Here is a 51779-nt window from a genome sequence, read left to right as displayed (position 1 = left end):
TAGACTGACCCTTTAACTGACCCAGTCTCCAGTTATTTGTTTTGTCAATATATAGTTGAATAGCACAACTGCAGCAATTAAGTTTTATTACATAACAGAAATGCCCCGTTTATTTACAATTATAGATCATTGCAGAATGGATTGAAAGCTGTCCTGGGCAGTTTAAACTAAACAAAAACAAGAATATTTTTTAATAAGCTATTAAAATATACTTTAGGTACATGTCAATTATTTTCTTGGTTATTGAATTAGATTTTATTGAAGAAATGTAATAAAACCAATGGCCTCCTTTTATTAATTGTTGTCGGCTGTATTGAACAAGGAAATAATAGAATATTAGTATTATTCTGTATTAGCATATCTATGAAATCCAATCACTAACGTTCCAGGCTAGGAATTAAATAATTGATTATGATAGCGAACAAATTATATCTAAGTTCAAGCAATATCTTCAAATACCGTCAGCGAATTCTGACTATTGATGGCTTTGTGAGTGACCCTAAACAGCTAATAAATATTGCTTAGCAATATCCACAAACATGTTTGCTAAACTAAGACATTTTTTAGGAAAAGTTTAACCCAAAAGGGAAATTGAAGAGAGTATAACATGACATTTATGGAACAGATGACTTTAATATATTAATATATAAAGATACAATTTTGAAAAGCATCTTTGCACATATTTATGATGTATCCGTACAATAAACTCCCACAAATCTCTGTAATCCCAACACAAGAGGAATAACAGACTGAATCACGCCCTTTAGAGATTTACTGTGGGAGCTGGTGAAAGGCAGACTGTGTGTACTTGTAGAGAGGCTTGTAGATGTGTATTCATGTGACCATAGCAACATACAATGAGTTGTGTTGTGTTTTGGTCTAGATATTGTGGATTCATTTAGAAAGAGACAGAAACAATTCACAGCCAGATTCCAGTATATTTCTTTCTAAAACGCTCTCATGGCTGAATCGCTGTCTCTGAAAAGATCAAAATCATGTCTTCTCAGCCGCTTTGCGCCCTCTCCTTCAGTAGGCGAACGTCTGGCCAAGGAAAGGGGCTTCGTTTTAGATTGTGTGGCTGTGGAACGAATTTCCAAAGATTATAGCTGCTCCTTACCGAAACTTGGCTCTGTCATTCCACCGTACAACGCTCAAAAGGACCCCCACATCAGCGCCTACTTTAGAACTAAACCAGTTCCACCTTTGCTGAAGAAAACAGGACAGGTTGGTATATCAATTAAAATGTTACTGTTAACACTTAAACGGCAGCTTGTTGCTTTTTGGTTGACATAAGGGGATAATGCTGTGATACTGGGTTTATTTCCAGGAATTAATCACTAAACACCATAATATAGTGAATTGAAAACTGAACTTCGAAATTAATTTTGAAATTTGTTTTTTCAGTTCACAGCAATTCAGCATTTAGTGAATACATTCCTATGTTAATTTATATATCTTATAGCCTTGTCCTTTTGACATGCGTATAGGTATACACTGATCAGCCACAACATTAAAACCACTGACAGGTGAAGTCAGGGGTCAAGTCCTGGGGAAAAGTGTGGAAAATCACCCAAGTCCCCCCCCCCAAATAATAATATACACCTGTATGCATATATAAACGCGTGCACACACACACTGACAGGTGCACACATACACACTCACAGACACACACATGCACTCACACACACATACACACACATACACTCATACACACACACAGACACACACACACAGATGCACACTCACAGACACACACAGACACTCACAGACACATACACAGACACTCACATACACACATACTTAGACACACACTCGCAGACAGACACACACACACACTCACAGACAAACACACACACTCACATAGACTCACAAACACACACATACACTCACAGACACACACACATACTCAGACACACACACACATACACTCACAGAAACACACACATTTTTTCTGTTTTTAAAAATTTAAAAAAGTTCACCCAGCCTCCCTACCTGGAGAGCTGACAGGGACCTGTCCCTGGGGTCCGGTGGGGCTTCAGTGAGGTGGGCACCTGTCTCCCTGTCAGACGCGGCAAGGGAGCTGTGTTCTCTCTGATCTTCTCCTTCTCGCCGCACGGGCTGTCTACTGATTCCGGGAGCTGGAATATGACATCATATTCCGGCTCCCGGCATCAGCAAACAGCACGCGAGGAAGAAGATCAGAGAGAACACACGTCTGACAGGGAGACAGGTGTCCGCCGGGGGGGTCCACCAGGTGGCCATCAGGCCACCTCTTGGGTCCCCCCCATGACAGGGGGGGCATTTTGGGGCGGCATTTTTTGCATTTTTTGCCACTCCCTGAGTGCCTGCAGGAGCAACGGGAACTGCATTCCTGCTGTAAAAAAAGTGCAGGAACGCCATTCCCACGCTTTCCTGCGGTACTTGAGCCCTGGGTAAAGTGAATAACATTGATTACAATGACAAATGTCAAGAATTGGAATATATTAGGCAGCAAGTGAACAGTCAGTTCTTGAATTTCATATATTGGAAGCAGGAAAAATAGACAAGCGAAAAGATCTTGAAGTTGGCCAGAGCATCTTTAAAACAGCAAGTCTTGTGGGGTGTTCCTGGTATACAGTGTGATGTACCTACCAAAAGTGGTGCAAGGAAGGACAACTAGTAAACTGGCGTCAGGGTCATAGGCGCCCAAGACTCATTGATGCATGTTGGGAACGAAGGTTAGCTCGTCTGGTCCGATCACACAAAATTGCTTTGATTTCTTTTTGGCCGGAGGTGGCAGTGTTATGATCTGGGAAATGTTCTGCTGGAAAACCTTGGGTCCTGGCATTTATGAGGATGTTAATTTGACACGTACCACCTACCTAGAGATTGTTGCAGACCATGTACAAACCTTTATGTCAATGGTGTTCACTTCATGGCAGCGGCCACTTTCAGCAGTATAATGTCACACGCAAAAATTGTTCAGGAACATGACAAAGATTTTAATGTGTTGCCTTGGCCTCCAAATTCCCCAGCTCTCAATCTGATCGAGCATCTGTGGGATGTGCTGGAACAACAAATCCGATCCATGGAGGCTATATAGAGCTGTTTTGGCAGTACCAGGGGGACCTACAGCATATTAAATAGGAGGTTTTACTGTTGTGGCTGAGCAGTGTATGAATGTACATATATACACACATTGTGAAACAGTGGTAGACTACAAAAGAAAAAGTAAATGTAAAAAAAATGATAATAAAAAAATCTGCTACCACTGTACATATTGCTCACCTTAAAGTAGTGGTGATAGTGGAGATTTATCATCTGAATATAGTAAAGTGCCGTAAATTGAGGTATTACTGTAAATCATGCAGTGACATCATCATCATCATCATAAATTATTTGTAACTCAGGAAGATGACATCATCCACTTCAATTACAGCAATTGTAGATAGGCTCCTCCTATCTCCATCTGCAGCACTTACAGCAAATATATCTAAAATGCTCCATTACAGCTCTTTGGAAGTAAATGGATGAATGACTGCTCCTGAATAGTCACATGACACCCCTAACTTCCATAATCAACAGATGGAACTGCACTCAATCCCTGTTAAATCTGAAGCTGGGTGCAACCAAACCAGGCCCTAACTTCAATGACACTTCTTTGTAGAAGGAGGACTAATATTTCCCTAATGACAGCTGAATAATGCAACACGTCCCCTCTAGGACACCAGTGGTATGTGTGTGTGTCAGCGTTACTGTGTGTTCAGCCTGTTGATGGCCATGTGTGTCAGCCAATAATGCTAATAATCCATCTGCTGTACAAAAAAAGTAAATATATATATATATTTATCATGCCATTTAAAAACTACAAAATAATGCATAATATATAGTAAGGAAAGTTTGGAGTTCTGGGCAATTTGCAACAAGATAAATATAATTTTATTAATATTTTTGAAGCATGAAGATAGTGCCTGGCAGTGAGGGGGTTACGTTTCCATCCATTATTTTTTGCTTTTCATTGTCAGTAATTGTCTGTGGACTATTCATGCATGCTCTCAGGGTTATTCTGTAAACTGTGAATTGTGAATTCACCAGCAGGTTAAAATTTGAATCCACTAGTAGGGGTGGAATAAAAAGGAGTTGGGGACTTTTTTCGGTTCCAATATTTTAGTCACTGTTTAGAGAAGACATTCTACAGTCAGTAATTAGAAAAAAGATGACTGTGTTATATGTCATTCTATTAATATTCTCTGCTATTTCAGGAACGTGGAGGTACGTCAACCTATGGTGTACTGGCTGACCGCTTCCAATTCACCGGAGCAGCTGCTCATTACCTACAAACCCGGAATAATTCTGGTGCAGGTAAAATAATGTACTTATAAATGTTATATTCCGTATATTCTAAACTATGTATTCATTACCAGAGGATTTTGTTTAAAAAACATTTCCACTTATACATTACATGAAAGGGACAATATAGGCACCCAGACCACTTTCGCTCAGTTTAACCATGCAATTGTAATTATTGCAGTTATTGCCTTAGAAACTGCAATAATTACCTTGCAGGGTTAACTCCACTTCCAGTAGCTGTCCAGACAGCCACTAGAGGCGCTTCCGGGTTGTTAGGTGACTTTTGGTCCGCTTGCTGGCGCTGGACTTCCTTACGATTTGCATGAGGGCATCCAGTATCAGCTAAAATTCCATAGGAAAGCATTGATTCAATGCTTTCCTATGGACTTGTCCTAATGCAATCGAGGCGATTGCCACGCATGCGCATTAGGTCCCACGACTCATTAAACTTTGGGGTTCTACCAACTATAAGAGAAGAAGGGGTGGGTGAGATTAAAGTACCAATCCACACAGAGGTGACGTTTTTTCCCACTAAATAAAAGTGCCAATTTTAATAGAAACACAGGCACTTCAATTGTAAAAGCCGCAGGCAGATTTATTGTCACAAAATATCATTTTGTGACAATAAATTTGCCTGTGGCTTTCACAATTGAAGTGCCTGTGAATCTGTTTTATTGCCTTGTCGTATTGGGATTGCTGATCCTGTTCCAGAGCACCTGTGGCTGCTGGGAGTGATTGTGGTTCCTGCAACCTACTTTTGTTAATTGTAATAGAAATTGAAATTTTTATATATGAACCTAATTAGACTCTCCCTTATTAGGCACTTCCAAGGTGAGTGCTCTGCATCTGAATTTGCACAGAACTGACACCAGGCAGCCAGGAAGAAAGATTTGGCCTAACTGTTTTTTATTCCTTGCACAGCTGTCAATCAGTAAACCGGTCCTGTTATTCCTGTTAGTTCAGTGGAATGGCTACTTCTTGCCTGCCTTGCAAAGACTTCCCATTAAGCTGTAATACAGCTAAAAGAATAGTCTATGATTGGACAGCCACAGACAGTCTGCTCTGGGGAAGAAAGGGAGTGCTTGTTTTAGCTGCAGATACTAGATCTGCAGCAATTGTAAGCCAAGAGTTTGCATGCCCTCAAAGAAAACATGCAAAATAAATTAATACATTGCTATTATTTTATTGTTTTGTTTTTTTAAATGAAATATTTATTGCTTCCTTGGGGGAAGGTGAAACACTTAGGAGGAAAATTAAGACATTTGGTGGAGATATTTAAGATATAGGAGAGTGAAGCTTGGCACATTGGGAAAGATGAGTGACACGCTGACAAGGGTTAGACACCTAGGAGGGGGATTGAGACAATGAAGGAGGAGGGCAGATAGACACAGGTAGATACAGATCACAGAGGCTAGGCTGGGTGAGACATTGGATTAATGTGAGTGAGACATTGTGTACTGAGAGTGAGAAATTGGAGAGGATGGATCACATAAATAAAGAGTTAACATATTGGGTTAGATGGAGTAAGATAGACTCAGTGACATGCTGCAGTCTAGGCAAGTCTTTATTGAGATGTATGATGTTTGGCAAATAGCAGTGGGGTCGGGACTGCACATATTTAGCTCGGTCAGATAAAACACTAGTGAGTGAGACTTCGGGGAGGGTAGAAGAAACCCTGCTCCAAATCTGGGACTCTTGGAAGGTATGCAGCGGAGGAACAAACGTAGAGAGGGCCCTAGTGCAAGAAATGTTTTTGGGCCCCCTCTATCACAAGGTTGGCAGAAAGGCAGATACCCATCTGTCAAACTCCCATGATGCTGGGGATTTATCATTTGCCAATCCTTGCAGGGTTGTATTTGTGAGCAGTTTTTGTGCTTTTAAATGTAAGCATGTTTTTGTATAGAGTATGTGTGTGTATTTGTATGTACTGTTGCTAATGGAGTGCAGTGGTGTGCTTGTGTGTAGTGTTCACATTTGAATGAAGGGATGTGTTTGTATGTGTTAGCTTTTACATGCAGCTGTGCTTTTGTGTGTAGTGTTGGTGTTTTAATGAAGGGGTGTATTTATATAATTTTAGAGTTTGAATGTGGTGGTGTGTTTGTATGTAAGTTTTGTGTTTAATTGCAGGGGTGTGTTTGCATGTTGTGTTGGTGTTTGCTGGAATGTATGCACATACCAACATACATACATACATACATACTTACACATATATCAGACACATTAACACACACAGATACACACATATAAACACACTGACACATACACACATGGGCCACTTGATAAGCCCCCTGAGCGCACGGGACCCCGGTACAGCCACACCAGCGGTAGTTGATTCCCAGATCTACTACATTTTAAATACAAGTCTCACTCATAATGATGATGGATGATGGATTGAAATCAATTAAATAATCATAGAGAGTACACCAAAGAAATGTATTCCTGCAGCATATGAATTCTACATACAGGGAGGATGCATTGACATGTATTGTACAAGGGGAGATTTTCCTTGCACATAATACAAACAAAATAGAAACACTGTGGAACATGACGCATTATTTTATTATATACAATATAGTAAATTATTTAGGTTGATATCATGTACGGGTTCTGTTCTATTAATAGACAAACCTTTTTTCAGGTCATTCCGCAGACTATACAAGAGGCCACGGCTTGTTCCTTTCCTCTGTAAGACCTATTTATGGATACAATGGAACATATGGATACAGAAGAAATACCCCGTCATTGAGGAGACAGCCTTCACCATTTGGCATTGTAACCTCTTCTCCGATTTACTGAAACATTTAACACTTACCATTGTCAAGCCAACTTCACTTTAAAAAAAATAAATGTTTATTTATTAATATTACACTGAATAAATGTTAACATTTAATGCGATCTGAACTGGAATAATTGAGATCCAAGCAAATAATATCACGTATGATAATAGGAATCAAATAAAAGGAACAGTTAGCATCATTTTTTTAGGTGCGTATCATTAATTAATTTTTTTTTACCTTTATTTCTAAATTCTTTTCATGATATATCACTTGCTTTTTTTTTTTTTACTTGTCACTGTTATTTTAATTTAGAAAACAAGAGTGATGTTTAGTTGCAATAATAACAAGGGTTTTTTTTTTACCTATTTTGACCTATTTTCCTCCTATTGAGTCCTACACTAACCCTAAATAAAATAAAACTGTAAAAATGTATTTTACACCAGGCACAATTACTTATTTTCGTGTTATAGTTTCCTTCCCACCACACTGTCACCATCTCCCTGTACTGGTTCAGTATTGTCCCCTCCCTAGTGTCACCACTGCACCCGTCACCATCCCTTATTTACTGCAGAACACCTGCTACCTTTCCCAAGGTCACCATTCTCTTATCCCAGTGTACCACCTCTCCACTTAATGCCACCTTGTCATTTTCAGTATCTCCTCTCTGGACACATCAATATCACCCTCTCCCTTCCCGTTTCACTCTCTCTTCTCACCCAGAACATGGGCCCTCTCCAGTGAATCACCATTTTCCAATCCCCTCCCCAGTGATGCCATCGGCTACCCTAATGCCAACGTTTCACCCATCCCTCTCTCTCTGTTAGTGGTAGCTCGTCTAGAAGTAGCTGGTAGGTTTCCAGAGTTGGCTGGGCTCTGCGTTATATATATATTCTCAGTTTTTATTTGACCAACTGGAAATTTACACTTCTGCATTATCAGTGTCAATTTCTCCGAACCTTAATTGCACCGGTTGGCTGAGCGTGCTGGGATTGAGTTAACATTGTTTTGCTGCTTTATGTGCCTTTATAAATTTCACTTTATGCTGCTGGTTTTATTTCACCTTCTTAATCAAAAGGACGGTAGTGACCCTAAGTGCTTATTGGTTGCTTCAATTCACTATTCTAGAATATATATTTGCTTATTTCTAAAATATTGAGGTGTACGTGTCCAAGGGAAAACATTACCTGTATTAGAAAAATGCACAAGTAATACAATTTAGCATTCACATTTACAACAAATCCACCACACCAAACAGTTTAAAAGAATCATATCCTTTGTACAAAGTCCAACATGTTTAATGATCATGATCTAATGATAAAAACCCTTTGCAAAATAAATATGTTTATTTAGCGTGTCCATTGCTTTTAATCAGCAAAAGCGAAGACAAAGGATTCACAGGTGTATGACAGCCAAACAAATTGTTCTATTGACATGGAAATTAATTGGAGAAGAGGGACACTTGATTTTAGTTTGTAAGCCAAGTCTTGCTTCATTGAAGCTACCTTGCGCAATTAACATGAAAGGTGTTAGGGGCAAAAGTGTATTCACTCTGTCTACACAAAAAGTACTAAATGAGAGCGGAAAGGAAGAATAAAAACTTGGCGTAAGACACTATGCCTAACACAAAAGACTTCTTTTTTGCCGGGGCTGTGTGTTTAATTAAGTACGACTTTCCCATGCATTTCCAGATATGTGGGAGAAAAATCTCAATAGTCCTGCAGTAACGTAAATTGTGATAGGATGTAATTGTTGCCATTGTAAACAGGAAAGTGCTTCACAAATTGCTTTAATAATAGACGTGCCTTTTCAGTAGACGGTAATACTCACATTGCTACATAGACTGAGGATCTGCAGTTTTGGGTAGGTTAATGAGACCCGAAACCTTGAGACGAAACCAAGCAAAAATGTAACTTTTGCCAATGAAAACACTTTCTTTTCTTTTTTTTCGAGAGGGACATTGCAGTTTGTTATCTTTCTGTTTTCCCAGTTTAATTCTCGTACTCTTAGAAAGCTTACCAAATGATGAGTTGATGAATACACATGACCGTACGGTACAGCCTTTTCTGCTGCTGATGGTAGTACCAGTCGCCAAATAGCGCACAGAGAACTGACATCAATAGGATCGGCAATTAGAAACTACAACAAAACTAATTGGACTTTTATAGATTCGGCTATCGGTGCCCCAAATCCTCCCTACGTAAGTGTAACCATTCGGCGCTGTAGCTGAGAACATCAAAGAGCTGTTAGTGCAGCACTGAAAATAAACATATATCATATATTAAGGCATTAATGGGATTATGCACAGCCTCATATAATCACATGGGATCCATCGTGGGTAGATATGAAACGTTCATAAACAAAGATCACAAAAACCAAAGAGGACTCAGTAGATCCCCTCTCACTGTGAGCAGTTGGTTGGAGAGTCAACGCATTTTCTTGCTTTTACTTGTAAAAGCATGTTTGAGCATTGATAACTTAATATTCGAAATGTGTCACGCCCACAATAGCCATATGAGCAATACTGTGGTGGAATCTCGGTAAAAATAAATTTAGTAGGCCGAGATTACCACGTGGCATGTGTACGTGCATATACTGGTGTATCGGTCGGTTGGTTGCACGTGGCAAAGATACAATCAGTAGTGTACGGAGCATGTGCGAGAATACCGGATGTAGTATTCCCCTCCTCCATTGTGCTGGGCAAGCCATGTGGTCAAACAGGAAGTTAGTTCTTGTTCGATTGATTGGGTAAGAGTATGTGTGGGTGGAGCTTATTATGGGAGGAGTTACATGCCTATATAAGGAGCCTACACTATTGTCCGGGGCTCAGATCTTGTTGTATTTTGGTGACATTAGTCCCTCTGAGTCCCGTTCGGTGAATCAAATAAAGAATCTCTTCCTTCCTGAAGAAACCTGTGTCCATCTCTCTGTGCTTGGCTTCCGTCAGTTTCTCCGTTATCATTTGGTGCATTGGCCGGGAAGCTCATCGTTCAACGGTAGCTGAGAAGCAGAGGCGTGAGACGGTCTATCTTTGCCCACGTTCTCTACGGCTGCACCCCTGAACTTCTGCGTGGACCTCCCTTCGTCTCGGCGCCACTGGTCTGTTGTCCAGGAGATCATCGGCCTCTACGTAGTAAGTGCTGGGGTGTCCCCGTCGATGAGTGTGAACTCAGGTTCAGGAACGAGGAGGTAAGACGACCGCTGTTTTAGACGGCGGACCCACTAGGGGTATTGGATACCGATTGTGCGGTAGGCCCATAAGGGGTTATTTGGAATCTGCCCCCTCCAGTGGAGGGAAGGAGCGAAGGCGCACCGCTCAATTAAACGCCCTGTAGTCAGCCCGTTTAATTTTGGTTTGGAGTCAGGCGGGGTTCTGGTGTAAATAGCCCTAGCCGGACACCAGTGTCTTGTCTAGACTACCGTTCTAGGGTGTATATTTTGTTCGCTAGGTCGGAGGGACCGGGAGACTAAGCGGCGCCTGTGTAAATTCGGTTCGCTAGATCTCAACCTATGTTGGCTAAGTGGGAAGGCGTGTAAATTTGGAACCCACTAGACTATTGATAGAGTAGATAGACTAAGAGGGTACTGTTGTAAATTCCGCCCTCTAGTTCGCTATATGTGGTGCTTGGGCAGTGTGGCTAACCAAAACGTATGTAGATAGTTTTAGGTAGTCCATCAAGGTACTGGCCAATAGATTAGTTGGGAATTGTAAATGTGCTAAAGATTGTTGTAGTAGCGTGTATATCTTGCTAGATAGTGTGAGCTCTGCCGTCTAGCGAGAGTGTGAATAGTGTGTAACTGTATTATAGCGCACGGTACCATAACCATGTATAATTACTGACACTGTAAATAAGTACTAATAATTGTCGTCTAAGTTGTATGTTTAACACCATAACCACTACTAATTAAACTGTGACTTTAAATTGTACTCTAACCAATGCTAACCGTACTATAACTACTGTTTGTAAAGACGATGTTACTGGGGTATGTTATAGACGGGTAATTCAGATATAGGGAATTATAGCGTGGGTGACTGTATAGTTTCGCCAAAGGGCACAGTATTAGTTATTTAGTGACTGGTGTAACAGCTGTGTGTACGGGAATTCCCTGAGTATTTTGTCGTGTGCTTTTCGCTTAGCAACTGTACCACGTGGTGCTGTTGCCGAGGGAACGGGTGTGACCATTGGAAGAGTGTTTGTTTAGTTTCTGTTGGAGACGACGCTTCATTGTTAAGTATGGGCGCGTCAGATTCAACGATTTTGGATCCCTTAGGATGTATGTTAAAGAACTTTAAAAAGGGATATACTGTATGTGATTTTGGGGTAAAGATGTCTCCAGCACGCCTGACTACTTTGTGTAGTAGGGAATGGCCTACTTTGGTTGCCGCATGGCCACCATGTGGAAGTTTGGATCCTGTCAGACCTTCCGGCATTCGCTAACCGTGGACTTCCGGGTTCTCGGAGCGCGGCCACTCCCCCTCCTATGACGTGGTCGTTCCCAGGGTTCATAGAGAGTCCGCGTCAACACCACAGTGCTGGATCAACTCGAAAGCTCCCGCGAACTTCAAACTGAATATTTACTTCTACTGTGTATCGGACCCGGACTGTTTAATCATTTACCCTCCTTCTCCTCTCCTACGACCTCGGACTGTTTTTGGATATTCTCTTGCCTGCTGCAACCTCGATTCTCTGTGGAATCTCCATCACCAATTTGGATTATCACTCCTTCATAAGTTAAGTAAACCAGATTGGCTCAAACTTAATATATAACCATCCTAAATCTAAGCGGTTAGCTATCTGCTCCACATCAACTCATAATCTTGTTTCCAACACCTACTTATTAATTATCTGCATCCTAATTTGGAACTTCTCGCTGGTTGTGTTAAATTTACCTTATCCTAAAACAACTTCAAACACCGCTGCTGGTTATAACCTGCCAGGAATTAAAGAGACAGTTCAATTTGATTATCTTTTTTATTTAAAGTAATAAACATTATCAAACTCAGAAATCTGCAGTTGTTTCCATCTTATCAACAATTGAGCGTTACAGATTGATCCAGCCTAATTAATGGATACAGCAGATCTCACTTCTGAAATCACCAGATTAAACCAAAGGGTGGATACTCTCACTCAAGGCATGCAAGATCTACAGATCACCAATGAAAGAATCCTTACTTATGTAAGGGACTTGCAAACCCATACTCCTCACACAGTTACACACTTGGCTAGTGACCCTGCTGTCTCCAACCCCGAAAAATTCTCTGGAGACAGGTCCCAATACCGAGAGTTCATCAATTCCTGCAAGTTGTTGATTGCATTAAAACCCCGATCATATCCCACAGAAAGATCTAAAGTTTGTTCTGTTATTTCATTTTTGAGAGGTGAACCCATGGCCTGGGCTCATTCCTTTCTTGAGAATGATGATCCCATATTGGATTCTCTGGATGAATTCTTTGAAGCCATGTCTCTCCTTTACGAAGACCCAAACAAACAAGCGACTGCAGATTTAACCATTAGAACACTGCAGCAAAGAAACCGGCCTGTTGAAGATTACATTGCTGAATTCAAACGATGGGCACCTGAAACTCAGTGGAATGACATAACTCTACGTAACCAGTTCCGTATTGGGTTATCTGAAGCTGTCAAAGATGAGCTCTCCAGAACTGAACTACCTACTACACTAAATACACTTATTCAACTGTCAATCAGTATCGACAGAAGACTTAGGGAAAGAAAAGCTGAGAAATCACTCACTAGCTCTCTATGGAAAAAACCCTTCACCTCTTCAAAGGCACCGGAGAAACCTATAACTCCCGCTGAACCTATGGAAATAGGGGTTGTGAGAAGTCCTCTTACTCCAGAAGAGAGAACCAGAAGAAGACAACTGAACCTCTGCATGTACTGTGCTTCGCAAGAACATGTGGTCCCAGACTGTCCCCTATTGAAACGTCCAAGAGGCGGTAAACATGGTTCTACCACGACTATAATGAGTGTACTTCCTTCTAAACCAACCTCTCATTTCTCCTCTGTCTCTCTCATATTACAGTGGGACAAAGAAAGAATTACGACTAAGGCCATTATTGATTCCGGTGCTAATGGGGTGTTCCTGGACTCATCCTTTGTTTCAAAAAATAAAATTCCTTGTGTTCAAAAACGTAATTCCGTCTCTGTCAGAGTTATTGATGGCTCCTTAATCTCCTCGGGGCCCATTCGCCTTGAAACTGTCCCTTTAAGGACTACTACTAATTATGTCCATTCTGAATTTCTTGTTTTTGATGTCATAAATTCTCCTCTTTATCCTATAATATTAGGGATAGACTGGTTACGGACTCACAACCCACTTATTACCTGGGCTCCTTTCTCTCTCACGTTTAACTCTGCATATTGCCAGAAAACATGTCTACAACACATCCCCATTTTGCATGTTACTAGGGAATCCACTATACCTTCCAGCTATTCAGAGTTCGCTGATGTGTTCAGTAAAAAGGAAGCAGAGACACTTCCTCCTCATCGACCCTATGATTGTCCGATTGACCTTGTTCCTGGTGCTCCTATCCCTTTTGGACATATTTATCCCCTCTCTGAATCAGAGCTAAAAACCCTCAAGGAATACCTAGATGAAAACCTCCGGAAGGGGTTCATTAGACCTTCCTGTTCACCAGCCGCTTCCAGCATGTTTTTTGTAAGAAACAAGGACCAGACTATTCGGCCAATCATCGATTACAGGTCTTTAAATAAAATAACTATCAAGAATCGTTACCCTCTTCCCCTGATCAATGAGTTGATTGAAAGATTAAGAACAGCTACCATCTACACTAAACTTGACCTTCGTGGGGCATATAACCTTGTTAGAATCAAAGCCAATGATGAATGGAAAACGGCGTTCAGAACCCGATATGGTCTTTACGAATATCTTGTCATGCCCTTCGGGCTATGTAACGCCCCTGCAACCTTTCAGCATTTCATTAACGATATCTTCCGAGATCTCCTAGACGTTTGTGTCATCATTTACTTAGATGATATTCTCATCTACTCCAACAACCTTGAAGAACACAGAAAACACGTGAGATGGGTATTATCCAGATTAAGAACACACAAATTATACGCAAAACCAGAAAAATGTATATTTGAAGTCAATGAAATCACTTTTTTGGGATATGTTATCTCCCCTCATTCAATAAGTATGGATACCTCCAAAATAGATTGCATTGTCAACTGGTCTACTCCTACTAATACTAAAGACTTACAACGTTTTCTGGGATTTGCCAACTTCTATAGGAAGTTCATTAAAAATTACTCCAAGGTTGCTCATCCCCTCAACCTGCTCAATAGCAGTAAACGGTCCTTTGCTTGGAACGAAGAGGCTCAAGCAGCCTTTGATGAATTAAAACGGAGATTCACAAGTGCACCCATTCTTCAACTACCTAATCCTGCTTTTCTCTACGTCATGGAAACGGATGCTTCTGATACAGCTATCGGGGCTGTCCTCTCTCAACACCAAACGCCTCAAGATCCTCTCCATCCAGTAGCTTTTTTTTCACGATCCTTGTCTCCTGCTGAACGAAATTATCCTGTAGGAGAAAAAGAATTATTAAGTATTAAAGCTGCATTCGAAAACTGGCGTCACATACTTGAAGACACACGCACTCCTGTAATTGTTTATACCGACCATAGGAACCTTGAATATCTTCATTCCAACAAAACACTCTCTGCCAGACAAGTACGCTGGAATCTTTTCTTTTCCCGTTTCAATTTTCAAATCATCTACAGACCTGGATCCAGAAATAAAAAGGCAGATGCCCTGTCCAGAATTCACCAAGATCTTCCTGTAAACGAAACTCAACCTCCTAAAATCATAGGTATTATTTCGTCATTAACTGATGATATTAAACATCTTAAAGAAGAAGATCTTGAACTTCCCAAACAAGGCAATCTATCAAAAAAGGACGGTTTGTACTACTTCAAAGACAGGTTATACATTCCTCCCTTGCTTAGGAATAAAATACTCTCCTTGATTCATGATTCCCCTCTGGCTGGTCATCCTGGTACAAGAAAAACACTGGAGCTGTCTAAAAGATATTACTGGTGGCCTCGCCAGGACAGAACCATAGAATCTTATGTAAAAAACTGCCCAACCTGTCTGAGATCAAAATCTGACCATCATCCACCATTCGGTCAATTACTGAGCCTACCTGTTCCAGAAAGACCTTGGCAGTCCATCTCAATGGATTTCTTGGTAGAACTCCCTCCTTCGCAACATCATACCACCATTCTGGTAGTGGTAGACCGTTTCACCAAGATGTCCCATTTTATTCCTTTAAAGAAATTACCCTCTTCATCTGAACTTGCAAAAATATTCATCAACAACATCGTGAAACTCCATGGTCTTCCTGAAGAAATCATATCAGACAGAGGAACACAGTTCACCTCCAAATTCTGGAATGAGATGTGTTCCTCCCTCAACATTCAACGTAAATTATCTTCAGCCTATCATCCTCAAACCAACGGACAAACAGAGAGAGTTAACCAATGTCTTGAACAATACTTGCGGTGTTATTGCTCTCATTTACAAGATGATTGGATCACGTGGTTACCAATGGCAGAGTTCTCATACAACAACTCGGTACACACTAGTAGCAAAATGACTCCATTCTTCTCAAATTTTGGATTCCATCCTTCTTCATTCCCCGATCAAGGACTTCCTTCTTCTAATCCATACGTCTCCAACCACAACGCTTTCATGTCTGCCCTCTTCCTCAAGTTGCGTGATAACCTCAAAAATGCATCATCTGCTCAGAAAAAGTTTTTCGATACTGGTAGACGACCTTCCCCTACTTACAAGGTTGGTGATCTAGTATGGCTCTCTTCAAAAAACATTGTTACCAACCGTCCCTCAAAGAAACTAAGTTCACTCTTCCTTGGCCCTTTTCGTATATTGTCACTCATCAACGAAAACGTGGTTAGATTGAAACTTCCACCTACCATGAAACTACATCCAGTCTTCCATGTGTCATTGCTTAAACCACACCACTCCGACCCTTTCATGAGGGATGTTCTTACCACTCCTGATCCCATTCTGGTACAAGGTGAAGAGGAATACGAGGTTCAGAGGATTCTCGACTCACGAATCCATCGTGGTTCCTTACAATATCTTGTCCGGTGGAAGGGCTACGGAGTTGACGAAGACTCATGGGTGTCGTCCTCCGCGGTGCATGCTCGTCGACTTATCAACGCGTACCATGCTCGCTACCCATCCAGACCTCGTTGACAGCATCCGGTGGCTGCTTCTTATGAGGGGGGTTCTGTCAGACCTTCCGGCATTCGCTAACCGTGGACTTCCGGGTTCTCGGAGCGCGGCCACTCCCCCTCCTATGACGTGGTCGTTCCCAGGGTTCATAGAGAGTCCGCGTCAACACCACAGTGCTGGATCAACTCGAAAGCTCCCGCGAACTTCAAACTGAATATTTACTTCTACTGTGTATCGGACCCGGACTGTTTAATCATTTACCCTCCTTCTCCTCTCCTACGACCTCGGACTGTATTTGGATATTCTCTTGCCTGCTGCAACCTCGATTCTCTGTGGAATCTCCATCACCAATTTGGATTATCACTCCTTCATAAGTTAAGTAAACCAGATTGGCTCAAACTTAATATATAACCATCCTAAATCTAAGCGGTTAGCTATCTGCTCCACATCAACTCATAATCTTGTTTCCAACACCTACTTATTAATTATCTGCATCCTAATTTGGAACTTCTCGCTGGTTGTGTTAAATTTACCTTATCCTAAAACAACTTCAAACACCGCTGCTGGTTATAACCTGCCAGGAATTAAAGAGACAGTTCAATTTGATTATCTTTTTTATTTAAAGTAATAAACATTATCAAACTCAGAAATCTGCAGTTGTTTCCATCTTATCAACAATTGAGCGTTACAGATCCTAATCTGGTACAGTGTGTACACGTGGCTGTATCAGGTAGGCCTGAACTTTACGGCCAGTTTCCGTATATAGACTGTTGGAGGCAGGCCGTAAATGATTCGCCAAAATGGATCCGAGTATGCCACGAGGAACAATGTCGCCTCATGGTGGCCAGGACTCGCTTGTCCACTAAGGCCGTAATCACGCCCATTTTGGACACACCCCCTGAGTCTGAGATCCCCATGCCGCCCCCTTACTCCTCCTCCACCGGAAGAGGAAGAGGAGGTGCTGTTGGAAACGCTCCTCCCCTTGCCCCGTTGTCCCCACCTACTCCCTCCTCCAGCTCAGAGCCCAGCCCTCTTGTTTCAAATCCTCCCCTTACGATACCTACTTCCGTTAACTCCACCTACCCCGATTTGGCGCCATATCTAGTTTTCGGTCAGGCTCCTCCTAGCCCGGCCCGGAATATTCTACTCACCAACCTTCCCCTCAGTAAAGCGTCCCCATCCCCTTGTCTTACTACCCCTCGACCGGAACCCCTAACTGACGCATCTCAACGAAGCCCCATACTAACCCGACAAAAGACTGGTACCCTACAACCCCGACATTATCAGATGCCTCTTTGATTGACTCCTGGCCCGACACATTAACGGTGATGGCCAGATACAATATGCTGATCCAGTCTTCGTCTATGTCCCTTTTACAACCACCGATCTCTTTAATTGGAAGACCCATAACTCCTCTTACACCGACAAGCCTCAAACCATGACGGATTTGTTTACCTCAATAGTCCAGACACACAATCCCACTTGGGCTGATTGCCAGCAATTGTTGATGACATTATTTAATAATGAGGAAAGGACAAGGATAAATCAAGCGGCAATTAAAGCGCTGGAAGAAGTGGCCCGTACACAAAATCAGGTCAACCCGGCAGCATGGGCCGCAGCCCATTATCCAAACACCGATCCAAATTGGAATGCCAATGGCGCAGACATGGTCCATTTAAAAGCTTACAGGGACGCTATTATTGCTGGCATGAAAGCTGGAGGAAAGAAGGTGATTAACATGTCTAAGACGGCTGAGGTATTACAGAAATGTGATGAATCGCCCAGTGTCTTTTATGACCGATTATTGGAGGCATACCGTTTGTATACCCCCTTTAATCCAGAGGCTCCTGAGAATTCCTGGATGGTTAACTCTGCCTTTGTCAGCCAAGCCTACGGAGATATAAAGCACAAGCTACAAAAGTCAGAAGGGTTTGTAGGGATGTCCATAACCCAACTAATGGAGGTAGCAAACAAGGTATACATGAATAGGGAAACAGAGACAAAGAAGGAGGAAGAGCGTAAGATGCGTAGAAAGGCAGATATGCTAGCGGTAGCGATCGCAGGCGTAGATAGAAGGGAAAAGGAAGTGTATAGGGGAACGGATAAAGGCGAGAGTAAATGGAATAGGGAACCCTTGAGTAGGAATCAATGCGCGTACTGTAGGGAAGAAGGGTATTGGAGAAGTGAGTGTCCACAAAGGGAACAGTATGAGAGAGACAGACCTAGGGCAGGATATGGTAATTATAGAGGCAGAGCGAGAGGTAGTGGAGGTCCTGGAGGGAATAGTGGTAACAATAGAGGAAGTGTTAGTGGAGATAGGTACTACCCAGCAGCGCAGAGACCCCGCGATAGAGAAGATAGGGACTTTGTGGGGTTGGCTGACACAGTCATGGAGGACTATTGATACCGACCGGGCTCCATCCCCCTTGGCCGAGCGGAGCCTATGGTCGATGTAGCAATAGGGGGAAAAAGGAGTGCTTTCATGATTGATACTGGTGCTGAACATTCGGTGGTGACTGACCTAGTTGCTCCTCCATCTGGAAGAACTATCACCGTAATAGGAGCAACTGGAAGGAGTTCTGCTAAACCGGTTCTTAAAAGTCGACTCTGTACATTGGGAGGCCACGTAGTGAAACATCAATTCCTTTATATGCCTGAATGTCCAGTCCAACTGCTAGGACGTGATTTGTTGTCAAAATTACAAGCACAGATAACGTTTCTACCTAATGGAACAACATCTTTAAAGTTCAATGGACCTTCAGGTATAATGACAATATCTGTACCAAAGGAAGAAGAGTGGCTACTTTATACAGTGTTGACTAGCCAAAACCCTAAGAGTGATGAATCCTTGTTCAATATACCAGGAGTATGGGCAGAGAACAACCCACCAGGACTTGCTCGCAATATTCCACCAATTCGAATTGAACTGAAACTTGGGGTTTATCCAGTGAGCTTAAGACAATATCATATCCCACAAAAGGCCAAGAAGAATATACAATCATATTTGGATAAGTTCATAAGGTATGGTATCCTAAAATTCTGTACTTCCCCCTGGAACACCCCATTGTTGCCTGTTCAAAAGCCCGGTACAGATGAGTATCGCCCTGTGCAGGACTTGAGAGCAGTCAATGATGCGGTCGTAAGTATACACCCAGTTGTGCCCAATCCATATAACCTGCTTGCTTTAATTCCGGGCGGGGCTACCTATTTTACTGTCCTAGATCTCAAAGATGCCTTCTTTTGCCTTCGAATTGCTGTGGAAAGCTAGTGTATCTTTGCATTCCAATGGGAAAATGCTGTAACGGGCTCGAAACGCCAGATGACTCGGACAAGACTGCCCCAAGGGTTTAAAAATTCACCTACCCTATTTGGATCAGCTTTAAGTCAAGACTTACTGGATTTCAAGTCCATCCCAGGAGAGTGTGTACTATTGCAATACGTAGATGATTTGTTGATAGCGGCAGTTACTAGAGAAATATGTCAGCAAGCAACACATGATTTACTACACATTCTCTGGAAGGCAGGATACAAGGTGTCCAGGAAGAAAGCTCAGTTGTGTCAGCCGACTGTCAAGTATCTGGGATTTCATATCTCTGAAGGTCAAAGAATAATGGGGCCAGAGAGAAAAGAAGCTGTATGCCAAATACCAATACCCAAGAATAGAAGACAAGTGCGGGAATTCTTGGGGGCAGCAGGCTTCTGTAGGATATGGATTCCCAGTTATGCGATATTGGCGAAACCTCTTTATGCAGCTATAAAAGGTACAGAACACGATCCCTTCCTGTGGACCCCTGAACAGCAAAAGGCATTTGAAGATGTGAAGAAGGCTTTGATGAGTGCCCCAGCATTAGGTCTACCTGATCATACACGCCCATTCTACTTATATGTACACGAGCAAAGAAGAATGGCTGTGGGAGTATTGACACAGTACTTGGGATCATGGCAACGACCTGTTGCATATATGTCCAAAAAACTGGATGCAGTGGCCAGTGGTCTTCCACCTTGTCTAAGAGCCGTAGCTGCTGCCGCCCTGCTGGTAGCCGAAGCTGATAAACTCACTCTGGGTCAGGAACTCTATGTGCGAGTCCCGCACGCAGTACAAACGTTGCTAGACTATAAAGGCAATCATTGGTTTAGTAACAGCCGCATGACTAAGTATCAAGCTATGTTGTGTGAGAACCCGAGAGTGCACCTAGAGACTGTTGGCACCTTAAATCCTGCTACCCTTTTGCCACAGCCTACTGAGAGTCAACATGATTGCCTGGAGGTGATGGATGAAGTGTTCTCAAGTAGACCAGACCTTCGTGACTTTCCCATTCAGAACCCTGATGTCCAGTACTATACGGACGGCAGTAGTTATGTGAAAGAAGGGATTCGCTATGCAGGATATGCAGTAACAACCATAGACAAGGTGATAGAAGCTCGGCCATTGTCAAAAGGAACATCAGGCACAGAAGGCAGAACTAATTGCACTAACACGAGCGTTACAATTGGCAGAAGGTTTAAGAGTGAACATCTACACGGACTCCAAGTATGCGTTTTTAACCACTCATGCCCACGGAGCTTTGTATAAAGAAAGAGGATTATTGAACTCAGAGGGTAAATAAATCAAGTACGCAGCTGAGATATTACAACTACTGGAAGCCGTGTGGGAACCGAAAGAAGTTGGTATTATACATTGTCGGGCGCATCTGAAAGGTGATGGTGATGTAACCAAAGGAAATCGGATGGCAGATAATGCAGCTAAGCGTGCCTCTGAATCAGGAAGACAGGAGTATGTGGAACATATAGCAGCTCTTATACCGACTCCACTGTCTCAATGGACTCCAGTTTATACAGCTCAAGAAGAAGAGTGGTTAAAGACTGAAGCTGGAAAGTACCTGGAGAACAATTGGTATCAGTTAGAAGATGGAAGAATAGTTATTCCAGCATCACTAGCTGTAGAAATTGTCCAGAACTATCATAACGGGACACATTCTGGAAGAGATAGTATGGAAGAATCTCTCAGAAAACATTTCTATATACCAAGATTGTCCAACTTGACTCAAGCCATTGTACGAAGATGTGTGATATGTGCCAAGAATAACACAAGGCAAGGACCAGTGAAACCACCGGGAGTCCAGTATATGAGGGGACTCCCTATGTCCGATCTCCAAATAGACTATACGGTAATGCCTAAATCCGGTGGACATCGCTACCTACTAGTAGTTGTGTGTAGCTACTCAGGTTGGGTAGAAGCATGTCTTACTCGTACAGAGAAAGCAGGAGAAGTTGTACGATTCCTGTTGCGAGAAATAATACCCCGATATGGACTACCATGCTCTATAGGATCGGATAATGGTCCAGCCTTTGTTCACCAGTGCCTACAACAACTGACTCATATGCTTGGTATTAAGTGGAAGCTTCATACGGCATATATACCTCAGAGCTCTGGTAAAGTAGAAAGGATGAACAGAACTATTAAGAACCAATTGGCAAAGATGTGTCAAGAGACTCGGCTTAAGTGGAATGTTCTTTTGCCCATAGCTCTGTTGCGTATTCGTAGTACACCTACCAGAAGGATGGGTCTCTCACCTTTTGAAATCATGTATGGGCGTCCACCTCCCGTACTTGGTAACTTAAGGGGGGATTTGAGTCAGTTGGGAGAAGGAATTACCCGGCAGCAGGTTGTAGAGTTGGGTAAAACTATGGAGGAGGTACAGAAATGGGTACAAGATAGATTACCTGTGAATATTTATACCCCTGTTCATAGTTATCATCCAGGAGATCAAGTATGGATAAAAGAGTGGAACAGTGTACCGTTAGGGCCTAAGTGGAGGGGTCCTTATGTTGTTCTTTTGTCTACCCCTACAGCTATAAAGGTGGCTGAAGTGACTCCGTGGATTCATCACTCCAGGGTTAAACCAGCATCAGTAGATTCTTGGCAAGCTACACCAGATCCAGAGAATCCCTGCAAGATCCGGTTAAAGCGCACGACTCAGTCGGAGTGACGAGGAGATATCGGGATTTCAAGTGTGTTTAAAGAGATCAGCAAGTGAGTGTTTTGACGGCCATAATAAAGCCTGACCACTTACCCACGTGACATAGCCAGAGTGTCTTGAAGGGACCTCTGTGAAGGGAAGAGAGGACCTGAAGAACTTCATTCCTTGCAGCCCTTACATCCTGGAAGCTGAGGTGCCATCGCACGGACGAAGAATGAGGATGAAGACGTCGAAAGAAATGCTCTTGATAATGTATATATTTGTGTTTTTAATTATTCAGGAAGGTAGAGGTACCGACACACCTGGCTGTGAGGTTTGCATTAAGACTACTAAAACAAGTAAACATATTTCCCAGACCCTTATTTGGCACTCACAATATGAGTGTAAAGAATATGTATCTAGGTGTAGATACTTAGGTATAGATTATAGTGTATGCCATTTAGGAGTAGGAGAACCTAAGTGCTTCAATCCAGAGTATCAACCCCGTACAATTTGGTTGACCCTCCGGAATGGAGACCCACAGGGGACCCTAATAAATAAGACAGTATTAGAAACCGTACATTCTTCGGGTGTTCTGCTATTTGATGCATGTAAGGCGATATCAAGTGGTAGAAAACCGTGGAATGTATGCGGGGATCTTAAATGGGAAAGAGCGTACGGGTCCAATGATAAGTATATTTGTCCCAGTAGTAAAAACAAGTATGTAAATCCAAAATGCCCAGATAGGGATTATAATTATTGTCCATATTGGTCTTGTGTGGGGTGGGCAACTTGGGGACAGACAGTAGATAGGGATATGATTGTTACTAAGTTGCCTACCAAACCATATTGTAAGTCTATGGAGTGTAACCCAGTCCATATACTTATTAATAATCCTGAACAATTTATAGATAGGTTCGGAAACTTATTTGGGTTCCAGATATATGGGATGGGTTTGGATCCTGGGACAATATTATTTATAGGGATAGAGACCGATACCGTAGCATCCCAAACTCATCAAGTTTTCCATTCTTTTTATGAAGAGATGAGTGTAGAAAATAAGATCCCCCATAATGCTAAAAACCTGTTTATTGATCTGGCTGAAAGTATTGCTGGTAGTCTTAATGTGACCAACTGCTATGTGTGTGGAGGTACTAATATGGGAGACCAATGGCCCTGGGAAGCAAAGGAGGTAATGTATTCTGATTCTTAGACAATTGAACAAATAATATCTTCTCAAGCCGATTATTAAATGAGTGTTAGAGGTAAATCTGAGTGGCGATTAAAGACCTCCATTATAGGTTATGTTTGCATAGCAAGGAAAGGAATAATGTTTAATACATTTGTAGGAGAATTGACTTGTCTAGGGCAAAAAGCTTATGATGATAATACAAAGAATACAACCTGGTGGTCGGCTTCAAATGTCTCAGAACCACCTAACCCATTTGCAAGTTATACCAATTTAAAGGACGTGTGGTTTGATCTATCTATCACATCCAGTTGGAAAGCCCCGGCAAATTTGTACTGGATCTGTGGTAAGAAAGCCTATTCGGAGTTACCACAGGACTGGGAAGGGGCATGTGTGTTAGGTATGCTCAAACCATCCTTCTTCTTGTTGCCTATTGAAACAGGAGAGACTTTGGGAGTTAAAGTATATGATGTGAATCATAGGGGACCCCTAGAGATAGGTACCTGGGAAGATAATGAATGGCCTCCCCAGCGTATTATAGATTATTATGGGCCAGCTACATGGGCAGAGGATGGTACTTTTGGATATAGAACCCCAATATATATGCTCAACCGTATTATAAGATTACAGGCAGTGGTTGAGATAATTACCAATGAGACATCGCAAGCGCTCAATCTACTAGCGAAGCATAATACTAGGATGAGGACAGCCGTTTACCAAAATAGATTAGCTTTGGATTACCTATTGGCAGTAGAGGGAGGTGTATGTGGGAAGTTTAACCTAAGCAATTGCTGTCTTCAAATAGATGATGAAGGGCAAGCAATAGCTGAGCTTACTAGCCATATGGTTAAACTAGCGCATGTGCCTACTCAGGTATGGAAAGGGTATAATCCAAGTAGTTGGTTTGGTAATTGGTATGAGCAGTTTGGAGGACTTAAGGCATTGGTAGGTGGAGTCATGCTAATCTTAATGCTGTGTCTTCTTCTACCATGTCTTGTTCCTTTGGTAGTTAGGTCTGTGCAGGGCATTATAGAAAATATAGCAGAGAGAAAAGCTGCTGCACAGATAATGGCCATATATAGATATGAGGCTCTAAATCAGGGAGAACCAGTACAGGAAGAGGAATGTTGAGGGATTCATGTCTTTAGGGAGTCGCAAAGTCTGGTCTGGTTCATGGCAACCTGAGGTATCTGCAAACTATGGTTAAGTGATGCCTCTGGAATTGTGAAAATATCAGAAGCATCAAAGAGGGGAATGTGGTGGAATCTCGGTAAAAATAAATTTAGTAGGCTGAGATTACCACGTGGCATGTGTACGTGCATATACTGGTGTATCGGTCGGTTGGTTGCACGTGGCAATCAGTAGTGTACGGAGCATGTGCGAGAATACCGGATGTAGTATTCCCCTCCTCCATTGTGCTGGGCAAGCCATGTGGTCAAACAGGAAGTTACTTCTTGTTCGATTGGGTAAGAGTATGTGTGGGTGGAGCTTATTATGGGAGGAGTTACATGCCTATATAAGGAGCCTACACTATTGTCCGGGGCTCAGATCTTGTTGTATTTTGGTGACATTAGTCCCTCTGAGTCCCGTTTGGTGAATCAAATAAAGAATCTCTTCCTTCCTGAAGAAACCTGTGTCCATCTCTCTGTGCTTGGCTTCCGTCAGTTTCTCCGGTATCAATACTACATGTCATATGAACTTTGCTTCACATGATGTAATTGAAAATCTATGTCATTACAGTATACATTAGACATCCAGTTCTCCTGGACTTTGTCCCAGTGACACCCAGACACATCAGAGATAGCCCTGGCTTTAATCTTTAAACTAACTCAGGTTTAATCAGACACAATGGAACACGGAGCATTACTGCAGTGTCACTAGGAGAGCTACATTGATACCAAGTACTACTGCACCGTCGCACCTTCACTTTCTGCTTTCAGGCAATACAGGAAAATTGTTCTTCAAACAGATCTGAGAATGCAGAAACGGTGCCCTCTCAAAAACAATATATTTTGTTACATTTCTAAAGCACTCGGCTATATACTGTCCTTATTACAGCAGTTGTATAGTTTGTTCTAATAAAGATCTATTTTAGCAGACTGATATGTACCATAAGACCAGCATGTGTGAATAATTAGCGGAGGCCAGTTTATTTTCTTATTTTACTGCTGTCATTTTATGAAGTAATCATTAGACTCAAAGGGACATTGTCACTTTGTAAGTTTTCGTATTAAATAAAGCCTGGTTTGTCCTTCTATTTCCCATTGGTTTTGTTTATTTATTTATTTTAAGTTCACCAGACTACTTTGGCAAATGGGCCCATTTCAGTTGCCAAGATAAGTTACCCACAATCCATCAGTGAAAAAAAATAATACAATGGATAGAATGATAAACTGCTCATGACATGTGTGACGTAGCTCCTGTACTACAACGGGGTAACTCTGCTAGGTCAGCTTCCTTGCTACTACCAGCTTACGCTGGAACACTTCAGACCCTGTCGCCGAAGGTTGCCTGGGGTCTCCTAGGACCTCTTCCACCTGACCAGGTTGCTGTGATTATAGCTCAAGATACCTTGTCCTGTAAAGCAGAGACTATAGCTTTTCCCCCACTCATTAGATGAGTTGGAATGCAGGGGGTGGAATGGCCTTTACTGTACAGAATACAGTTATTTATAATAAACAGTGTTGAAACTCCCTGTAGAGGGTTTCCATACAAAGCAACGTACAGTACAAGTGTCCCTGCTGTACCCCTCACAGTCCTAGAAAGCTCATCACAGAGCATACTCGCTGTCTAAATAACGCCCTGATTGGAGAATCCACGCCTGAGTTAAAGCGTATATAACTTGCTTACAGATTTTCTCTGATCCAATGAGGAGGTCTAGGTGTGCAGCTGCTTAGTCCTGGTCTCCAAAAATGGGTTCCAGGACCTCTGGAGAGGGCCCCACCCCAGATATCCTCTGATGCCTCCCTGCCCTCCCCTTCAAATAGCGCTCTACTTGGAGGTTGGGGGACCAATCAACGCCGGCTTAAAGATTGACCACACCGCGGCACAGTCCCGATCCAAGGAACAGTTCCACAGTGTTTCAGGGCATCTCCTGGACAGGTGCCTGATGTACTCTTCCCCATAGTGCCAAGAGTCACTTTCAGGGGCTCTTGTGACCAAGCCCATAGTCTGTAGGCAAGAGGTTGGCCTTCAAGCCTTTCCAAAAGTCTGTGGCACGGGAATTTACATCAAATAACATGGAAATAGGAGAACAAAATGGTGGCACCCAGGTATGAAAAAAAGCAAATAGGCAGGGGTGGGAAAGGCTGTATAATCATTAAGATATGAGAGGCATAAAGAAGAGAAAAGCGAAAGAGAGATACAACATAATTGTGCCGCTCTAATACCTAGCTTACGTATTATTATAGATATAAAGCAAAAAGTTTTCTTGTTCACTACCCTTCCATGTATTTTAATACTATTCCCTGCCGAGACCTCAAAAACAAAAACAAAAAAACCCTCCCTTGTTATTTGAAAACTGTGACAGCCTGACGTAGGTTTGTTTGTGGTATGAAACATTGCGCGTTTAAAGTGAATATATAATCAGGGCCAGCGCGTCCTATAGGCGACTTAGGCAGTCGCCTAGGGCACACCAGTTCAAGTAACCCATCAGGAGGGAAGTGCATAGCGCCCCCTCCTATCGGGTCACTCTGTGTAGCGTGACCAGTCGGCGCGGACCGCGGTACATGAGCTTCCTGCACCCGGCCGGACTGAAAGGAAGTGCAGTCTCAGTGAGCACTTCCTGGCAGTCCAGCCGGGTACAGGAAACATAAGCTCCTGTACCGCGGTCTGTGCAGTCCGTCCATGCTACATAGAGTTAGGAGGCACAACAGGGAAGGGGTGGGAACATGGGAGATGGCACTAAGGGACACTGGTGGGGGAGAGGAGAGACCATTAAGGGACACTGGGGGGGAGGGAGAGGAGAGACCACTAAGGGACACTGGGGGGGGGAGAGGAGGAGAGACCACTAAGGGACACTGGGGGTCAGGACAGACCACTAAGGGACACTGGAGCGGTAGGAGAGACCACTAAGGGACACTGGAGAGGAGGGAGAGGAGGACCACTAAGGGAAAAATGGGGGGTGGGGTTGAGACCACTAAGGGAAAGATAAGGGAGGGGGGAGAACTCTAAGGCACAGAGGGGAGGGCGAGCACTATGGGAAGGGGGAGGGTGGGAGAGGAGAGCACTAAGGGGCAGGGGAGAGCACTAAGGGACAGGAGGGGAGGGAGAGCACTATGGGAAGGGAAGAGTGGGAGGGTGGCAAGCGAGAGCACTAAGGGGCAGGGGAGAGCACTAAGGGACAGGAGGGGAGGGAGAGCACTGTGGGAAGGAGGAGAAGCACACAATGCATCCCTTACACACACACACACACACTTCTTCGCTTAATGCACCCCTTACAGGCACACACACACTGCATTACATTACATACACAGAAACACACCTTGCATCCCTTACACATACAAACACAGATTCACACAATGTGTGCCTTACACACATACATAAACACATAATGCATTATTTACACACAAACACACACTGTGTCCCCTATACATATCCACTACATCCCTTACACAAACTGGTATCCCTATAGATTACATCCTCTACAGTAACACATAACACATCCCCTACACACATACACTCCACTCCCTGTGAGCAAACTCATGGGTGTCCTTGTAGGCATCAGGCTTATGGGCAGGCCCTGGGGGCCCAGACCATGATCTGTGTAAGGGGCCCCAAAAAATGGAGCTGCTCCCTGTTCGTTGTTTTTGTGAGCACTGTTTTAACACCAGACCAGCGGAGCCAGTCTGCAGCCTGAGCCCATCATCATCTACTTGTCCTCATCTGGCAGTAAGCAGGCAATACAGTATATTATTAGTCTCTAATTTACCTCACATTAAAGGGACACTATAGTCACCAGAACCATCTACATCTTGATGTAGTGGTTCTAATGTCTATAGCCTGTGCCTGCAGGCTTTTTAATGGATGCTTCTCATTGAATACATTATATACTCAAGTCTCTACTAGCCTCTTGGAACCCACAAGAAGTCTACTACATATCGGGACTATTATGTTCATATTTATTTTTATTCTTTACTCTTAGCTTATGTGAGTACTATATACCTTTTTTTGTATAGCGCGACCTATTTTTGTGTTTTTGTCATTTCTTCTTTGAGGACATTAGAGGGAACCTCATACCCATAGGTTGCAGCTTTCTACTTGTTTCCTTCCCTTTAGATCACTCAGCACTGATCCAATACCCATTTTTAATGTAAACACACTACTTTTTCAGAGAAAAGACACCGTGTGCAGCACTGGCGTTGGCTCATATGGCAAATCATATGGATGGGGCATTGTGATGGAGGGGAGGAGGGGGCGGCAAAAATCCTTGCACCGGCCCTGCGGCTCTCTTTAATGTACAGATGTGGTCAATATCTAACTTATAGTGATACACAATATATTTAATTTATATATTTTTGCACACATTATTAATAATGTTTTGTGACTTTTTTAAGAGCTGGCAGGGCTCAATAAGGTTATTACCTTTCACCAGTCATTGTAGCTAAATAAATAAATATTCAGGTAATCAGACACGACTGTGAGAAATCTGTGTTGATGCTAAAGTAAGATTCTTTAAAGCAGGGCTGTCCAACCTGCGGTCTCCCAGATGTTGCTGAACTACAACTCCCATGATTCCCTGGCTATCTGTTTAATTGAAAGAATCATGGGAGTTGTAGTTCAGCAACATCTGGGGGGCCACAGGTTGGACAGGCCTGCTTTAAAGACTTGTTTGCAAAAAACAAAAAAGCTACCAATAAAAAACAAAAAAAAACCTGTGTTTTAATAAAACACTGGTCATGATTTATTCCTCCTCAAGAAACAGAGGTCCAATATGCACAGAACTGACATTGGCCAACCTAGAACGCTTGCTATTGTGCTGTCTGGTGACCCTCTTGTCTGGTGCACTCCCATGCATTGCGATTCCGATACAATTGTGTCCCTTATAGTCCATAAGGCAACCCAATGCATTTCATGTAGGTAGGTACTTTCAGTGTTAGAATGACATTGGAACTCTGCTCGCTGTTCTCTGTAATGTGAAGTTTTAACTGAAGCTGTCAATTCTCTCTGTAAATAACACCAAGGCCTCAAAAAAACGTGAAAATCACTAATTACTCGTGTTAAAACTTTTCCCATGTGGTGATCTGTTTTCTTTTAAATGTATATTAAAAATGTCGCAATTTGACTTCACAATCCTGTTCAGTCCTGGTAAAATCAGGGCACACATTGTATTGGAGAAGGAGAATCGGAAACTTTGTTTAAGCTTCCCATTCTGCTTTCTAAGCGTATTGACAGGAGCAAAGAGCAGAGCTTGCAACAATGATTGTCAGGGCCAATACGGAGACACAGCTCCAGGCTAGTGAAGTGTGGATAGGTACAGTTATTTTTGTTTCCTAAACCAGACAGACACAAAAATATAAAGTTACAAATAAAAATGTTTAGACAACAACAGTCAAATTGGAAACATTCTTCAAGCCAGCTATGCTTTTAATTCACCTACTGCATCCTTTATGAATTATTGAACATATAACAGAGAAAGAAAAACAGGTCTGTCTATTTTTGGGTTGGTCCATTGCAAAACAAATAATTTCAGGAGATAATGTCAAAATGAAAATGTACTTTTCAAAGTAACTTGGGGAGGAAGAGGTTTGACAAAAATATTTTTTTAAATAAAATACTTGAGATTAACATAATATTTTATTAATACGCAGCAGTTTATATTGTACGATTTTTCCCTTTAATATGAACATATTTTTTTGTACAAAATTTACACTCATAAAACACAATTGTCATTTTATACATACAGGATTTTAATAGTATAGCATTTATTAATTTTACTAAATAAAAGTATGAAAAATAACTTAACAGTATTCTGTATGCAGAGGTGTAACTAGAAACCACGGGGCCCCAGTGCGAAAATAGCCCAGGGCCCCCACCCATACGTAAAGTAATAACCCAACCCATTCGTAAATCACTAGGAGCCATCTTTTTCTGTGCTTATAGAAATAAATAATGATTTTACTTTTTATACTAATAGAGAGTGCTAACTCAATTTATTTATGTATATGACAGAACAAACCCTTGGAAATTATGCAACTTTACTTTGTAAGTGATAGGGATTACTTTGCTGAATGCAATTACATTTACATAAAATGCTTCTTTGGTGAACATCATGCATAATATAGAATTTAACAATAAAGAATCTTAACAATCATATGCATGCCTAGCGAACAGGCACTATAGAAAAGGAAAAAAAAAATAGAAAAAACAACTCTGAAATAGAGACAAATTTAAAACTTAGAAACATCGAAGAAGTGTAGATTTCAAAATGCAAGGTGCCCAATGAAGACAAGTTTAAAAAAAAAAAAAAAAAAAAAGCAAAATAATGCTCCCTTATAAAGTTTAAACAAACTGCTAGCATGAAGATATTCTAAAGTGGACTATGCATCTAAAACAGCATTGTGGGCATTGGTTAATGCAAAAGGTCTATCTGTGAGACTTTTCATTAAATACAAATACGGAGTGTAAGCAACATTTGTGATATTTCATAAAGTAAAAAATATAATCCCAAAATAACTATCTGCAGGTGCACCCGGAAAAAATTTAAACCATGTTTGTTTTCACTCACACTTAATAAAAAAAATAAAAACATAAAAAATTAAAATGGAAATATTAACGAAAATCTCTTATTTGCATGCATATTTGAACTCTCGACTACATACTTTGTGTTGAACACCCCAACTTTTCAGACATAGTAATACAGCTAAGATTCTAGTTTTGGGTTAATCACTGTACAGCCATATGGTGTGATACAATCCCACCTATTTACTTGAGAACCATAATTCTAATAAACATTGGAAGGTTTCAAACTACATTTGCTGTGTGATGTTAATTTAAACCCTTAATACAAATGGGGGTTAAGCAAATCCATTATATCATGATTGACCCAATACATAAACTGTCACGAAGTGGTGAAATAGTACTTGTGGATAAACATACATTATTTCACAAAAGTGAATACACCCCTCACATTTTTGTAAATATTTTATTATAGCTTTTCATGTGACAACACTGAAGAAATAACACTATGCTACAGTGTAAAGTAGAAAGTGTACAGCCTTTATAACAGTATAAGTTTGCTGTCCCCTCAAAATAATTCCACACACAGCCATTAATGTCTAAACCGTTGGCAACAAAAGTGAGTATATCCCTAAGTGGAAATGTTCAAATTGGGCCCAATTAGCCATTTTTCCTCCCTGATGTCATGTGACTCGTTAGTGTTACAAGGTCTCCGGTGTGAATGGGGAGCAGGTGTGATAAATTTGGTGTTATCGCTCTCACACGCTCTTATACTGGTCACTGGAAGTTCAACATGGCACCTCATGGCAAAGAAATCTCTGAAGATCTGAAAAAAGGAATTGTTGCTCTACATAAAGATGGCCTAGGTTATAAGAAGATTGCCAAGACCCTGAAACTGAGCTGCAGCACGGTGGGCAAGACCATACAGCGGTTTCACAGGACAGGTTCCACTCAGAAGAGGCTTTGCCGTGGTCGACCAAAAAAGTTGAGTGCACATGCTCAGCGTCAGATCCAGAGGTTGCCTTTGGGAAATAGACATAAGAATGCTGCCAGCATTGCTGCAGAGGTTGAAGGGGTGGGGGGTTAGCCTGTCAGTGTTCAGACCATACGCCGCATACTGCATAAAATTGGTCTGCATGGCTGACGTCCCAGAAGGAAGCATCTTATAAAGATGATGCACAAGAAAGCCTACAAACAGTTTGCTGAAGACAAGCAGACTAAAGACATGGATTACTGGAACCATGTCATGTGGTCCGATGAGACCAAGATAAACTTATGTTTACTGTGTGGCGGCAACCAAGTGAGGAGTACAAAGAGTAGTGTCTTGCCTACAATCAAGTATGGTGGTGGGAGTGTCATGGTCCCAGCCTGCATGAGTGCTGCCGGCACTGGGGAGCTACCGTTCATTGAGGGAACCATGAATGCCAACATGTACTGTGACATTCGCAAGCAGAGCATGGTCCCCTCCCTTCAGAGACTGGGCCGCAGGGCAGTATTTCAACATGATAACGATCCCAAACACACCTCCAAGACGACCACTGCCTTGCTAAAGAAGCTGAAGGTAAAGGTGATGGACTGGCCAAGCATGTCTCCAGACCTAAACCCTATTGAGCATCTGTGGGGCATAGTCAAACGGAAGGTGGGGGAGCTAACATCCACCAGCTCAGTGATTTCATCATGGAGGAGCGGAAGAGGACTCCAATGGCAACCTGTGAAGCTTTGGTGAACTCCATGCCCATGAGGGTTATGGCAGTGCTGGAAAATAATGGTGGCCACACAAAATATTGACACTCTGGGCCCAATTTGGACATTTCCACTTAGGGGTGTACTCACTTTTGTTGCCAACGGTTTAGGCATTAATGTCTGTGTGTTGAGTTATTTTGAGGGGACAGCAAATCTACACTGTTATACAGTCTGTAAACGTACTACTTTACATTGTAGCAGAGTGTTATTTCTTCAGTGTTGTCACATGAAAGGATATAATAAAATATGTACAAAAATGTGAGGAGTTTACTCACTTTTGTGAGAAACTGTATATGCTGTAAGATTATACTACTGGTCATTAAGCTACATTAAAAAGTTCTGGGATAAACCACAACTGAAAAATAAAAACAAAAACAGAATTGCATACAATACAAAGGAAGATGAAATCATGCAGTTTAGCTCGGTCTGAAGGTCAGGGAAACACTGTTAATACAGAATCTTTGACCAGAAGGAGCAGGACCATCTTCAAAGACATGACCAAGGTGAGCATCGCACTGCAAGAGAGTAGGAAAATATAGGAAAACTTTTTAAGGGTACTGATACAATACTGTCCAAGTATCAATGTGCATTCCTTACTAAATATGAGGTGAAAAAATAAATAGCAAAGTAAAAGGGACACTTTAGTCACCAAAACAACTTTAGCGTAGTGAAGCAGTTTTTGTGTTTAGATCATGTCCCTGCATTTTCACTGCTCAATTGTCTGCCATTTAGGAGTTAAATTATGTTTGTTTCTGTCTATGAAGACATGGCCACACCTCCCCAGCTATGACTGACAGCCTGCATGAAAAAAAAATGGTTTAATTTTCAATCACATGTTAATTTGCTTTATAAGTTTTTATCTTCTGCTCTATAAATTGGACTTTAAATCACACACTGGAGGCTCATGTAGGGTCTAGCAAGCTATTAACAGTGCAGGAGATAAGAACATCTAAATTAAACAGAATTTGCAATAAAGGAAGTGTAAACATTAGATGACTTCTTTACAGGAAGTGTTCAGAAATTCTGTGTAAGTCACATGCAGTAAGGTGTGACTAGGGCTGCATAAACAAAGTGATTTAACTCCTAAATCGCAGAGACGTGAGCATTAAGACTGCAGGGGCTTGATCTATATACCAAAACTACTTCATTAACCTAAAGTTGTTTTGGTGACTATAGTGTCCCTTTAAAGATAACAGTTTACAACAAATTGGCCCACATCACCGATAAAACCATAAATGATTATTAAAAGGAACTTCACATTTTTTAATAATAATAATTAAAAACAACTTTTTTTAAATTGTAGATTTGTATCAAATATGCAAATCTCAATTGTCTTATGTGCAAATATACATACTAGGAATCATGGGAAAATTGCATTATTTAACCCCTTGGCATAGCTATACATTTGATAGTGATATGACTAGTACAACCTATAGCTAAAATTGCCAGGACTAGAATACTGAACCCTACAATGCGGTACCCTGTGACACTTGCTTTAACAGCAGAGTCTTTGTTTTTGCATAGAATACAGACGTGACTACCTCTTTGCAGATGACTTCAGTTCCTGTACATCCAAGAGAATTATCTGGTCGCCTCAATATATTCGTATTGCTTTCATCAGTCCCTTGGGTGCCATAGGCTTCTGAAAAAGAAGGCCAGCCAGTCCCAGAATTGTACTTCTTGTCAGAACTAGTAAGGAGAAAAAGAATGCTTTAAATGACCCAGTAACACATAAGGGTTTATTGACTAAAAGCTTAGTGAAATCAATTTATAGTGCATTGAAACAGGGACTAAAACAGAATGGTAGTGTATAGAAAACTGTATTGCAAAATTCCTCAATTCATAAACTATCATTGCTATTTATATAGCTAAATCTTAAGGAAAGGAAAATTAGGTTTCACCTGCAGTTAGGTTCCTTAAAGAAAACTAGTCCAGGTGAATTGTTTTAGATAATGCAGTTAAACATAAATAAATCTTTAAAGATCCTGCAACTGCAGAACTTGTACAGACACCTGCTGCAGTTGGTGGAGACCTCCCAGACCAGCAAGATGTCCTACCAGTTTGGAGCATCTCATTCATGCCCATTTTCTGTCATTCCATAAAATCACTGTTCAGCTGGTCGTCTATGAGATATGTAATTCAGGCCCAGCCATAGTTTAACTCAGCAATCTGATAGTGGTTGCTATCAGCTTATTCATAGAATGGGTCACGGTATGGGTATCAGGGTAAGTGCAATCATTTCTAATCCTGGTCTACGAGGACCTCAAATAGCTGTTTAAATTGTTCATATATTAGCACGATTTTACTGGACAGCTCCTTAGCATTACTATTGGTGTAATAGCACTTTTTTCGTATTGAATCATTTTAAAGGTCAGCTATTTAGGGAACGAACACTAGGTCTGCATAGCCATCTGTTTCACAAAGGATGATAGGAGTTTTAATCCGGCAAAAAACAACTTCACCACGACACCAAGTTGATACGTGGAATGCACTCCAATAGCAATCATTTCTCCAAAACACACTGGAAAAGATCGCAAATTTTTTTTTCCTCTTAATAATTGCTGGGTCAGCAAAATATTTGAGATCGAAATGGTGAGAGGAAAAAAAAAATATCAGGAGGATACTAATCAAATCAGCTTGACTTCCCATGGATTGTAAAGCTCAAATTTTACGGCTGAAATGAAAAAGGAATATAGTCACATTTCATAGATTGCATACAGGGAGTCATGCTGCTCCTTGATAGCAAAATCGAGATCTTTCTGAGTGATTGCCGTTTGCTGTGCTCTTTGGAAATAATGGGTTTTCATTCATCCGATTGACCGGTGTATGTTCATATTGCAGTAATCTCAGCTGGAAAGAGGAACACAAGCAGAAAATAACAGTATTTACCTGAACAGTACAGAATTACAGCAAACACAGTGGTAAGTCCCTTCGTCTGTGTTGTTCAGGTAGATCCCACTGAAAGGCTGGAGATAGAAATATATTGTTAGCACAGCCAGAGGAAAGAGGACAGTTTCCGCTATCTGTGATTTACAATTTAAAAAACATGATACAAACTAATTACTTGTCATTGACAGCATGAAATAAATATCGACATTTATTAAAATAAATAGAACGTGACTCACTAATGTGAGATTTGTCAGGACTTCAAAGTGGTTTTACATTTTAGAATAATTTAGGGATTGGAAGTTTTTCATTAGGGCTCGTCTAGACTAAAGTTTCAAATTCATGTGTGTGTGTGTCTGTCGGGGGGTGAGGAAACTGACGGATGGGGGGGAGGCATTGATCAGTTTCGCACCGGGGCCCCATGTATTGTATGTACGCCACTGAGTGTCCCTTTAAGTAGCATCACCCGGAGACAAAGAGTATAGTTCCACTATATTTGTCTGTCTCTACCATAAACGGTCACTCAACCTACCAGTTCTGTTCCCTTTTCTCGTGTGACGTAGTACTGTTCAGGAGTGAGCTTCTTCTGCCAATCTGTGGAAGTGGTGGTCTCATCATATCTTGTAAGGGAACCCAAATCTAGAAAAATATTTTAAAAAATAAATAAAAACATTTTTGTATAATTATTATCTAACTAGATTGCAGAAAATGCAAGAAATAGATTTTAAAAACAAAACTTTTTTTTTTTTAATAATTCTTTATTTTTGTTGTGCACAGATTAACAAACAGCCTCAGTACGCCATAACAGCGTTGTCAAGGTATAGAGAAATTCAATATGCAATACAAGATGTGACGTTTGCTATTAAGGCACAATTTTTGTTTTAAAGTAATAGATAGATAAGTCAGGCTAGTGAGCTCAAGAATAGTAGTCTGTGTAAGTTGAGCTGACAGTAAAGGTTATTCACAGTTAGGACATGAATAGTCAAATATGTGTTCTAAAACTTACACATTATTTATAAGAACAGCAAATTGAGTTTAACACATTTGCTAGGCAAGGATAGGTTAATACACCGCCGGCACTTACAGTGCCCCACCAAAGCGAGTGTATAGTGGGTTTGGTAACTTAGGCACGGTAGGGCATGTTAAGTCCATGTTCAACTGACTACTGACATCGGGAAGCACAGCAAATCTGCTTGGCAGTATTTCAGGGCCTTGAGCATATTTGGAGGCCAGTGATGCAGAGTGGTCACAGGGAATCCGATTTTGGTCAGTGTCGGCACCTGCCACTGTGTCAGTTTGCCTGTCGCTGCACCGTGCTGCTTGCATGGTTTGCCATAGTGGGGGCTTACACTCAATCCGCGCTGATCGCTCTAGATGGCAGCTTGTAGGTAGGTGGCAGTTCAAGCGGTTCCTCTTTTGTGTGCCTCTCCTCCGTTCTGCCTGCTGTGCGCATCAAGGGCTCTTTGTCTTTAGAGTGGGCTTGGAAGCTGCCCTGCTTGTGTGGAACCAGCGCAGTCTGCAGCCTTGGGGGAACTGTTGGTAGGTCCGAGACCACCCGTTGGACCCGAGGGCTTGGCTTGGCTTCACGGGTAAGCATGCTGGGGCGGTTTGAGGAGCACATGTGGGAAGCCTGCGATGCAACTTGTCCCAGAAGCGTTCGAAGAGGGTGGCCAGCCTGGACAGAGCTTCGCTGACCGTGAAAGCCACACCTAAATACGCCTGTGGAAGTGCTGTGCCCGCCTCCATCTTGAGATCGGCCACTCTGCACACTGCTGCCTGGGGTAGGGTGAGTCTGAGTGCGGATAGGTGTTGGCTGCTGTGGAGGTGGGACCGGGAGGACCCCCACCGGTCCAAAAGGGGGGAGGGACGCAGAGCTCAACCCCCCTCACTATTTTTAGGGTGAGGGGGTAGGTAGGGAATAGATTTTTATTTGGGTGGGGGGAGGTGACTAGGGGCTTGAGGGGCTTGGGGACCCCTAGTGACCTTGGAGGGGGGGGGGATTTTCATTTAGGGCCCCCACCCACCGCTCAGGGGTGGGGACCGGGGGGGAGGACAGTAGGTCCCCCCCACATTCTTATTTATGGCCCCCACCCACCACTCTGAGGTGGGGGCCAGGGGGGGGACAAAGTAGGTCCCCCCCTCATTGTTATGTAGGGCCCCCACCCGCTGCACAGGGGTGAGGTCCGGGGAGGGGGGGTAGGACAGTAGGTCCCCTCCCTCAATCTTATTTAGGGCCCCAACCCACCGCTCAGGGGTAGGGGCTGGGGGGGAGGACAGTTGGTCCCCCCCTCATTGTTATGTAGCGCCCCCACCCACCGCTCAGGCAGTGGTGTACACACACTCCATGGGGCCCCGGTGTGAAACTGATCCGTGGGCCCCCCCTACCGTGAACCTCTTCCCCCTGACTGTGGGCCCCTCCCACCCGACACATACATACAGACACAAACACATACACACACCCCCGACAGACACATACATACATACACACATGCAGACACATACATACAGAGACACACACGCAGACACATACATACAGAGACACACAGACACATACAGAGACATACATACACACATACAGAGACACAGACACACATACATACACAGACATACAGATACACACACACACACAGAGACACACAATCATACACACATACAGAGACACAGACACAAACATTCATACACAGACATACATACAGATACACACACACACACACAGAGACAAAGACACAGACATACATACACAGAGACACAGACACACACATACATACACACACAGAGAGACAAAGACATACATATGGATACACACACACACATACACAGACATACATAAAGATACACACACACATACACAGACATACACAGACATACACAGACACAGACATACACACATACAGAGACACAGACACACAGACACAGACATACATACACACATACAGAGACACAGACAGACATATACATACACAGACATACATACACACAGAGACACAGACATACACACACAAATACACAAAATGTTTCCTATCATGTGTGGGTCCAGTGGTGGCTCAGCCTGGTGGGAGTCAGAGTTCCCACTCTGACTCCCTCCTCCTTTCTGTTTCCTCCCGCGCGGGCTCTCAGTATGCTGGGAGGAGTGACGTGCGGTCACTTCCTCCCAGCGTGTGATGATCTCATCAGAGGGGGCCCGGTTGAGCACTTAAAGCGCTCAGCGCAGACCGGGCCCCCTTAAAATCCATGTCCATCGGGTGGCCCTGACAGCATGGGCCACCCGATGGCCCCCTGACATGCGGCCCCGGCGGTTTGCCGCACGGGCCGGGGCCGCAAAGCGTGGCAGCTGGTACCCGGTCGCGGGGGGTAGCAGGGCGGCCGGGCCCCCTGGAGTGCCGGACCCGGTCGCAGCTGCGACCCATGCGACCGCGGTACGTATGCCACTGCGCTCAGTGGTGGGGGCGACAGTAGGTCTCCCCCCCCACAAATTCTTATTTAGGGCCCCCACCCACCGATCAGGGGTGGGGGCTGGGGGTGGGAGGACAGTAGGTCCCCCCCTCATTGTTCTGTAGGGCCCACACCCACCGCTCAGGGGTGGGAGGACAGTAGGTCCCCGCCCCTCATTGTTATGTAGGGCCCCCACTCGCCGCGCAGGGGTGGGGGCCGGGGGGGAGGACGGTAGGCCCCCCCCTCAATCTTATTTAGGGCCACCACCCACCGCTCAGGGGTGGGGGTCGGGGGGGGGTAGGTCCCCCCCTCATTGTTTTGTAGGGCCCCCACCCGCCACGCAGAGGTGGGGGCCATTTTAGAGCCAATTTAGTGCCCAAAAGTTTGGGTCCCCATTGACTTTAATGGGGTTCAGGGTCAAGTTCGAGTCCCGAACTCAAACTTTTTGCTGAAGTTCGGCCGAACCTGGCAAACCCGGCAAACCCAAACATCCAGGTGTCCACTCAACTCTAATGTTGATATTTCAGCTGAATTTTCTATTAGAGTCTTTTTTCGTAACTCACATATTAGTAGTTGAAATAGGAATTTGCTAGCACGAAATAAACAATCATAATAATGAGCAAATGCTCTGATTGCAGTAGCTCAGGGTTAAAAGTCACCTTCACCCTTTAAAGGGCGTCAGAATGAGTAGGATTAATATGGGTAATAAATTCTATTCACCTGGTAACTCAGTAGAATCTAAGAACATGTACACTTAAATTACTTAATTAAGCTAAAGTTGTTTTGGTGACTATATGTCTCTTTAACTAGTCTGCAGAGTCAATTTGGTTAAATGAAATAGAAAACCACGAGTTTGTCTCTGAGTGCAAAGCAAACAGTGAATAATGATGCTTAGAAATTAATAAAATAAAATTATAAACATGCTTGCTTGGATGTCTACGTGTTCCATGAGCAACATTTTCCTGTGTATATTGGCCGTAAAAGCTGCTCTTGAAAGAGATTTTCCCATGGTGTTATAAGTCATCTGAGGACACTTATCCAGAGGCTTTCAAGAACATTTATAGCATGAAAACAGACACGACTATCTGGAAAATGCTAACTACTGCTGAGAGTTATACATTAACCAGCTGTGTGAAGATAACACATTATATGTAGCTATTAATATCTTTATTGTGAAACTGGATATGATGGCTTGTATTCTGGTCTGTCTAATCACCGCTTACCAGATAAATACATCACTGAATATTGCAAAGGCTTTTAATGTCTTGCATTAGATGTAATTTGGCAAAATCGGTTCATGAGCTGGGAATGATCTTGGGGAAGGCACAACAAAAGTATATATATAAAAAAAAAAGAAAAAAACATCTCAATACTTGACACAAACAGGGTTATCCACTAAAACACGAACAGTCAGAAATTTAAAGTGAAAGTCAAATTTAAAGTTAAAATCAGAACTGAAGTTAGGCTGAAGTCTGAAACTCACTAATTGAAACATTTTTTACCATGGCATTTATTTGAAGCAAGGTACCCATAGCTAGCATATAAACAGATCAGGAACCAGCAATTTTGTTTATAGATTGGGTTGCAGACAAAACTTAAAAGTTAAAGTTATGCAAATTTACACATTTTAATTTTATCGTTTATCCTTTATTAAAACTATTTGGGAAATAAAAAGCTTTGGACAGTATACAGTGTCCATTTACCTTGCAATATTTCACAGAGGGTCCTAAATGTTAGTATAAAAGTAAAAATGCATACTATTCCAACATACAGTAGGTATGACAAAAATATATAAATAAAAATGGTCTGCTTAAAAAGGTATTTGTGATTACCTTGCATAGCTGAAATGAGACATGTGCCCATCGAGTTCAGCCTCTCTCACATCTGTTTTTGCGGTTTATCCAAAAGAAGGGAAAAACAAACCCCAGTTTGAAGCACTTCCAATTTTGCAACAAACTAGGGGATAAAATTAACTCTCGACCCCAGTATTGCAGTCAGATCTCTCCTTTGATCTAGAGGTGGCTACCTCACATATTGAAAAATTATATCCCTGGGGGGCGGGGCCTGACTGCAGAACAGAGCAGACGTGTGTTGCGGAAGCTCCTGCAGCCCCATACAAACTACGCTGAATCCCACTAAGCTGAACCTGTAACCCGACTCATTCTGGCTCCTAAGTGACTCGGGACACCGAGACCTACAGGATGACACCTTTCCCGAGGTTATACGCCAAGGTCCCGATCACTCAGCCACTGAGGCCTACACACGAGGCGGACATGTGGAGACGGCCGCTCTCCCGTTGTCCCTCAGCACTGAAAAGCACTGCTCAGACCACCGTTCCCCCCCCCCCCTATGGACCGGCGGGGGTTATCCCGGTCCCCACCAAGCTGGCATGCAAAGTTACGCGGACTGCGCCTGACCACCCGGACTGGGCCTCTGAATTTCCTGAACCCAGCAACATGGCGGATACTATATTCAGGCCTGTACTCACACTACCCCAGCCTACCAGTCTGGATTTAATTTTCCAGAAATTCTGGGCCCGTTTGGAGCAACACCTAACCGGGTCCTCCCCGGCTCACAGAGCGGAGACGATGAGGAGGAAACGGAGGGGTCAGATTCCAGGTAAAGCCTGTTCTCCCACTCCCGCTACTACCAATGTATACCCACCCGGGCCGTAGGTCCCATGGAGACGTCCTCCGAAGCTTCAGCCACCACGCCAGAAGCCCGCCCGCCGCTGGCGGCGGCAAAACACCGGGGCCACTCACGGCGCCCACATGGGGCAAGACCCGGCCCACGTAGAAGACCGAATCTGTGGCAAACAGAAGCAGACCCGACATGAGGCCTGGGGCTGGGGAGAAGCCCCCCCTTCCTCAAAACTACTCAGCACCATCCACTGCACCCACGCTCCGACAGCCACACGACCCGATGAAGGCATTGGCTGATGCGGTGACCTGAACACAGGCTTCGCACACACAACCGATCACTGGCATGAACTAACAAACGGAGAGAAACTACACTACTACGGATGAGTACTGCTTACTACCCGAGCGATCACTGACTCTCAGTGACAGTATCATTTGACTCAAAGCTGTACCACTTCGAACACCATTTACTACACTGTGACCCATCTCCACACCTCAGATATACCCAACTCCTTTAGCTTAGAGTTGTATCTGCATATTAGCTAACCCCATGATGATCTAATACCAGCAGTTGCCGGGATCATAACGCCACATGTGTGCCCCCAGTCCATAATCATTCGCAGGGGACTATCCCCCCTAAGCTTTAAACCATAGCTTGCTGCCTAGTACATATTTGTGTGAAAGCTTAAACTACCCAACGCAAACCAATCTTATATCAAAGCTAGTTCCAGCCTGTATTACCTAGTTGGCCTGTTACCTAAGGACAAGCACACTGTTTAACTAACTTGCTTCAATAACGCTCTCTCTGATATAACTGACCTAGCCTGTTAATATATTAAAAAATGTGCATGTTTCTTGTATGCCCTGCATGTTAAGCGGGAAGAAATGCCTGAGGATTGCTATTGGGGCACCTTAAGCCTGCTTGTACTATTATTATGCACCGCAAAAAAAAAAAAAATAATAATTATATCCCTGAATATTGTGTTTTTGCAAGTATTTTATCCTGTTGCTGTTTAAACATCTGTACAGACTCTGATAAAACCACTTTTTCCGACAGAAAAGTCCACTTTCCTATAATTTTTACTGTAAAAAAAACCTTTCCTTTGCCCTAGACTAAATCTCCTTTCGTCCAGTCTAAACGCGTGACCTTGTGTCCTATGTATCGATTTCCACACAATGGTTTGTATTGGCCCCGAATATATTTGTATACTGCTATCAAATTACCTCTGAGGCGCAGTTATTTTAAACTATTTACAGATTAACAGATTTAAATTTGTTAACCTTTCATACACAAGGTATGATCTTATCTTAAAGAGGCAAAAATTATATTAATATCCTGAGAATTAATACGTGACAATACCTTACTGGCCTTAGCAACTGCTAATTGACACATTGTTGCTTAGTTTGTTGTCTATAACTGTAACGGACCACGTTGACGGATGCTTTCTAGCTGATGCCGAAGACCATAAGCACCGCTCCGGACACCACAACCACCGCAGACTCCACAACTGCCGTAGCATAACTGGAGTCTCGCCATCTTCCTTCCACCCTTTATGAACCTCCGACATCCAGGACCGTGTGGGAACGACCTCGCCTCCAGGAGAGCGTATCAGGAACAGCTCTTAAAAGAGCTAAGTGATTAGAGCTCAGGGGAGTATACAAAGTATAGCAATCCCCAGTGTGCATATAGCAGTTCCCTACAATAACAAGACAAGGCTATGTATTGAGGGTTAATCAGATCTGAAGGTTTAATGGTACAGCTGCTTCTTTTATACAGTATTTCCTCACAAGGTTACCGCCCACATGGACCTTGTGGGGCACAGGACATGAAATGCACAATCCAATAAAAACATAGTTTTTACATTTGAAGCCTCCCAGTTACTGTACACAAACCCTCCCCTCTGCCTTTTATACAATTAACAAACACAATGGACTAACTCAATTACCCACAGGCAGAAAACACCACATATCTAATTTTATAGCGAAAGTGCATTTTTTTTAATTTTTTTAAATGTATGTATATTTATCTATTTTTTCCTTTGTTTTTTTTATATACTTTTTCTGTCTGTCTTGTCTGTGAGGTGCTCTGTGTGTGTGTGTTAGAGGCAGTGTGTGTGTGAAGGAGGCAGTGCGTGTGAGATGTGAAAATCTATCTTAATGTCTCCCCCCTCGCAGTGTGTGTGTGTGTGAGGGATGTAGTGTGTGTGTGTGAGGGATGTAGTGTGTGTGTGTGAGGGATGTAGTGTGTGTGTGTGAAGGGTTCATAGGGTCTATGCTGTGTGTAGGTGGGTGAGATGTGAAAATCTATCTTAATGTCTCCCCCTCCATTCTTCTTACATTTTACCAGGGAGGGGGGACATAATGCTGCAAGCCCTGGTGGTCCAGTGGTGGCATGTCCACTCTAGCCTGCAGCTCCTCTGGCTACAGACTGACTCTCCTGTCCTCCTGTGAGCAGAGCACTGTATCGGAGCGTTGCCATGGTAATGCACAGCAACACTCCGACCAGCCTGCTTGCGGTTGGAACACAAAGCCTCCCAGGCCCTTCCCTCCCTCTGCTGGAACTAAGTGCCAGCGGGCCGGTGAAGCAGATCTTTGATCACTTCACCAGCCCGACAGTGCTTACAGCAAGGCTGACTCTGCATGGGCCGGCAGGGGAGAAGAAAGGATCTCCCCTGCTGGCCTTGGTCCACACCCATCGAGGCCCACTGGGCGTTTTCTGCAGACCCACACTGCTAGATATACACAGAGCTACAAAAGAATCCTCCCTTTCATACAAATAATACATAATATTCTTCATAAATACAACATTACTGGCAATCCACATACAGGCACACAAAGCACACAAGCAGTCATACAAATACACACACACTATGTGAAATATCATACACACACACACACACACAGGCAATGCTTTCAGCAGGACAGTCACGATTTTAGGGTCCTATCAGAGTCTTGTCCTGCATCCAGGAACACCAAGGAAATTTGCCTTCGGTACAGAGCAAGTGGATTATTAAATGCACTCGCCTTGTGCAACAGGCATTGGGACTATGCAGAGAATACATCAGTAGTGCTCTTTTTATGGTCTTGCGGGTTGGGAGGCGATCTGTCAGACTGATACCAGGCGGGCCCGACCATTATAACCGTGCCCACCAGTCCCAATTCCATCCTGCCCAATGATGGAAGGTGTGCAAAAGTTAGTGTATGTTCATGAATCCTGAATTTGTGAGTAAACAGGGCATTTAAAAAGTTCACTTTAGTGTGGTCTTGTGTGATCATAAGACAAAAACAAATAATTACAAAAAAAATGATTACCTTTATATTTTCATTACGAAATAACACACACAGAAGGTGTATAAACATTATCTTTCCTATCAGATCTTCGTGCACTACAGCTTGGTGTAATGGTTGTGACGCAAGGAATGGGTGCACGTGAAGTCAATCAAAACGTGTTATTCACTAAAAACTGAGATGGGTCGGGAATCCAAAGTGAATTTCACATTTTAAGTTAGAATAGCTGATCTAAAAACAGAGCTGGCTTAGAATTTGTTTCCAATTTCACCATATTGGCTTAAAATCTGTAATTCACTAAGAGTTCACAATAATTCAAATTTTATTGAATACCCCTGATGATAAATACGCCATGGGGGGGCTAAATTGAGGCTAAAACAGCCGATATAGAAATAAATGTCCATCTCAGCAAAAGGTACAGTCTGGACATTATTATAGTCTAAATCTTACCATTCGAACCTGAACTTGCTACAATTCAGAATGTTGTGAATCTCAATATAAACAGTAAATCGTAATAATGAGATCTATCTTTCAACATTTACATTATGTATTTTTTTTTTTTTTGCTATGTTCTATAACAGCAAGATGTGAAATATAATTATAATTTTATTGCCATGTAATCAATTAATCCATAGAAAATCAATACATGTAATTAAGTATAGCACATTTATCCAATCCCTGATGGCTTGTATGCAGCAAGTACCCTTCAACCATGAAGTTTGCTAATTAAATTCAGAGCATTATGGGGTTAAATCCTTGGTGCATGTAATTCCCTTGAAATGCGCACAGATGGGGCGATCGAGAATGCCAGTGGAAATTTCCATATCGTGAGGCAAGCTCTGCCTGAAATATCTGGCACAGGGATTCCACTTGTGCCATTTAATAGCAGAGTTGCCCATCAGTGACGTAATAGGACGTTGGTAAGCTATCAGGGTTTATTTAGAAAACATTGAATTGTAATGACCTTAAATGGAATTTAAAAATCAAGTGAAATTAGCTGGTTTGGAAAAATCCTCCAACTTGGCTATAGTCACAGCTCGGCTATTTTAAACTGCATTTCGCAGTTTAGTGCAATTCAAAGGTTAATTAATTAACTCCTAAACCCTTAAAGTACAAATAGTTGGAATTTAAAATGAATTTTAAATTTTAGGCCAGAATTGGCAAACTGAAAGTTATTGAAAGCACAACAATTCACAATTTAGTGATCAACCTTGGGAGTAATGATTACATTACAATTAAATAATCGACACCAAGGAGCACCATTGCTCCCTATGTCCCATTCTGGGGGCAACAGATAGGGCAATGCAATAAAACTGGAGGAATGTTTGTGATGCAAGTTGGGGGATATTTAGAAGATTCCAGATACATTGACTGACCCCACAAACCTGGAGAGATGCAAGATAGCTGCACTAACTCCATATTACTCACAGCTGGGGCCGTATAAGACACAGACTCCAGGAACAGACACCAACCTCCATACTACACACAGCTGGAGCCCTGTATAAGATACAAACCCCAGGAACAGACACCAACCTCCATATTACACACAGCTGGAGCCCTGTATAAGATACAAACCCCAGGAACAGACACCAACCTCCATATTACACACAGCTGGAGCCCTGTATAAGATACAAACCCCAGGAACAGACACCAACCTCCATATTACACACAGCTGGAGCCCTGTATAAGATACAAACCCCAGGAACAGACACCAACCTCCATATTACACACAGCTGGAGCCCTGTATAAGACACAAACCCCAGGAACAGACACCAACCTCCATATTACACATAGTTGGAGCCCTGTATAAGATACAAACCCCAGGAACAGACACCAACCTCCATACTACACACAGCTGGAGCCCTGTATAAGGCACAAACCCCAGGAACAGACACCAACCTCCATACTACACACAGCTGGGGCCGCATAAGACACAGACTCCAGGAACAGACACCAACCTCCATACTACACACAGCTGGAGCTCTGTATAAGACACAAACCCCAGGAACAGACACCAACCTCCATACTACACACAGCTGGAGCTCTGTATAAGACACAAACCCAGGAACAGACACCAACTCCATATTACACACAGCTGGAACCCTGTATAAGACACAAACCAAGGAACAGAAACAGAAACCAACCTCCATATTACACACAGCTGGAGCTCTGTATAAGATACAAACCCCAGGAACAGAAACCAACCTCCATATTACTCAAAGCTGGGGGCCGCATAAGATACAAACCCCAGGAACAGAAACCAACCTCCATATTACACACAGCTGGAGCCCTGTATAAGGCACAAACCCAGGAACAGACACCAACTCCATATTACACACAGCTGGAACCCTGTATAAGACACAAACCCCAGGAACAGACACCAACCTCCATATTACTCAAAGCTGGGGGCCGCATAAGATACAAACCCCAGGAAAAGACACCAACCTCCATACTACACACAGCTGGAGCTCTGTATAAGACACAAACCCCAGGAACAGACACCAACCTCCATATTACACACAGCTGGAGCCCTGTATACGATACAAACCCCAGGAACAGACACCAACCTCCATATTACACACAGCTGGAGCCCTGTATAAGATACAAACCCCAGGAACAGACACCAACCTCCATATTACACACAGCTGGAGCCCTGTATAAGACACAAACCCCAGGAACAGACACCAACCTCCATATTACACACAGCTGGAGCCCTGTATAAGACACAAACCCCAGGAACAGACACCAACCTCCATATTACACACAGCTGGAGCCCTGTATAAGACACAAACCCCAGGAACAGACACCAACCTCCATATTACACACAGCTGGAGCTCTGTATAAGACACAAACCCCAGGAACAGACACCAACCTCCATACTACACACAGCTGGAGCTCTGTATAAGACACAAACCCCAGGAACAGACACCAACCTCCATATTACACACAGCTGGAGCCCTGTATAAGATACAAACCCCAGGAACAGATACCAACCTCCATACTACACACAGCTGGAGCTCTGTATAAGATACAAACCCCAGGAACAGACACCAACCTCCATATTAATCAGAGCTGGGGGCCGCATAAGATACAAACCCCAGGAAAAGACACCAACCTCCATACTACACACAGCTGGAGCTCTGTATAAGACACAAACCCCAGGAACAGATACCAACCTCCATACTACACACAGCTGGAGCTCTGTATAAGATACAAACCCCAGGAACAGACACCAATCTCCATATTACACACAGCTGGAGCTCTGTATAAGACACAAACCCCAGGAACAGACACCAATCTCCATATTACACACAGCTGGAGCTCTGTATAAGACACAAACCCCAGGAACAGACACCAATCTCCATATTACACACAGCTGGAGCTCTGTATACGGTACAAACCACAGGAGCATGCACTAACTCCATATTACACACAGCTGGAGCCCTGTATAAGGTACATGCACCATTCTAACATTACACATTATGACATAGAAACATGAGTGTGGCAGTATATAAACAGTACAAGGCTACCTACCAGTATCATTGCTACCTACCGGTATGTACCATCCTTGGCTTGCTCCACGTTCGGCTGGTGATGGCAGTGATGGTTCGAGCGGTCCTTTCTCTCCTCAGAAGGATGCTAAAGGTTTTCAGTATCCGAGCCATGGTGCAGTCAGAGTTAATGCAGAGAATGGTCTGTCAGTATACAGCTCTGCCTGCTGCTGCTTCTGTCTGTGTACTCTCACTGTGTGTAATGCTGCTGTCACTCCCACCCCCGTGACGTCAGCCCAGCCAGGATGGAGTACAGTGGGTTAAAGGGCATTCCACGACTCATGTTGCTGCAGCAATGTATCACTGTGTCTGCAGCCATGTGTCATTCTACAAACTGAGGAACATGAACCTTCATAGAACACACACATTCCACAGGACTGACCTCTGTCTGCTGGGAACAGAGATAAGAAAATATACACAGCAAAATAACTCTATTATCGTAGCTGACTCTGCAAGTCCTATAAACGGAAGTTCACTAATGGCAGTACTGTTATTATTATTATTATTATTTATAAAGCGCCAACAAGTTCCGCAACACCTTTTAGCACCACGCGGCGGTCTGGCGAAAAGAGGAGAAATATTTCGCGGATCAGTGTCAGCCAGAAATAAAAACCAATGGTATGTGTGAGGAATGCAGTGTGTATATGGGGGTGTGTGTGCGTGTATGGGGGGCAGTGTATGTGTGTATGGGGGGCAGTGTGTGTATGGGGGGTAATTGTTTGTGTATGAGGGAGCGGTGTGTGTGGGGGGGGGGGGTAATTGTGTGTATGTATGGGGGCAGTGTGTGTCTGTATGGGGGGAGCAGTGTGTGTGTGGGGTTGGTGGGTAGATTAATAAATATATTTTTTTTTAATTTAAAAAAATAGTAATTTTGATATCCCTCCTCCCTGCTTACCTTTACCTGGGAGGGGGGACAGTACAAGGCAATCCCTGGTGGTGTGGTGGAGAAGCCCTGGTGGTTCCAGTGGTGAGAGTGAACTCTATCAGCCTCAGGAGCTGCTAGAGTTCACTCTCATGAGATTCAGAGCATTGCCATAATAACCACGGCAACGCTCCGAGCTTGTGAAAGGGGAACCCGGCAGAGCTGCAAGTTAGAGCTCCCCTGGGTCCTCTCTATGCCAGGCCTCTATAGTAGAAGGAGAACAGGTAAACATTTTAGGAGATGTATCAATTCACCAAGCTGTACACTTAGAGTCATTCCCGAGACAATGAGTTTTACCTTGACTATACCTCAGTGTTGGTCAGCAGTCAGCAGGAGAAGCAAGTGGCCCACATTTAAGACCCTGTAATTGATCAATTATGGAGGGACCACCCTGCTGAACTATAGAAACTTCTTAGAAGAGAATCAAACACTTTCATGTTGAAAATGGGCTGTTGTGTTGAAGTCTAAAATACTGGACGGAAATAAATGGTTCTCCCTCAGAAGTACAGAGGAACGGTGCTCAGATCTCTACATGATCACCATGTTCATTTAGGAATAGATAAGGCCATTGGATTGATACAAGACCGATTTTTATTGACCCAGAATGAGAGAATCTGCTGAGATATACTGCTGGAAGCGCAGTAAATGTATTCAGTGAAAGACATTGCCTATGTGCGATGCTCCCATAGGTGACTTAAAGAGTTAGAGTTCTGGTCCTATGGATCTAGTATGTATGGACTTCCTATGCACAAAACTGATTCCACAGGGACTAGTAATATATTAGTGATCATGGATCATTTTACTCACTATCCTCAGACTTATCCCACATAAGACCAGAAAGCTGCTACAGTTGCCAAAGTGTGCTCGCAGAAATTCCTCATCCAAAATGGGCTTCCTAACTGCTTGCATTCTGATCAAGGTTAAGATGTTCAGAGCAAGATCATCAAAGAATTGTTGAAATGATTGCAAATTGAGAAATCTAGAACAACTCCATATCAACCTCTAAGAAGGGTTCAGCCAAACCTTGTTGTATGTGTTGGGCTCTCATAACGATGCTGAGAAGAGGACCTGGAGTGGACACGTAGAAACTATTGCCCATGCTTACAACTGTACCAGGCATTAATCCACTTGGTATTCACCCTAATTTGTTATGTGAGAGGCAAGGCTTCCTTTTGATATTTGTCTTGGACTATGTATAACATGAGTCATGTGTCCCATTATCAATTTGCCAGAGTTCTGAAAGAAACTCTTCGAAAAGCTGATTAATTGTCTGAGCAAGGTACCATCAAGATAAATGAGAATAACAATCGACAATATGATACCAAAGTATGAATACTTACAAGGATATTCAGTTTGGAGATAAGTTCTTGTAAGATACCTGGGAGTCCCTGGGAAGCACAAATTAGCATACAGGTGGATAGACACAAGGGATGTGCATGGGCTAAAAGTTCGGTTCGGAACTTCAGGACTTGCAAAATTTGGGACTTCGGCACTTTGAGACTTTGGCAATTCCCTATCCCTAACCACTACAACCACTTACACATTTAGGGGTAGGGTTAGATTCCTGTCATTATTCACGTAATTTTCCCTCCCTCTCTTGTTTTGCCACTTTTTAGAAATCCAAAGCACTTCGGCATATGCGAAATTCAGTGGTTCAGCACTTCCGAAATTTGGAAGCGTCCGAATTGCCAAAATTCGTCCGAATTTACATTCGTAAAGAAACGAATTGCACATGTCTAGATACACTATTTGAGGTTGTCACCAAAATGGATGGAATTCCTGTGTACATAATCAAAGATTCCAAGGGAAGAATCAAAGCTTGGTACAAGAAACATTTATTACTTGTGGCCTTTGCTGAAGAGGACAGCATTAGTAAAAGGAACCGTAATCTTCCTCCTTATCCAAATGATAATTTTGAAGATGATTATCCTAGAGAAGGTCCTAGTAAGTTATAACCAAGTAGTGAACGAGTGGAGAAACCTATCCCTAGATCTATATAGGTCCCCGCTTTTTTAAATAAATAAAGTCTACTTACTTTTTCCCATTGTATTCAATGCTCTCCTATGGGATTCTACATCATGTGACCAAGTTTTGTTCAGTGCAGCAGAATCACTTCTAGTTGGCTGTATGATACTCTATCTTG

General features: G+C 42.8%; 2 protein-coding genes across 2 annotated transcripts; one reads left to right on the top strand and one right to left on the bottom strand.

Annotated features, from left to right (window-relative positions):
• Positions 1-883: 883 nt before the first annotated feature.
• Positions 884-7303, top strand: SPMAP1 (sperm microtubule associated protein 1). Its single transcript, XM_063450788.1, has 3 exons — positions 884-1224; positions 4242-4341; positions 6968-7303. Exons 1-3 carry the CDS (start codon positions 961-963, stop codon positions 7123-7125), a joined length of 522 nt encoding a protein of 173 aa, XP_063306858.1. The 5' UTR covers positions 884-960; the 3' UTR covers positions 7126-7303.
• A 25859-nt stretch (positions 7304-33162) lies between these two features.
• Positions 33163-48893, bottom strand: MSRB2 (methionine sulfoxide reductase B2). Its single transcript, XM_063450787.1, has 5 exons — positions 48717-48893; positions 36337-36443; positions 35808-35884; positions 34460-34607; positions 33163-33433 (listed from the first exon to the last, which is right to left on the bottom strand). Exons 1-5 carry the CDS (start codon positions 48826-48828, stop codon positions 33335-33337), a joined length of 543 nt encoding a protein of 180 aa, XP_063306857.1. The 5' UTR covers positions 48829-48893; the 3' UTR covers positions 33163-33334.
• Positions 48894-51779: the final 2886 nt, after the last annotated feature.

This window comes from Pelobates fuscus, chromosome 4 (assembly GCF_036172605.1).
Source record: "Pelobates fuscus isolate aPelFus1 chromosome 4, aPelFus1.pri, whole genome shotgun sequence".
In the NCBI taxonomy this organism is placed as follows: domain Eukaryota; kingdom Metazoa; phylum Chordata; class Amphibia; order Anura; family Pelobatidae; genus Pelobates; species Pelobates fuscus.
The sequence above is the reverse complement of the archived record's forward strand: the minus strand, read 5'-3'. Positions and strand labels throughout refer to the sequence as shown.

Coding starts and splice junctions, on each gene's coding strand:
- MSRB2 (XM_063450787.1), bottom strand. CDS start 48,828: ATGGCTCGGATACTGAAAACCTTTAGCATCCTTCTGAGGAGAGAAAGG. Junction 35,885..36,336: donor GAGAAAAGGGAACAGAACTG/GTAGGTTGAGTG, acceptor TTCTATCTCCAG/CCTTTCAGTGGGATCTACCT. Junction 33,434..34,459: donor CTGAAGTCATCTGCAAAGAG/GTAGTCACGTCT, acceptor ACTCTCTTGCAG/TGCGATGCTCACCTTGGTCA.
- SPMAP1 (XM_063450788.1), top strand. CDS start 961: ATGGCTGAATCGCTGTCTCTGAAAAGATCAAAATCATGTCTTCTCAGC. Junction 1,225..4,241: donor TGCTGAAGAAAACAGGACAG/GTTGGTATATCA, acceptor CTGCTATTTCAG/GAACGTGGAGGTACGTCAAC. Junction 4,342..6,967: donor CCGGAATAATTCTGGTGCAG/GTAAAATAATGT, acceptor ACCTTTTTTCAG/GTCATTCCGCAGACTATACA.